The sequence below is a fragment of the Rhinopithecus roxellana genome, chromosome 12 (genome assembly GCF_007565055.1).
Source record: "Rhinopithecus roxellana isolate Shanxi Qingling chromosome 12, ASM756505v1, whole genome shotgun sequence".
Taxonomy (NCBI): Eukaryota; Metazoa; Chordata; class Mammalia; order Primates; family Cercopithecidae; genus Rhinopithecus; species Rhinopithecus roxellana.
Window position 1 is genome coordinate 18,278,750 of NC_044560.1, and position 61,503 is coordinate 18,340,252.

At 45.8% G+C, this 61,503-nt stretch overlaps 1 protein-coding gene across 1 annotated transcript; it reads right to left on the reverse strand.

The window, feature by feature from the left end:
- Positions 1-17,168: 17,168 nt before the first annotated feature.
- Positions 17,169-49,850, reverse strand: SRSF4 (serine and arginine rich splicing factor 4). The gene is made up of 6 exons (XM_010380312.2): positions 49,533-49,850; positions 29,113-29,255; positions 28,121-28,233; positions 23,449-23,663; positions 19,523-19,612; positions 17,169-18,652 (listed from the first exon to the last, which is right to left on the reverse strand). The coding sequence occupies exons 1-6, from the start codon at positions 49,637-49,639 to the stop codon at positions 17,836-17,838; spliced, it is 1,485 nt and encodes a 494-aa protein (XP_010378614.1). The 5' UTR covers positions 49,640-49,850; the 3' UTR covers positions 17,169-17,835.
- Between the last annotated feature and the right edge of the window lie 11,653 nt (positions 49,851-61,503).

Genomic DNA, 61,503 nt, shown 5'->3' on the forward strand with positions numbered 1-61,503 from the left:
CTGGAGTGCAGTGGTGCGATCATAGCTCACTACTGCCTCAAGTGATCCTCTCACATCAGTCTCCAGAGTAGCTAAGACCTCAGATGTGCACTACCACGGCCAGCTAACTTTTGTGTTTTTTCTAGAGACAGGGTCTCACCATGTTGCCCAACTCCTGGCCTCCAGCGATCCCCCCACCTCGGCCTCCCAGAGTATTGGAATTACAGACGTGAGCCACCGCTCCCAGCTTTTTCAAATTATTGAATGTTCCAGTGGGCTCAGCCTGGATTAGACATCTATCTCCAGTTCAATCAGCTAAGGATTAGAGGGAGGGAACAGGGTCAGGAAGCCTGGAGAGGCTGGACACGTGGATTCTCTCGGAAGCCTGGGAGGTGGTGACGGGGATCCCTGCAAGTGACTAGCAGCCTAGGGGATGCACATGCTGGACCTTGGGAGTTGGGTGATCCAAGGGCTTGAAGTAGGGCTGCTGGCTGAAAGTGTGACTGTGGGCACTCACCTGCCACCCATGTGTCCAGCAGGGAAATGAGGCTGGAGGGTCCTGGGAAGATCTGCTTCTCACTCCTCCCTTTGGGCGGACTCATAGGTCACAGGTCACAGCAAGGCGCATGGGGTAGGAGAAGCCTCCATTGAGGAAATTACATATATGCCCCCCGCCCACTGACCCCTGCCACTGTAAATTAAGAAAAAAGCACTGTTGCACTGGAAGGTGTGCTTCAGAGAGGGAGCAGAGCAACAGCCGGCCGTGGTTGACACCAAGAAATGTGTGTTTGGCTGGGCATGGTGGCTCACACCTGTACTCCCAGCACTTTAGAAGGCTAAGGTGGGCAGATAGTTTGAGGCCACACATTCCAGACCAGCCTAGGCAACATAGCAAGGCCCTGTCTCTGAAAAATAAAGAAAGAAAATGAAAGAAAAAGAAAGAAAGAGAGGGAAGAAGGAAGGGAGGGAGGGAAGGGCCGGGCCCAGTGGCTCATGGCTGTAATCCCAACACTTTGGGAGGCCAAGGCAGGCGGATCATCTGAGGTCAGGAGTTCGAGACTAACCTGGCCAACATGGTGAAACCCTGTCTCTACTAAAAATTTTAAAAAAAATTAGCCAGGTGTGATGGCGCACGCCTGTAGTCCCAGCTACTCAGGAGGCTGAGGCAGGAGAATCACCAGAACCAGAAAGCAGAGGTTGCAATGAGCCAAGATCACGCCACTGCACTCCAGCCTGGGCGACAGAGGGACTCCATCTCAAAAAAAAAAAAATGTAAAGAAGGAAAGGAGGGAGGGAAGAAGGGAAGGAAGGAAGGAAAAAAGGAAGGAGAAAGAGAAAGAAGAAAGAAAAAGAAGAAAGAAAGAAGAAAGAAAGAAAGAAAGAAAGAAAGAAAGAAAGAAAGAAAGAGAAAGAGAGAGAGAAAGAGAAAGGATGAGCACATTGGCTCACGCCTGTAATCCCAGCACTTTGGGAGGCTGAAGTGGGGGGATCACAAGGTCAGGAGTTCGAGAGCAGCCTGGCCAATATGGTGAAACCCCGTCTCTACTAAAAATACAAAAAATAGGTGAGCATGGTGGTGTGTGCCTGTAGTCCCAGCTACTTGAGAGGCTGAGGCGGAAGAATCGCTTGAACCCAGGAGGGCAGAGGTTGCAGTGAGCTGAGATTGTGCCACTGCACTCCAGCCTGGGCAACAGAGCAAGGCTCTGTCTCAAAAAGAAAAAAAAAGAAATAAAAGAAAAATAGAAAGAAAAAGAAAGGAAAAGGAAGGAAGGAAGGAAGGAAGGAAGGAAGGAAGGAAGGAAGGAAGGAAGGAAGGGAGGGAGGGAGGGAGGAAGGAAGGAAGGAAGGCAGGCAGGCAGGCAGGCAGGCAGGAAGGAGAGAGTGAGGGAGGGAGGGAACCTGTCTGCCTGCGTTGTGCAACACTGTGATTGGAATGATTTGTTACTCTAGCATAACCCACTGCCAACAGACTGGTACTCGTGGCCATAGTAAGCCCTTGTTAAATAGTCAGAAATGGGACGATTGCCAGTTACAGAACAATGGGCCTGGCTCATGCTACCAGAGGAGAGTTTGAGAGCAGGGACTTACTGGAGCAAGAGAGAAGGGAGTTCGTCTTCGCTGTAGCTGTCCCGAGTGGGCAGGGAGACCCTGGCCCTCTCCTTCCTGTTGCTCTGCCCTCCCTCCGGTGTGGCAGTCTCCCTGTCTGGTGGTTGAAGACACTTGCTGTTCCCTCTCCGAATCTGCAGACCATCCAGGGAGAAAGGGGTTTAGGAGCCCCGCGTTGCAAGGCAGCCAATGCACACCCAGAACGCTCATCCAGCACACCCTTTGTCTCAACTAGGGTGCGTGGCCACGTGGGAGACAACTCAGAGTCTGCCACAGACACCACGGGGACAGGACTCTTCCATTTGGTGACAAATCGCACTGCTGGCGAGATACTGAGCTGCACGTCGCTGGGAAGGAAAACAGGCTGGACCTCTGGGATTCCGGTGAGAAACCTGCAGGGCAGGCCCCAGGTCTAGGGGGCGACCCTGGTCTCGGAGCCGTGTAGAGGGCTCGGTATCCAGGCCCAGGGGAGGCAGCCAGGCCCAAAGGACAGGCGGCGGAGGCGGGAGGCGGCGAATGGGCTCCTCCCCGGCCGGGACCAACACCTGGCCGTGAGGCCGCGCCACGCCGCGTTCAGCGCAGGGAAGCGGGGATCCCGCGCAGCTCTCCGCCGCCTCCCCACTCGGGGACCCTGGGCCCCTCACGTGTTCCCCTCTGGGCCTCGGGACTCATGAATGCACCCTCTTGCCAATGGTCCCTGGCCTGCAACAGAAATAATTCCCCTGGGGGCGGTCGGGGTGAGGCCCCACAAAACCCTGTGGCTAAACCGCATGGCGCCAAGCCCGATCCGGGCGTGGGGTGGGAGTCCAGTGAAATTTACCCTGCTGGGTGTGGCTCCAACAAGGTCCCGAGTACTCCTCTAAGGCCCAGTGAGGGCAGCACTGCCTTTGTCCCTACCCCATGGACAGGACACGGAGACATACGAAAGGACTTAACCAGACGGGAAATGGCAGAGCCAGGCTCGAACCCAGGACTCCCCGAGTCTAAACCCAAATCTGGCCCTACAGCTGCCACGGTGCGCTGCACGCTCCAAGGCCCGAGCTTGCCTGGCCTGCTTCTTAGCGTGACTGTCCAGCCCAGGCCTATAGAAATTTGCTTCTTTATCAGGTCACATGTTTTTGGACATTTGTGATGACTGCTTTGCCATTGTAAAGGGGGACAGGAGGCCCAGGGAGCCCCCTCATTTACAAACCCCCTCCTGGGAGGCGCAGAAAGCAGCCAGACCCAGCGGCCAGCTGCCCCCGCCTGCACGGTGGCCTGCGCATCAGTGTAACTTGGCGGGTCATTTTACAGACGAGGTGACCAAGGAGGCAGCAGGCTGCAGTCGGGGTCCCCAAGGTGGTGCCTCCATCTCCAGTGTGAAGGCTCTGAGGAGGCAGCGGGGGGCCTCAGGAGGCAGCGGCAGCGGAGGAGCTGGTGTGGATGAAAGAGGCAGGAAAGGCACTTGGGCAGCCTGGAGCAGGCAGGAGTTGTCACTCACTCTCTCTAAGCCAGCCTTGCACAAAGCCACTGGCCTTACCTCCTGCAGGTGAAGCAGGTACAGAGCTACCTTCTGCTTCCAGGCTAGGGGGTGAAATGACCCCCTACTAACGTCACACAGAGTATGGAGCAGCATCAGGACTATAGGCCAAATCATGTGACTCCAGAGCCCTCTCTACACAGAGCTGGGAGATAAAGGTATGAATTATTCCCATTTTACAGGTGAGGAAGCAATGGCCTGGAGAGTTTAAGTAACTTGTCCAAAGTCACACAGCTAGAAAACAGAGACTGCCATACCACTCCTAGAATCTCCAGTGTCCTCACCTGCACTCAGGTGTGCAGGTGAGGACTGCACAACTCAATGTGTGAAACTCCCTCCTCACGCCTGGCGCATGCTCGGTGCACGGTCCATGGTAGAGCCTTCGTTTGGTCTCCTACAGCTTTGACATTTGAAAGACATTTTATGTCTCTAATCATATTACAGTCAGGAGAGACAGCCGAAAGGATGTGGAGAAAATGTCCTCAGATGGTTGGAGGTCCTCAGAAGGTTTTTTCCCAGGGACGCCAGCACCTCTGATCGCTGAGGCGAAACCCCCTTCCTGAAGTGCTTGTTCAACGTGTTTCTGTTCATCACTTGGTCCTCGAACATTGCTGGTTTGGGAGAACTGCCAGTGATGCCCCTAGAGACCTTTCAAACCTCTTTGCTAATTGCTCTTGCCAAGAGATGCTTGAGAGGAAAAATTAACATGAATGAAAGATCATTGAAAGAATCTACAGTCTGGGCGTGGTGGCTGACGCCTGTTAATGCCAACACTTTGGGAGGCCAAGACGGGTGAATCACCTGAGGTCAGGAGTTCAAGACCAGCCTGATCAACATGGTAAAACCCCATCTCTATTAAAAATACAAAAAAAAAAAAAAAAAAACCAATTAGCTGGGCGTGGTGGCGGGCGCCTGTAATCCCAGCTACTTTGGAGGCTGAGATAGGAGATTCACTTGAACCCAGGAGGCAGAGGTTGCAGTGAGCCGAGATCGCACCACTGTACTCCAGCCTGGGCAACAAGAGTGAAACTCCATCTAAAAAAAAAAAAAAAAAGAATCTACAGTCCAATTTAGTGGTAGCTAAATGACAATGTTTTGTTGTCCACAGTTGTAGTTGCTGATGTATGCAGTTGGAAATAAATTCAGGAATAGGGAAAAGGAACTGCTGCGTGTGAACCCCGGTGGCTGTGGAGCGGCTCCCTGGGGGATCCATCAGCCCGCCCTGGTGTCGGGCTTGGGTGGTTCCACTTTTCTTGCTGTTATAAATAACACCAGTTTAAACACCTTTGTACTTGGAGCGCTTTTCTTTGAGTTGTCACCTCAGGATAGATGCCCAGGAGTGGGAGTTCTCGTGCAGCTCCTGCCAGTGATTTCTGGCCGCGGCAGCAGCGTGGGAGTGGAGTTCACAGTCACAGCCTGGCTGTGCGCTGGGTTTCATAATAGATACCAGGTGTAACGTGATACTGCAGGGTTGTCCTAATTTGCATTTCCTTAGGACTATCCCAGAGTTCTTAACAGACTCTCTAAGAAACACCAGGGTTTCCTGGAAAGTGTGAATTAAGGACAAATATTGTATCTAATTAAAAAAAAAAAAGGGCCAGGTGCGGTGGCTCACACCTATAATCCCAGCACTTTGGGAGGCTGAAGTGGGTTCAAGCGATCCTCCTGTCTCAGTCTCCTGTGTTGTTCTGGAGTGCACCACTGTACCCCACTTTGGAACTCTTCTATTGTGAATATAATACCCCTCCAGGAAATTACATAAAACTTGAATGTTCAGCTGATATTTTTATTATTATTATTTTGAGACAGAGTCTTGCTCTGTTGCCCAGGCTGGAGTGCCGTGGCGCCATCTAGGCTCACTGCAACCTCCGCCTCCTGAGTTCAAGCGATTCTCCTGCCTCAGCCTCCCGAGTAGCTGGGATTACAGGTGCCTGCCACCATATTTGTATTTTTAGTACAGATGGGGTTTTGCCATGTTGACCAGGCTAGCCTCAAACTCAGACCTCAGGTGATCCACCTGCCTGGTCTGGCTGATTAAACTATCATGAAGCTGATTAAACTATCATGAAGTTCAACTGTATGAACCCCACCAGGCAAAGACTAGAACACTGCCAGCATCCCCAGAAAGCCCCCGCCATGTCCCTTTCCAAGTGCCACCTCTTCCCTCTATCCAGAAGTATGTGCTATTCTGATTCTAATACCACAGTTTAGTTTTAAGATACAGGGTCTTGGCCGAGCCTGTTGGCTCATGCCTGTAATCCCAGAACTTTGGGAGGCCGAGACAGGTAGAAGACTTGAGTCGAGGAGTTGGAGACCAGCCTGGGCAACGTAGTGAAACCCCATCTGCACTAAAAATACAACAATTAGCTGGGCGTGGTGGCAGGTGCCTATAGTCCCAGCTACTCAGGAGGCTAAAGTGGGAGGATAGCTTGAACCTGGGAGGCAGAGATTGGAGTGAGGTGAGATTACACCTCTGCACTCCAGCCTGGGTGATAAGTAAGACCGTCAAAAAAAGGAAAAAAGAAAAGAAGGCCGGGCACGGTGGCTCAAGCCTGTAGTCCCAGCACTTTGGGAGGCCGAGACGGGCGGATCACGAGGTCAGGAGACTGAGACCATGGTGAAACCCCGTCTCTACTAAAAATACAAAAAATTAGCCGGGCGTGGTGGCGGGTGCCTGTAGTCCCAGCTACTCGGGAGGCTGAGGCAGGAGAATGGCGTGAACCTGGGAGGTGGAGCTTGCAGTGAGCTGAGATCTGGCCACTGCACTCCAACCTGGGTTGCAGAGCGAGACTCTGTCTCAAAAAAAAGAAAAGAAAAGGAAAGAAAAAAGGGAAGGGGAGGGGAGGGGAGGGGAGGGGAGGGGAGAGGAGAGGAGAGGAGAGGAGAGGAGAGGAGAGGAGAGGAGAGGAGAGGAGAGGAGAGGAGAGGAGAGGAGAGGAGAGGAGAGGAGAGGAGAGGAGAGGAGAGGAGAGGAGAGGAGAGGAGAGGAGAGGAGAGGAGAGGAGAGAAGGAAAAGTGAGACAGTGTCTTGCTTTGTTGCCCAGGCTGGTCTAGAACTCCTGGTCTCAAGTGATCCTCTGGCCTAGGCCTGTCACACAGTTTTGCCATTTCAACTTTCTATGTGTGGAGCTGTGCTTGTGTCTGACCTCTTCATGTCTGTGAAATTCACCCATGTTCTTTCATGTATCTGAAGTTTGTTCATTTCCATTGCTACAATACATAGTATTTTGTTGTATAAATACACCACAATTGTCCATTCTTTTTTTTTTTTTCTTGACAGAGTGTGCTGTTGCCCAGGCTGGAGTGCAGTGGTGTGATCTCGGCTCACTGCAAGCTCCGCCTCCCGGGTTTACACCATTCTCCTGCCTCAGCCTCCCAAGTAGCTTGGACTACGGGTGCCCGCCACCACCCCTGGCTAATTTTGTATTTTCAGTAGGAACGGGGTTTTACTGCATTAGCCAAGATGGTCTTGATCTCCTGACCTCACAATCCACCCGGGTGCCTCAGCCTCCCAAAGTGCTGGGATTACAGGTGTGAGCCACCGTGCCCAGCCTTTTTTTTTTTTTTTGAGATGGAGTTTCCATCTTGTTGCCCATGCTGGAGTGTGATAGCACCATCTTGGCTCACTGCAACTTCCACCTCCCGGGTTCAAGCGATTCTCCTGTCTCAACCTCCTGAGCAGCTGGGATTACAGACATGTGCCACCACGCCCGGCTAATTTTTGTTTGTTTTTTTTTTTTTTTTTTGAGACAGAGTCTCGCTCTGTCGCCTGGGCTGGAGTGCAGTGGCCGGATCTCAGCTCACTGCAAGCTCCGCCTCCCGGTTTACGCCATTCTCCTGCCTCAGCCTCCCGAGTAGCTGGGACTACAGACGCCCGCCACCTCGCCCGGCTAGCTTTTTGTATTTTTTAGTAGAGATGGGGTTTCACCGTGTTAGCCAGGATGGTCTCGATCTCCTGACCTCGTGATCTGCCCGTCTCGGCCTCCCAAAGTGCTGGGATTACAGGCTTGAGCCACCGCGCCCGGCTAATTTTTGTATTTTTTAGGAGAGACAGGGTTTCTCCATGTTGGCCAGGCTGGTCTCGAACTCCTGACCTCAGATGAGCTGCCCACCTTGGCCTCCCAAAGTGCTGGGATTACAGGCATGAGCCGCTGTGCCCAGCCCACAATTGTCCATTCTACTGTTGAAAAGACTTACAGGTTGTTTTTGACTTGGTGGTCAGGATATGTTGTGCTCAAGTCACTGGTGCCCAATGTGGCCTACACACTTCTAGTAGGTCTACACCAAGGGGTGCAATTGCTGGGTTTGCTTGTCTTTCACTCGTCTTGTGTGTGCGATTTTTCAAGTTTTTTTTTTGTTTGTTTGTTTTGTTTTTTTTTTGAGACACGGTTTTACTCTGTCACCCAGGCTGGAGTATACTGGCGTGATCTTGGCTTACTGCAGCTTCAGTCTCCTGGGCTCAAGCAATCCTCCCACTTCAGCATCCTGAGTAGCTGGAATTACAGGTGGGTGTTACCACGGCCGGCTAATTTTTGTATTTTTTGTAGAGATGGGGCTTCACCATGTTGCCCAGTCTGGTCTCAAACACCTGGGCTCAAGCAATCAGCCTGCCTCAGCTTCCCAAAGTGCTGTGATTACAGGTGTGAGTGACTGAGCCCAGCCTCTTTGGATTTTCTACAAAGATGATCATGTTATCCATAAACAAAGACAATTCTATTTATTCCTTTCCAGTGTGTATACCTGCTTTCCCTCTTCTTGTTTTATTACATTAGCTAGGACTTCCACTATGATGTTGAATAGGAGGATAAGAGAGGACACCCTTGCCTTGTTCCTACCTTAGGAGGAAAGCATCTGCTTTTTTTTTTTTTTTTTTTTTTTTGAGACAGAGTCTCACTCTATCGCCCAGGCTGGAGTGCAGTGGTGCAATCTCGGTTCGCTGCAACCTCTGCCTCCAGGGTTCAAGCATTTCTCCTTCCTCAGCCTCCTGAGCAGCTGGGACTATGGGCACCCACCACCACACCCAGCTAATTTTTGTATTTTTAGTAGAGATGGGGGTTTCACCATGCTGGCCAGGCTGGTCTTGAACTCCTGACCTCGTGATCTGCCTGCCTTGACCTCCCAAAATGCTGGGATTACAGGCATGAGCCACCGCACGCAGCAACAGATGAAGTATTTTATAAATGTCAATTACATCTAGCTGGTTGCTGGGAGAGGTGGCTCACGCCTGTAATCCCAGCACTTTGCGAAGCCAAGGCAGGCAGATCACTTGAGGTCAGGAGCTCAAGACCATGCTGGCCAACATGGTGAAACCCCATCTCTAAGAAAAATACAAAAATTGGGCTGGGCACAGTGGCTCACGCCTGTAATCCCAGCACCTTGAGAGGCTGAGGCGGGCGGGTCACGTGGTCAGGAGATCAAGACCATCCTGGCTAACATGGTGAAACCCCGTCTCTACTAAAAATACAAAAAAATTAGGCTGGCGTGGTGGCGGGTGCCTGTAACCCCAGCTACTCAGGAGGCTGAGGCAGGAGAATGGCATGAACCTGGGAAGCAGAGTTTGCAGTGAGCAAACAAGGCAAGACTGTCTCAAAAAAACAAAAACAAAAACAAAAACCAAAAATTAGCCAGGGTGGTGGTGGGTGCTTGTAGTCCCAGCTACTTGGGAGGCTGAGGCAGGAGAATTGCTTGAACCAGGAGTCGGAAGTTGCAGTGAGCTGAGATTGCGCCACTGCACTCCAGCCTGGGTGACAGAGTGAGACTGTCTCAAAAAAAAAAAAGAAAAAAAAAAGAAAAATCTAGTTGGTTGACGGCACTGTTCAGTTCAACTATGTCCTTACTAATTTTCTGCCTGCTGCCTCTGTCAATTACTGATATAAGGTGTTGAAGCACCAGTGAATGTTTCTTTTTGCTAGTCTGCTTCTGCCTCACATATTTGATGCTTTGCTATAGGCACATATACTAATTGAAGATTTTCTTATCTTTTTTTTTTTTTTCAGAGACTGAGTCTCACTGTGTCATCCAAGCTGGAGTGCAGTAGCATGATCCGGGCTCACTGCAACCTCTGCCTCCTGGGTTCAAGTGATTCTCGTGCCTCAGCCTCCTGAGTAGCTGGGATTACAGGCATACGCCACCACGTTTGGCTACTTTTCGTGTTTTTTAGTAGAGACGGCGTTTCACCATGTTGGTCAGGTTGGTCTCGAACTTCTGACCTCAGGTGATCCACCCACCTCGGCCTCCCCAAAGTGCTGGGATTATAGGTGTGAGCCACTGGGCCTGGCAATTTTTCTGTCTTCTTTGAGAACTGACACCTCTACCGTTATGTAATGCCACTCTATTCCTGGCAATTTTCCTTCCTCTGAATTGGCTTTGTCTGAAATATAGCTACTCCAAGTTTCTTTCTTTTCTTTCTTTTTTTTTTTGAGATGGAGTCTTGCTCTGTCGCCCAGGCTGGAGTGCAGTGGCGCGATCTTGGCTCACTGCAAGCTCCACCTCCCGGGTTCATGCCATTCTCCTGCCTCAGCCTCCCGAGTAGCTGGGACTACAGGTGCCTGCTACCACGCCCGGCTACTTTTTTGTATTTTTAGTAGAGACGGGGTTTCACCATGTTAGCCAGGATAGCCTCAATCTCCTGACCGCGTGATCCGCCCGCCTCGGCCTCCCAAAGTGCTGAAATTACAGGCGTGAGCCACTGCGCCCAGCCTTTTTTTTTTTTTTTTTTTCTTCTTGGGACGGAGTTTTTCTCTCTCACCCAGACTGGAGTGCAGTGGCACTATCTTAGCTCACTGCAACCCCCGCCGCCCAAGTTCAAGCAATTCTCCTGCCTCAGCCCCAAGAGTAGCTTTGATTACAGGCGCCTGCCACCACACCTGGCTAATTTTTGTATTTTTAGTAGAGATGGGGTTTCACCATGTTGGCCAGGCTGGTCTCGAACTCCTGACCTGGTGATCCGTCTGCCTCAGCCTCCCAAAGTGCTGGAATTACAGTCGTGAGCCACCGCGTCCCAGGCCCTTTCAAGTTTCTTTTGATTATCTTCATGGTATGTCTTTCTCTAGCCCCTTACTTTTGGCTCATTTCTGTGTACAAGTGGGTTTTTACTTTTTAAAAGTAAAACCTTCGGGCCACCACACCCGGCTAATTTTTTGTATTTTTAGTAGAGACCAGGTTTCACCGTGTTAGCCAGATGGTCTTGATCTCCTGACCTCATGATCTGCCCATCTCAGCCTCCCAAAGTGTTGGGATTATGGACGTGAGCCACCACGCCAGGCCAGGTCTTGCTTTTCAGTATCTACTCTAGCCAGGCACGGTGGCTCACAGCAGTAATCCCAGTGCTTTGGGAGGCCAAGGCAGGAGGATTACCTGAGGTCAGGAGTTCGAGACCAGCCTGACCAACCTGTTGAAATGCCCCGTCTGTACTAAAAATACAAACAAATTAGCTGGGCATGTTGGCGGGATGCCTGTAATCCCAGCTACTTGGAAGGCTGAGGCAAGAGAATTGCTTGAATCCAGGAGGCGGAGGTTGCAGTGAGCCAAGATCATGCCACTGCACTGCAGCCTGGGAGCAACAGAGCGAGGCTCCAACTCATAAAAAACAAAAACAAACAACAAAAAACAAACCCTACTCTGACAGTCTTTTATTTATGCCATTGACATTTAGCAATGAAATAGCCCAATATTTACATTTGTTACTGTTTTCATTGTTCTTTGTTTCTATTTTTGTCTTGCATTTTGGAGGGCAGGTGGTTAATTATGGGGAGAAGGGTATGTGTAGATTTTGAGCACCCAAAAGGGTAGATTGTAGTGAACTTTTGTATTTCTCTGGCTGCTTCCTATTTTTGGGAAATTTCCTATTGTGTGTATTTTCACACAAACAGTGCAGTATTAATGCATCGTTTTCCACTGAGGAAATTAAATTGAGCCAACCTCCTTTTCTTCACTCTTCTGGCACTCCCAGGCAGACCTTTGAGTCTTGATCTGATGATGATGTAACAATTAAAACGTATTTACAGCAGTGGGCTAGTGGCATTATTCTGCAGCAACTTGAAGATATTTTTCTTGAAGAAAGCAGACTCCGTCCTATAGAAATCCTGCTTGACTTCAATCGGGGTTCAAATCTTAGCTGTTATTAACTCACTTGTGAGACTTCAAATGTCTTCTTGTAACTATCACAAATAATTAGATTTTAGGAGAGAATCAGAAAAATCTAGAGATGTATCCCACATTGTCACTAGCGGTGCGACATTGATTAAATCACACTTTTTTTTTTGAGATGGAGTTTCGCTTGTTGCCCAGGCTGGAGTGGAATGGTGTGACCCTGTCTCACTGCAACCTCCACCTCCCGGGTTCAAGCAATTCTCCTGTCTCAGCCTCATGAATAGCTGGGATTACAGGAATGTGCCACAACGCCCGGCTAATTTTGTATTTTTAGTAGAGATGGGGTTTCTCCATGTTGGTCAGGCTGGTCTCGAACTCCCGACCTCAGGTGATCTGCCTGCCTCGGCTTCCCAAAGTGTTGGGATTACAGGCATGAGCCACTGCACTCGGCCACTTTTTTTGAGAGGGAGTTTCACTCTTGTTGCCCAAACTGGTGTGCAATGGCGCAATCTCAGCTTACTGCAACCTCCACTTCCCAGGTTCAAACGATTCTCCTGCCTCAGCTTCCTAAGTAGCTGAGACTACAGGCACCCACCACCATGTCCGGCTAATTTTTGTATTTTTAGTAGAGACAGGGTTTCACCATGTTGGCCAGGCTGGTCTTGAACTCCTGACCTCAGGTGATCCACCTGCCTTGGCCTCCCAAAGTGCTGGGATTACAGGCATGAGCCACCTTGCCCGACCAAATCACACTTCTTCCTCCTGAGTAAGGGAGGCGCCCGCCACCATGCCCGGCTAATTTTCTGTATTTTTAATGGAGATGGGGTTTCACTGTGTTAGCCAGGTTGGTCTCATATGTCCTGACCTCGTGATCCTCCCGCCTTGGCCTCCCAAAGCACTGGGATTACAGGCATTGAGCCACTGTGCTCGGTCCCAAATCACTCCACTTCTGAGCTTTGGTCTTCATCTTTTAAAATGGGATAATGTAATGTACATAAAAGCAACTTGCTCATAGTAGGTGCTGGTAGGCAAATCAATCAAATTTAGGGTCTTCCTTTTGTTTTTCCAAGGTCTTTCATTGGACTGTGAATGGCTAAGAGGGAGGTGGCAGGAGAGTCCCTCGCAATGATTTGCTACACAGTAAGCACTGACTGATGCTCACCAAGCACTATCTGGTTCACAGGTGTTCAGTACTGAGATCATGGACTAATCCCTGTGACACCAGTCCTACAAGTAACACATATATTCCATGGGAAGGGAGCCTTGCTGTTCATACTTTATCCCAGAGGCTAGAACAGTGCTTGGCCTACACAGAAGGCACTCCAAATGTAAATATAATGTTGGGGGGTGGCGGGACATTGTTCTAGTCTCATTTGCAACTGGGCCCAGCAATACTGAACACAGACAGGGAGCTGTGAAAACAAAATGAAAAATGAACATGAAAATACCCAGTGTTCTCTCTCCAGTGCACATTCAGAATTCAACAGATGAGTTTCCATCTTTCTTGTTGATTTATCCTCTTTTCATTCAGAATCCAACACAAAAGGATTCAAAAATTGCTGGGGGCTGGGCGCGGTGGCTCAAGCCTGTAATCCCAGCACTGTGGGAGGCCGAGGTGGGCGGATCACAAGGTCAGGAGATCGAGACCATCCTGGCTAACACGGTGAAACACGTCTCTACTGAAAATAGAAAACATTAGCTGGGCGTGATGGCGGGCGCCTGTAGTCCCAGCTACTTGGGGGGCTGAGACAGGAGAATGGCATGAACCGGGGAGGCGGAGCTTGCAGTGAGCCGAGATTGTGCCACTGCACTCCAGCCTGGGCGACAGAGCAAGACTCTGTCTCAAAAAAAAAAAAAAAAAAAAAAAAAATTGCTGGGAAAAATATGACCAAGGGTCCTATCTATGTACACATGGAATTTCCTTGCCACTATTAACACAGTGCGAAACTCATTTGATTAGAATCCATGTGCCTTAAACATTTAATGCTCATGATATTGAGTTTATTCAATTTTCATTTATTATATATACTGTTTTGAGATGGAGTCTCGCTGTCACCCAGGCTGGAGTGCAGTGGCTCGATCTGGGTTCACTGCAAGCTCCGCCTCCCGGGTTCAGGTCATTCTCCTGCCTCAGCCTCCCAAGTAGCTGGGACTACAGGCACCCGCCACCACACCTGGCTAATTTTTTGTATTTTTAGTAGAGACAGGGTTTCACCGTGTTAGCCAGGATGATCTCGATCTCCTGACCTTGTGATCCGCCTGCCTTGGCCTCCCAAAGTGCTGGGATTACAGGTGTTGAGTCACCACACCTGGCGAGTTTATTAAATTACATAAACATGCCGGATCATGGCTGCTCACACCTGTAATCCCAGCACTCTGGGAGGTCGAGGAGGGCAGATCATGAGATCAGTTCGCAACCAGCCTGACCAACATGGTCAAACCCTGTCTCTACTTAGTACAAAAATTAGCTGGGTGTGGTGGCACACACCTGTAATCCCAGCTACTCAGGAGGCTGAGGTAAGAGAATTGCTTGAACCTGGGAGGCAGAGGTTGCAGAGCCAAGTGAGCCGAGATCATACCACTGCACTCCAGCCTGGGTGACAGAGACAGACTCATTTCAAAATAAATAAATAAATAAAAAATTAAAAAAAAAATTACATAACTCTTTACAATATGAATCAATAGGAATAAAGTTTGGAAGGGAATTTGGAAAGATAGAGAGTTGTATTAGAACCAAGGAGTTCGGGTGTGGTAGCTCCCACCTACAACACCAACACTCTTGGATGCCGAGGTGGGATCACTTACTTGAGCCCAGGAGTTCGAGACCAGCCTGGACAACATAGTGAAACCTTGTCTCTACAAAAAATACAAAAATCAGCCAGGCGTGGTGGCACACACCTGTAGTCCTGGTTACTTGGGAGGCTGAGGGGGAGGATCGCTTGAGTCCAGGTCAAGGCTGCAGTTATGATCTGCACCCCAACCTGCCCAGCAGATTGAGACCTGGCCTCAAAAAACAGTGAAAGGCGGCCAGGCACAGTGGCTCATGCCTGTAATCCCAGCACTTTGGGAGACTGAGGCGTGCGGATCATGAGGTCAAGAGTTTGAGACCAGCCTGGCCAACAATAGTGAAACCCCATCTCTACTAAAAATACAAAAAATACCAGGCGTGGTAGCGGGCGCCTATAATCCCAGCTTACTTGGGAGGCTGAGGCAAGAGAATTGCTTGAACCCCGGAGGTGGAGGTTGCAGTGAGCTGAGATTGTGCCATTGCACTCCAGCCTGGGTGACAGTGCAAGACTCTATCTCAAAAAAAAAAAAAAAAAAAAAAAAAAAAAAGTGAAAGAAACAAAATGCCCCAACGAAAATCCCTATCCTTATAGAGATAAAATCGGAATAAATTACTGTCATCACTGGAGACCAGCATGAGATCCACTGAGGCAGTGGGAATTTCAGTGGTTGGGTTCATCACCTTGTCATGACACAAGAATGGGTCCAGAAAATGATTTGGGAAACTCTCCAGAAACTGAGTGAGGTTCCTTGGTTTGGCTGCCTAGTCTGCTTCTGAAACTACACGTTTTCAAAACTGAATTTCTCCCGTCATCTTCCCCATTCCTCAGATGATGCCTCATCATCTTGTGACTGCTTCCGGTAGCTCCTGTGCTAGGACATCTGCCACATCTTGCTGATCTTGCCTCCTCTGCTCCCTCCTATCACGGCTTTGATCAAGCAGGCCGGGTATCATCTGGGGTTGCATGCCCTGAACTGCTGGGTTCCCTGCATCCAATCCTTCACACTGCTGTCAGGTCTAGAGGCATAACCCTACTCCCTGCACCCTCCTATTCAAATACTTTCAATGCTACCCAGTGCTTACAGGATAAAGGTCAAATTCCTCTTCCTGGTTATCTATGGCCCTCTATGACACAATCCATTTTGTTAAACTCTAAATCTCCAGTATCAAACTCCTTGTTCCCTGGGCACAGTGCCCTGTGCTTTCCCAACTCCATGGCTTTGCTCACAGGCTTTCAATAGGAATGCATCCCACCTTACATCCCCAAAAGGTTCAGCTTAAGTGCTATCTCTGATCCTAGATGAAGTTCTGACTGTCTTCTCTGAACATCCACTTTGCCTTCATCATTAGCAACCAGATCAAACTCCAGGAGGGCAAGAGACACTCTGCTTTTGTATTTCCAGTGAATTCTAAGATTTTGGTCTATCGGAAGCAATGGGACAGTTGTTTTAAGCCTAGGGACAGCCCCCAACAAATTCACAGGCAGCAGTCAAGTCAATCTCCTTCCCAAGATTTTGCTGCAGCATGTAATGAAAGCCCTCAAGCTTCCTCCCTGCTTTGATGTCCCTCAGCAGTCCCTCAAGGGCTGAGACCAGATTGGAACCACTGTACTTCTGGTGCCTCCTAGAGGGCTAGGCCAAACGAGCAGTGGAAGAATAATTAGGACAAAAGTAATCCAGTAGGCCAGGTGTGGTGGCTCATGCCTGTAATCCCCACACTTTGGGAGGCTGAAGCGGGCAGATGACCTGAGGTCAGGAGTTCGAGACCGGCCTGACCAACATGATGAAACTTCGTCTCTACTAAAAATACAAAAATTAGCCGGGCGTGGTGGCGTATACCTGTAATCCCAGCTACTCAGGAGGCTGAGACAGGAGAATTACTTGAACCTGGGAGGCGGAGGTTGTAGTGAGCTGAGACCGCACCATTGCACTCCAGCCTGGGCAACAAGAGCGGAACTCCACCTCAAAAAAAAAAAAAAAAAAAAAAAAAAAAAAAAAAAAAAAGTCCAGTATTGTTTTTTCCCCTGGTTTTTATTAGTTCAGATCTTAAGGTGATGAGATCATGACACTGCAGATTCGTGGCAATTTCGACAAACAGCACAGAACTCTATATTCATGAACAACTCATCTGGTAATGCTCCAAGTTTCCAAACTGATTCATTCCTCATCAGCCTGGCCATAAGTTTCTTAAGAGAAAGGATGGTAAATTCCTTGGAAACCTGCCTTTATTCTGTTGGGTGAGAAAAATCCTTTAGGAACGTGTTGGTTCCCTAAGATGGGTGATCCCAAGGAAGAGAACAGTCATTACACATGAACTTTTTTTTTTTTTTTTCTGAGATGGAGTCTCACTCTGTCGCCCAGGTTGGAGTACAGTGGCATGATGTCAGCTCACTGCAACCTCCACTTCCCGGGTTCAAGTGACCCTCCTGCCTCCGCCTCCCGAGTAGCTGGAATTATCGGCGTGTGCCACCACGCCCAGCCAATTTTTGTATTTTTAGCAGAGATGGGGTTTCACCATGTTGGACAGGCCGGTCTTGAACTCCTGACCCTGTGATCCATCCGCCTCGGTCCCCCAAAGTGTTGGGATTACAGGCGTGAGCCACCGCCCCTGGCCTACACATGAACTTTCTATGCTAAGAAAAGACATTAAGATAGAAAGTACAACTTCAATTCAAGCACCATGAAATTTTGTCAAGCAAAAATAGTCTTTATTCAAATTTAATGGAAACAGGGGTCACTATACTTTGCAAGACGGGGAAAAATAAAATTAAAAAAAATTCTTTTCTTTTCTTTTTTAATATAAAACAATATAATCACAATACCAGAATATGGAACTCTACAGTTTATTTCCTATGGGTTACTGCAGGTATCAATTTTCCTCGACTGTGCTATTCACAACTTTGTTAAGTCCAAAAATATGAAACCAAAGTGGTAGGAAACTTAAGACTTAGCACTTTCACTAAATGGCATACATCGAAGGGCATCAATTCAAGAGCAAAAATGGTTGAACTCACCATACCTACCTACGTGGTCATTCCAGCCTTAGAGCCGTCCAGGTTACTGAGCTCCCTGTAGGAAAGGCCAGGCCTGAAAGCCAAGGCGTTTTGGATCTTCTACCGTGGGCCATGAGTAAAAGGGAATTTTCAAAGAGAAAATTTTTTTCAGTCGAGCAGGAAGGCCTGGCGCCAGGAGGCTTTACTGAGAGGAAGCACTTAGATTTAACAATTATAGACACACCATTAGGGGAGTTAAAAATGTACAGCAGTGACATGTTCTACTCCAATCACTTGTGCTACGGCTACCAAACATGTACAAAAGATTTCTCGGGTAGTTCCAGCTGTGGCCGTAGCCAGTTAGGACCTTGAGTGGGACCTAGATCTAGATCGGGAGGGTGATCTGGAAGCAGACCTGGATCTAGACTTGGACCGAGATCGGGTTTTCGAAGCTGACTTTGATCTGGAGCGTGATTCTGATGGAAGGTTTGGTTTCGATTTGGAATTGGATCTCGACCTGGACCGGGTCTCCTGATTGGTGCCAGCATTCTCACTCTCCCCTCGACCTTCCCTCTGGCTGGATTCAGACTTGGCATGTTCCCGCTCCTTTGACATGGAGCGGGATGGAGATCTGGACTGGGAGCGGTCAGTGTCTTCCTTCTTCTTCTTCTTGCTGCTGCCCGCCTTGCTGTCTCGCTTGCTGCCTCGCTTTCTGCTCCTCTCACTCTTGCTGCGGCTGCGGCTGCGACTACGGCTTTCCTCCCTGCTTCTCTTCCTGCCCTTCCTCTTGTCCTTGCTCTTGCTGCGGCTCCTGCTCCGGCTCCTGCTGCCCCCTTTGCTCCGGCTCCGGCTCCGACTCTGGCGGAGGCTCTTCTCCTGGCTCCTGCCCCTGCTCACGCTCCCTCGCTTCTCCTCCTCCACTCTCCTCTCCTGACTCCTGCTCCGACTTTTGCTCTTACTTTTATGCCGGCTAGGACTCCGGCTCTTGGGTTTCCCGGCATTGTCATTGTTTTGGATCTTCTCTTCAGCTTGGTCTTTGCTCTTGCTGCGGCTCTTGCCAGCGCTACGGCTACGGCTGCGGCTCTTGTCTTTGCTGGGGCTCCTGCTTTTCTCCTTCTTGCTCCGGCTCCGACTCTGGCTCCGGCTCCGGCTCTTGCTCCGGGAGCGGGAGCCCGACCTGAGGAGACATGGGATATTGTTTGTCACATGTGACTTCATGCTAACCAGGAGATAAAAAGATCAAAGGGCATACATGTGGAGTTACACCCCCCAATATAAGGCATGGCTGGCACTGGCTGAGGATTGCTTTCTGAACCCCCACAATGCCAATCAGAAGCTGGAAAAACTGGCCAGGTGCGGTGGCTCGCGCCTGTAATCCCAGCATTTTGGGAGGCCAAGGTAGGCAGATCGCGAGGTCAGGAGTTCAAGACCAGCCTGGCCAACATGGTGAAACCCTGTCTCTACTAAAAAATACCAAACATTAGCGGGCCGTGGTGGCGCACGCCTGTAATCCGAGCTACTCAGGAGGCTGAGGCAGGAGAATCGCTTGAACCCGGGAGGCAGAGGTTGCAGTGAGCAGAGATCGCACCACTGCACTCCAGCCTGGGTGACAGAGCGAGACTCTGTCTTGGGGGCTGGGGGGGAGTTGGAAAAGCAGAGGTGAAGGAAGACTGGTCACATGATTGAAATCTAAGCGAGGCTGTGCACAGTGGCTCATGTCTGTAATCGCAGTAGTCTGGGAGGACTATTTGAGGTCATGAGTTTAAGATCAGCCTGGGCAACACAGTGAGACCCCGTCCCTACAAAATTTAAAAAATTAGCTGAGTGTGGTGGTATGTGCCTGTAGTTCCAACTACTTGGGAGGTTGAGATGGAAGTTTGCTTGAGCCCAGTGGGGTGAGGTTGCAGTGAGCCATGATTGTACCACTGGACTCCAGCTTGGGTGACAAGAGACCAACCCCGTCTCTTTGAGAAAAAAAGAAAAAAAAGTGAGACAGGGTACAGACATTACCTGCTGACCACCTCCACTTATACCATGGAAGACATACCTGGACCGGGATCTACTCTTAGAATGACTGCTTTTGCTGCTCCCACTTCGGCTTCTGCTCTTACGGGAATGTCTGCTTCGAGAGCGAGACCTAGGGGGAGAAAATATTTTTTAACACTTGCTGACAAGAGTCTAGCTGATAAGCATCAATCAAGACATATATATATATATATTTTTAGACGGAGTTTCATTCCTGTTGCCCAGGCTGGAGTGCAACGGTGCAATCTCAGCTCACCACAACGTCCATCTCCCGAGTTTAAGTGATTCTCCTGCCTCAGAAACCCGAGTAGCTGGGATTACAGGCGTCTGCCACCATGCCCGGCTAATTCTGTATTTAGTAGAGACGGGGTTTCTCTATGTTGGTCAGGCTGGTCTTGAACTCCCAACCTCAGGTGATCCACCTGCCTCGGCTTCCCAAAGTGCTGGGATTACAGGCATGAGCCACTGCGCCCGGCCAAGATATTTTTTCAATATGTACAGCACTGGCTGTGTCCAGGCACAAACTCTCTCCTGGGTTCTAGGTTCACAGATGAAGTCACCTGCAAACCTTCCATCTGGATGGTTCACCTGAAACTCTTACCAGCTCCTAAAATTCTAACTGCCCCTGATACCTGCTCCTTTTGCTGAGCTCCTTATGTGCACTGATGCCACTGTTATTCATACGGTTCCTCGTAACAGAAATCACAGCAATCCTCGACTCCCTCGTCTTTCCCCTATCCCCTTACACACCCATGATCATGCCTCCTGATCTTCAGTCTTTCCACCTCTGCTGCTGCCTCCCTGGGCAAGCCACCATCATGTCTCCCCTTGTTCAACAACCAGCCTTTCTGCATATACTTTTCCCCTTCAGGATCTATTCATCTCACTGTGACGAGAGCTGTTTTAAAGAGACCGACAATCCAAGCTTTACATTTTTTAAATGCATCCAGACTGTAGGTTCTTATTTTCTACCAACCAGGACTCCTTGGGAAAATGACTGATTCCAGGCATAAAAGCAGGAAGTGCACACAGATAGGCCTAGACCATCTCATTATGACAGAAAGAGGGAAGCTTTCAAAGCTGCCCAGGCACCATCACCTATGAAGTATTCTTGCTAAAAATGTTGAACCTGCATTTCTTTTTTTTTTTTTTTTTTTTTTTTTTTTTGAGACGGAGTCTTGCTCTGCCGCCCAGGCTGGAGTGCAGTGGCCGGCTCTCAGCTCACTGCAAGCTCCGCCTCCCGGGTTCACGCCATTCTCCTGTCTCAGCCTCCCGAGTAGCTGGGACTACAGGCGCCCGCCTCGTCGCCCGGCTAGTTTTTTGTATTTTTTTTTTTTAGTAGAGACAGGGTTTCACCGTATTAGCCAGGATGGTCTCGATCTCCTGACCTCATGATCCGCCCGTCTCGGCCTCCCAAAGTGCTGGGATTACAGGCTTGAGCCACCGCGCCCGGCCTGAACCTGCATTTCAATCACACCTCTCCAGACCTAACTTCCAGTATACAGGAAGTTCAGGGGATAAGATACAAGTTCAATAATACCAAGAAGAAACAGATAAATACAGAATGTGAGATACTATTAAAAAACTAAGAAAAATAAGCCAGGCGTGGTGGCTCACGCCTGTAATCCTAGCTACTTGGGGGGCTGAGGCAGGAGGATAGCTTACACTTGGGACGCAGAGGTTGCAATGAGCTGAGATGGCGCCACTGCACTCCAGCCTGGGCGACAGAGCAAGAGTCCCTGTCTCAAACAAACAAACCCAAACCTAAGCAAAATTAATGTAATGAAGGGAATTGCTCTAGACTAAAAGCGTGACTACATGAGGTTTTACTACTAAAAACCCCTTGTACTACATGACTGGATTAGATTCTGATTAAGAAAAAACCCAACTATAAAGAGATCCATGGAGTAACTGAGGAAACATGAATATGGCCTGGAAATTTAGTAATTTGATGGAATTACTATTAATGTTCTTAGGTAAAAAAACAGAACTGTGGTTTTCCTCATTTTTGGAGACACATGCTGAAGGATTTAGGGGCAAAGTATCATAATTTCTACAACTGACTGCAGTTGCAGGTAGAATGATAGGATGTCTAGACTTGCCTTAAAACAATGCAGCAGGAGGGGGTGATGTGAAACAAGACTGGCAAAATAAAAACTACTGAAGCTGGAGGAGTGGGAGGTGCAATTCAGAGTTCTCCGATGCTTCACATATAAATTTCAAATTTTCCATAATAAAAAGTCAAAAGAACTAAACAACAAAACCTGAAAAGTCTCTAATGACTTCCTACTACTCTTCCATTCTTGCTCTGGCCTAATGGTCAGTGTATCTGGTCCTTTTCTGCCTTATCTCAAGCCACTCTTCCCATTACCTCTCTATATTAGCTTCTCTACTCTGGAAAACTTTCTCTTGCCCCCAGGCTTTCAGAAACACTTTTCTCTGCTAGATAGACAGGCATTAGACAGGCATTTTCTCACCGGGCGTGGTGGCTCACGCCTGTAATCCCAACACTTTGGGAGGCCGAGGTGGGTGGATCACCTGAGGTCAGGAGTTCGAGACCAGCCTGCCCAAGATGGTGAAACCCTGTCTCTACTAAAATTACAAAAATTAGCCAGGCCTGGTGGTGTGCACCTGTGATCCCAGCTACTCAGGAGGCTGAGACAGGAGAATCACTTGAACCTGGGAGGTGGAAGTTGCAGTGAGCCGAGATCGTACCACTGCACTCCAGGCTGGGAGACAGAGTGAAAGAAACTCCGTCTCAAAGAAAAAAAAAAGCATTGTCTTCTGCTCACCATCTCTGTCTTATCCATCAGGGCTCCGTTCTATAGCATGTCTTTAGGGCAGCTGTTTCAGACTAATTGTGCTGTGTGCATGTCCTTGTCACAATGGCATGGTTTATTCAATACGCATCTTCTACACTAGACTGAGTTTCAGGGGGGCAAGGACCGTATTTGTCTTTTTTTTTTTTTTTTTTTTTTGAGACGGAGTCTCTCTCTGTCGCCCAGGCTGGAGTGCAGTGGCATGATCTCTGTTCACTGCAACCCTTGCCTCCTGGATTCGGGTTTGAGTGATTCTCCTGCCTCAGCCTCCCTAGTAGCTGGGACCACAGGCGTGTGCCACCACGCCTAATTCTTTTTTTACTTTTGTATTTTTAGTATAGATGGAGTTTCACCACGTTGGCCAGACTGGTCTTGAACTCCTGACCTCAGGTGATCCACTCGCCTTGGCCTCCCAAAGTGCTGGGATTACAGGCGTGAGCCACTGTGTCTGGCCATTTGTCTTCTTTATAATGCCTTTCCAATGCTTAGCCCAGTGCCTGGCCTGTTCAGGTGCTAAATAAGACAAAGTTTCCATGTGTGCCCTCAACCAAGGTAGTAGGATCTAGGGATGCCAAGAAATGTGAAAGGAGGCCTCTGATTTCCCTTTTTGTTTTTTTTTTTTTTTTTGAGACGGGGTTTCGCTCTTGTTGCCCAGGCTGGAGTGCAATGGCGCGATCTCGGCTCACTGCAACCTCTGCCTCCCAGGTTCAAGCAATTCTCCTGCCTCAGCCTCCCAAGTAGCTGGGAATACAGGCGTGCAACACCACGCCTGGCTAATTTTTTTGTATTTTTTAGTAGAGACGGGGTTTCTCCATGTTGAGGCTGGTCTCGAACTTCTGACATCAGGTGATCCACCCACCTTGGCCTCCCAAAGTGCTGGGATTACAGGTGTGAGCCACCACGCCCGGCAAGGCCTCTGATTTCTGAGAGAAGGGACTTTACTTCTATTTGTACTCATGACCTAAGAGTTCAAGAGTTTTACAAATAAATGTTCAGTTCAAAATTCTAAGTTATTGAACCAGATGGAATCATGTTATTAAGAACTCAACAGGAAAATGTAAATAAATTATCTATGTGCTCAATAATGAATTTATGGTGAGCTCCAATACACAAAAGACATCAACAGTACCTTGAATGACTCCGGCTTCTGGAGTAGGACCGGCGTCGTCTGGAACCTGGCTTATCTTCAACTAATCTGATTTTTCTGCCATTGACTTCAGTTCCATCCAACTTCTCCAAAGCTCTTTTCATATCAGAATAAGATACAAATTCAATCACCCCTTCATTTTTGCGTCCCTTGTGAGCATCTGCATAAGTCACTTCTCCCGCCTGACGCATATAATCCTGAAGAAAAAAAAGCGTGACTATATTATGTTTTGCTAAAATATCGAATGCAATGATCTGAGTGAACTTTTCTTAAGAAATGCCAGCGTTCCACAGAATAAAGTTTACTCTTAAATATATTCATCTACCCACCAATCATGTACTGAGGTTCTTTTTCTTTTTTTTTTTTGAGACGGAGTCTCACTCTGTCGCCCGGGCTGGAGTGCAGTGGCCGGATCTCAGCTCACTGCAAGCTCCGCCTCCCGGGTTCACGCCATTCTCCTGCCTCAGCCTCCCGAGTAGCTGGGACTACAGGCGCCCGCCTCCTCACCCGGCTAGTTTTTTTTTGTATTTTTTAGTAGAGACGGGGTTTCACAGTGTTAGCCAGGATGGTCTCGATCTCCTGACCTTGTGATCCGCCCATCTCGGCCTCCCAAAGTGCTGGGATTACAGGCTTGAGCCACCGCGCCCAGCTGTACTGAGGTTCTTTAAAGCACCAGCCATATTAGGTGGGTGGGAGAGACAGTAAATACACATTAAATTATTCCTTTAAATAAAGTTTTGGGGCTAAATGTGGTGGCTCATGCCTGTAATCCCAGCACTTTGACAGGCTGAGGCAGAAGGATTGCTTGATTCCAGGAATTCGAGACCACCCTTGGCAACACGGAAGACCCCATCTCTATAAAAATTTAAAAAATTAGTCAGGTGTGGTGGCACACGCCTGTAGTCCCAGCTACCCAGTAGGCTGAGGTAGAAGGATCATCTGAACCCAGGCAGGTTGAAGCTGCAGTGAGCCGTGATCGTGCCACTGCACTACAACCTGGGGTAAAGAGCAAGACACTGCCTCAAAACAAAAAAATAAGGACGGGCACAGTGGCTCACACCTGTAATCCCAGCACTTTGGGAGGCCAAGGTGGGCATAGCCCTGAGGTCAGGAGTTCAAGACCAGCCTGGCAACTTGGTGAAACCCTGTCTCTACTAAAAATACAAAAATCAACCAGGCGTGGTGGCAGGCGCTTGTAATCCCAGCTACTTGGGAGGCGGAGGCAGGAGAATCGCTTGAACCCAGGAGGTGGAAGTTGCAGTGAGCAAGATCATGCCACTGCACTCTAGCCCAGGCGACAGAGCAAGACTTCATCTCAAAAAAAAAAAAAATAATAATAATAATTTATTTTTTAAACTACTAATATCCCCTAATTTGTTTTCTTTTCGTATTTCCTTGATAAATAGCTAACATACATTGTGCCAGAAACTATTCTAGGCTTTTTATATATAAAATTCACTAAATTATCTCAATAACCTTGAGTAGAAATTAATATGAACTCCATTTTATAGTTGAGGACTATGAGACGTAAGACGTAAGTAACTTGCTAAGGGTTACGTAAGTGACCTTAGTGGCAGAGCCAGGATTCTATCTAGGCTGGCCAGCTTGAGAGCTAGGAGATCTGCTCAATTATCTGTTACTCTCGTTTCCTGAGAATGGAACTCTCTGAAGGTACAGACGTGTAGAGCCAACCAAGGGTGGTAACTGTGGGGGACCAGCCTCAATACCACCTATAGGACATCCAAAGTCTGGTGGCAATGAAGGAATGAGAAGAGAGAGGTTAAGACTGCATAAAGAGTGGGGGCCAGGTGGCCAACTGCAAAATGAAGGCTGCAAAAGGCTCAGAGTTCTGGTCTCCACACTATTTACTGAGTACAATCACTTAGATCTAAGAAGCCGACGTTTAGGGCAAAACGGTGAAAGGGAGGCAGGCAGTGTGTCATACGCATAATCTATAGCAGCGGTGGTTTAAATGAATCTCCTTTGTGCTCAAACAGCATATCTTTAACTTATCAGAGTTGCTGGTGGGAGCGGGCTTAACTAGGAGGCTGCATGTCTGGCCACATTCCAATGCTTCAAAGGAGTGTCTTTCTCCTTGAACACAGTATTTATGGGTAAGAGAGCAAGTCTTGCTCAGAGCATGGGAACATAATGGCGATAAGGCTTTCCTCCTCCCACAAGAAGCCTCTTGTGGCTTTGCACAACTTATTGTCCCATATTTTTATGGCCAGTTTATACAGGCACCCCATAAGCCTTTCCCCCAACAGTAACTAGGCTCTGTTTTAACAAAAAAATTAAGAGGTATTCTACGAAGTTAATTTACTATTACATTTAGTGACACCACATAAGTTAGCATTCTACTGATGAAGAGAGTAGCTTTCCAGTTTCTATCCATGATGTTCAATCCCTAACTCTCAGAATACTGGAGTCATTCCTTCAGCAAGCAGAATTGTGCTGGCAGACATTCAGTAAAGGTCTACTACGGTACTGACAATAAGCACGATGAACCTGAAAAAAATGGGAGTTAAGAGTCCTGGTCCCAGCTCTTCTGCATCTGTTACTTGAAGGTTGCTGGGATTAAATTTTAAAAAGGGGGGGAAAAATAGAAGTGCTTTAAATTAAAACTGTACAAATGTAAAGGATTCCTAACTATTCTTTCCTGAACCTAAATACACTCACTCATTTTGCTAGAGATGACGTTTAAATATGGCCAAAAAAAGCAAGAAGGGAGACAAAACACCTGTTTCATGCATGCTCCTAAGACCATTCAGATTATGATACTGCTCAGTAAGTTTTTCTTCCCTATTGAGATTAAAAACACTGTTGTCAATAAATGGGTCCGGGTGTGGTAGCTCACGCCTGTAATCCCAGCACTTTGGGAGGCCAAGGCAGGTGGATCACTTGTGGTCAGGAGCTCAAGACCAGCCTGGCCAACATGGCGAAACCCGGTCTCTACTAAAATACAAAAATTAGCTGGGCATGGTGGCATGCGCCTGTAATCCCAGTTACTTGGGAGGCTGAGGTAGGAGAACTACTTGAACCCCAGGCAGAGGTTGCAGTGAGCTGAGATGGCGCCACTGCACTCCAGCCTAGGTGAAAGGGTGAGAGACTCTGTCTAAAAAATAATAATTAAAAAAAGCTGGAATCACTACACTGGATGGCCAACATTAGCAATGAATCTTAATTTTTTACACCAAAACTCTTTCAGGACAAATATTCCATCAAAAACCTTATGAAAGAACATGGGTCAGACTGTCAATTTCACCAGTAAGGATACACATTGAAGCTGATGTGAATTTGCATATTACAGCAAATGCTGCAGGAAACACTGGTGGTTTCAACCATTTTACTGACTGGTGGGTAGCTATAATGGCATCTTCCTGTAACTTTTTTTTTTTTGAGACAGAGTCCTGCTCTATTGGCCAGGCTGTAGTGCAGTGGCACGATCTTGGCTCACTACAACCTCTACCTCCCAGGTTCAAGCAATTCTCCTGCCTCAGCCTCCCGAGTAGCTGGGACTACAGGTGCCCAGCCCACCACCACGCCTGGCTAATTTTTGTATCTTTTTAAGTAGAGACGGGGTTTCAAACATTTTTTACAGAGGGAAATTTCTTTTTTTTTTTTTTTTTTTGAGACAGAGTCTCGCTCTGTCGCCCAGGCTGGAGTGCAGTGGCCGGATCTCAGCTCACTGCAAGCTCCGCCTCCTGGGTTCACGCCATTCTCCTGCCTCAGCCTCCTGAGTAGCTGGGACTACAGGCGCCCGCCACCTCGCCCGGCTAGTTTTTTATATTTATTTTTAGTAGAGACGGGGTTTCACCGTGTTAGCCAGGATGGTCTCGATCTCCTGACCTCGTGATCCGCCCGTCTCGGCCTCCCAAAGTGCTGGGATTACAGGCTTGAGCCACCGCGCCCGGCCGGGAAATTTCATATAACACATTTGGGCCAAGTTTCTGTCATGTCACCAGTTGGGGAGGCTGAGGCTGGAGGATCACTTGAGGTCAGGAGTTGGAGACCAGTCTAGGTAACACAGTGACAACCAATCTCTGAGCCATGATCGTGCCTCTGTACTCCAGCCTGGGCAATAGAGTGAGACTCTGTCTCACAACAAAATCAGGCTGGGTGCGGTGGCTCCCATCTGTAATCCCAGCACTTTGGGAGCCTGAGGCGGGTGGATCACAAAGTCAGGAGTTCAAGACCAGTCTGGCCAAGATGGTGAAACCTCGTCTCTACTAAAAATACAAAAAAATTAGCCGGACGTGGTGGCGGGTGCCAGTAATCCCAGCTACTCAGGAAGCTGAGATGGAGAACTGCTTGAACCCGGGAGACAGAGGTTGCAGTGAGCCGAGAAGGCGCCACTGTACTCTAGCCTGGGCAACACAGTGAGACTCCGTCTCAAACAAAACAAACAAAAAACAAAACAAAACCAAACAAACTCACAGATGTGTCCTTAGAATGATGGTCCCACAATGTTCAGTGGAAGTATAATTCTGATATATTTTGTACTCATACGGAACCTTTAATTACTTCCAGCTCTGTGCAGGCTTTCACACATATAACATTATATTTTGGGTATGCCTAGGCCTACACAAATTTACCTGTTTCCCAACTTTAACTCCTGCCCAACCTTACCCCAAAAGGTTAATGGGGCCCAAACCTTTAGGTCTTGCCAGCTGCACCGACTTGACAAATTCTCCACAATAAGTCTGTACTCTGTGCGAGTAGGAGGGCCATATTTATCTCGGCCACTTCTTCTATAACCATATCCACCTTTGGAAGGTTCAAATAAATAAGATTATTTCAGTGGAGGAAAAGGAAAAAAAATGACACAGCACACACCCCCCCTTAAATATATTATTTACCCCCACCCCAAACAATAGCACGTTTTAACTCTATTCCCATCCTTAATTCTAAAATAGATTTTTAAAGAAGCAATCAGCTAAATAACATTTAATTTAAAAAGTTGTAAGTATACATATTCATTAATATTTATATTTAAGATTAACATGCATAAATTAAAAACTATTAACAATTTAACAATTTAGAAATAACCAAATTACTAATCAGTTACTGGTGTTACTCACAGTGATTAAAAATTTTGTGAATATTTTATATGAAAAAAAAAAGATTTTCAGGCACCTATTTCAGTTTAATCTCATCTGTGTCTAACCCTTGGGATCCTCACCACCCAGGTCTAATGGGGAAAGGTTGCGGTCGTCACATGGCTTCCTGTTTTTGGTCAGCCAAGGGCCACAATGGTTCAAAGAGCCACGCATGGAAAGGTAACCCAAGGTCAGCAAATGGAACAGGCAGTCATCTTAGCCTCAAAGGATTCTTTTAATTAAAACATTGAGGTCTTTGTTAAATCTATGTTAAACAATTGCATTACAGAGAAAAAAAACAACACAAACACACATCATTAAACATATTTATAAAGTATTACAAACAAGAAATTGTCATTGATTTAATTAAAATTAAACATTATCAAAGGCTTATTTGTAATTCTACATTTTTTAAAAAAGACACATAATTTATAAAATAGCTTAAACATCAATACATTTAAATGCAATATCAATTAATTACTTTAAATAATTAGCATTTGATAATAAAAGCACGCTACTGATACAAGTATGCCCTTTGAATGCTTACTGCGTCCAGAACCGTAACTGCCATCTCGCCGTGGGCCGCGGGCATGCTCAACAATTACTCGCTCACCACAAAGGTCTTTGCCGTTCAGTTCATAAACAGCATCATCTGCATCACGCAGATCATCAAACTCCACAAAACCATATCTAGAAGAGAGCAAAGAAAATACTGGTTGGTACCATTTTGACATCCAGCTTCACTAACATTAAAGAGAAAGCAATGAGGTTCATGCTTAGCAAAGGTTAGGTGGATTTTGCAAACTAAGGATCAGCTTTGTCTTCACTTTAGGTGAAATCACTTTGCTTTGTGCCAACAGGCACTGCAAGAGGTAGGGAGACTTCTCAAAGTAGACTCCTATCTTTCTAGGAGGAGGCTGGCTACACACACAGGACACTTCTTATGTTTCCCAGGTAGTTGGTGGCAACTGCAAAGACAGGGATGCTTGGTATAAGAATCCAAAATATATAATGCTACAAGATACATAACACTCTTTCAAACACCACACAAAACTCATCTTTTTTAGCTTTAAAAGTGGTATCTTAAGAGAACAATTAGACCTACATTCAGGCACTGTGTAATAACTGTTAAATCATGTGAAAGAAAAAAACTTTTTTTTAAGGTTCCTGTTACTCTACGTAAAACACATCTGTCACATGTGATTATCACTGAAAAAAACACTGGAGCTATTTACTTCCCTGTGAGATTCCAAATTCATTTCCATGAAGTTTTAGAATAGGCTGGAATTCTCTGAAATCTGTATACACCTCGTGCAAACGTCTTTAAATGGTATTGCTATATCTTTTCCAGCCAAGAGGTTTGGTGGCTTAACATATATCCAAAAGAATCCCCCCATCCTCTTAATGCCTATTAAAGAGTACAATTTATATAACTAAAGTGCAAAATTTGAAAGATACTTATAAGCAAGATTATACAAATGCCCTGTAAATTATGTTTTCAAGAAATATTTAGTTTGGTCTGACACAGCTGTGAAAAGTCCAGCTTTGTGACCACTGTCTATATTTAAAAACCAAAACCATCTTATTGATCATAACTAACCAGAAAGGAAAGTTACAAGCAATTTATTTAAACTCTAATAAGGCTGTGTGTACACGGGGACACACTGACTAATGTTCCTCTGCATTTAAACACACTGACACTACAAACAGGTTACAGGACTTGTCAGAGGATCACCCAGCCTGCTAACAAAAAATGATTCCACTTTACTTATTTATTTTATTTTTTGACACGGAGTCTCACTATTGCCCAGGCTGGAGCGCAGTGGCGTGATCTCGGCTCACTGCAACCTCCACCTCCTGAGTACAAGCGGTTCTCCTGGCTCAGCCTCCCAACTAGCTGGGATTACAGGCGCACGCCACCACGCCTGGCTAATTTTTGTATTTTTAGCAGAGACAGGGTTTTGTCATGTTGGCCAAGCTGGTCTCGAAACCTCAGGTGATTCGCCCACCTGGGCCTCCCAAAGTGCTAGGATTACAGGCGTGAGCCACTGCGCCCAGCCCTCCAGTTTCTTTAGAATGTAATGCTGTACTCAGTTACATGTTAATGAAGTGAGAACTCAGAACTGCGAAATTTTTCCTTTACTGTAGAGTTTCTTTCATACAAGTCTCTCAAGGTGACAATGTGCTAGGTTACAATGTGTAGGTAACAACGCTGGAGGTTCTTTATGTTGAAATGTCTGCCTGGCACTGAATGTCAACTCCATTAAAAAAATATAATAGAGACACACCCAGTTATTTAACAGGAAGTGTCTTGCAGTAACACAATTCAGAAGCCACCTGGCTCAATTTATGGGCTGTGAAGTCTCTAAAACATACTTTCACGCTTCCATAGGCTAGAATTGCTGAGCAGCTTAATAAGAAGGATTTTGAATATGCTGTTATCTTAGACAAGGCAAGTAAAGCCTCTCCAAATCACTGACTTACTATGTACAAAAGTGCTTTAACAGTGAGTAAAAACCTATAATAGATAATATAATGTAGCTGCTTTTTCCTTTCCTAGATAGAATGGATCATTAGGAAAACTACATTATTTTCAGAGAAAATTCTTCTTTTAAGGCAAATAAAAAAACAACTCAACTATTTTCTACTTTGGTTTATCTCCAGATGGATTCAAAACAGTAACAATAACAAAAGTGCCCTCCTGAATTTAATTGTCAAGACTGCTCTGTCCCAAGTCTGCTCTATCCACAGCATCACTGCTTTTGGTAGCATGTGAGAGCCTGACGTCATGCAGAGGGAGGAGGGACATTCGGCCTGGGCATGAAGGAATGGCCTCCACTCCCTTCGAGTCACACTCTGGCTTGGCACTGTTCAATGACCAGGACTGATCTAATGTGATCTCAGAAGGACACCACAGAATCCTGAGGATTAAACAAACCACAGGAAAATCACCAACTGTTTTCCTTAAAATAGTTATGGGTTACAACTACTGGGCAGAGCGGGCGGTCACAGAATGCAACATCCTTAAGCTCTGCAGGTCAACTGAAACAGAAAGCCCAGTGGCCGCTGATGGCAAGTGATGCTTCTGTCAGACCTATGTGGTCATACATTCTCCCAGACTCAAAGATCACCCTGTTCCAAGGCTCACATGCAGAACTTATCCTGACCTTTCAGAGAAAGCAGTGACAATCTGTTCAGTGGAGGCAGGATAATTTAAAAATAAAAATTAATGTTAAGACAGATGAATCTTTCTTTGCAAGCTGAGAATGAAGCAAGGCATATCTTGCCAATACAAATTCCTCGAGTTCCAGGGACAATTGGTAATGTTACAGAAAAATTCCTACAAGCCTTCCTTCCCCAGTATTTACTTCTAAAAAGTTCCAACAAGTGGGTCACTTGGTAAGCCTTGTTTGGGGGTATCCAAAACATTTATTAAATTAGCTGACTTGAGATTAAATTTATTTTACAGAAAAATTTTGGCTACTATTCTGTGAAAAAAATCTATTCGAAACATAACAAAGTTCAGTTCAAGGATCAAATCAGGCACCTGACTGTCACTTCTCTCTGCTGAGTGGGTTTGGAAGATTAAAACAAACATCTTCCCATACAACAAACCATACCTGATAGGGACTCTTGTTCTGAGAATAAAGCAAAGAGCAGATAAGTGTGGTTGTTTCTACTAAATCTGCTTTACTTGAAGAATGACTTAATTTCACTCAATAAATAGAGTGAATAAGATATAAATAAATTAAGACAGGAAGACTAGATAATAAAATGTTACCTAACTCTGACTAAACAATCTGTCTATATTAAGCAATGGTATCATAGCTAATATTCATAGCACCCTTCAACTAGGTACTATTATTTCTGTTTTACACATGAAAAAACCGAGGCACAGAGTATTAAATAACTTGCATTAAAAAACCCTGCCGAGCTGGCATTCAAACCTGTGGTTTGACACCAGGGCTGAAACTCCCTAACTATTAAGACTGAAGCAGCAAGAACTGGCCTGGGTTCTAGTCTTGGTTCTGCTATAAACTTTGAACAGCAAATTTAAATCATTTTATTTCTTTGGGGTCTTAGTTTATTCATGAAATGAGGGAGCTACTGCATATCTCCAAGGCTATAACTAACATCAAAAGTATGACAGGTTACGTGTTAAAATTAGTGCTCCTTTAACAATGGAGATGGGGTTTCAATATATTATCCAGGCTGGACTTGAACTCCTGGGATCAAGGGATCCTGTGGCTTCAGCCTCCCAAGTAGCTGGGATTATAGGCACATACCACTGTGATGGGCTTCAAAAATGAAAAATTTAAACTCTAAAATTTGACATGCCTGGACTAGGATGGTACCACCAGACACCAACAAGTGAAAAGGGATAAATTTTTATCGTCTAAAATACCTTTTATGTATAGGTCCCAATTTTAGCTTAAACACTTCAACTGTTCCTGAATTAATTAGTGCCTTCGACAAAGTAAAGCTCTTCCTGGTAACTAACACTAGAGCCTTTTAAAGCCAAGCTTAACACTCCCTTTGTGCTTTGCAGCAAGTAATGTGAAACAAATCTGTCTCAGAAAGGAATCTCCTTTTGAATCCTCTGTCAGAGTAAAAAGGAATATAAAATACATACATGCATGTATACATACTATTACATGTATGCATGTGTGTACATATATGTACATACATCTTTGGTGTGACTTGTGAGTAAGCCTCACAAAACAACCCAAGAGATAAATTTCTCTAATTCTAACAGCAGAAATCCTTCCTCTTCTGCTCTATTAAAAACAAAGAACATCTTTCAATAATTCATAGGATGCAGGAATTCAGAAGAATCTAAGACAAATGTAAAAACCCCTCCACAGCATGGATTGACAGAAACACAAAGAGCCCTGCAATACACTTTCAATCTTCCTCCCCTATGCATATGAAAGAATAAAATGCATGACGTCACTATTCAATATACAACACCCTTCAAGTAAGAGAAGAAACTCCTTTCTTCAATGTTTCTCTGCAATAGGTTGAGTATTCTGAATTCGAAAATCCAAAATCTGAAATGCTCTAAAATCCGAAACTTTCTGAGCAGCAAGATGCTCAAATTCGCTCACCAGAACATTCTGGATTTTCAGTTTTAGGAATGCTCAACCATTAAGTACAATACAAACATTCCCAAATCCAAAAAAAAAAAAATCTGAAATCCAAAATTCATCTGATCCCAAGCACTGTGTTGTCTTTACCAAAACTATTTTCCTCTGGTCACATCCTATCCTGACAAACCTAGTCAAAAGAATGAGGGGAAGTTACTGTCATTTTCCCTCTAAAAAAGGCAGGCACCATAATTTTTACCAAGTATGGACAGGTATCTGGATACCACAAACAAAAGCCACACTGAATTACATGGGCTGCTCTAAACTTTAGTCCATTCTTATCCCATTGCCAATGCACTCATCTTCCTCATTCAACAGCTGATGTACTGCTCAGGTTATCAGTCAGAATTCTGAAAAGGCAGAACTGGAATGACATATTTTTAAAACTAAGGTACTCTAAGACTTCAAATTTAGAAACGTTATTCACACTTCTTCAGGCAAGAATTATCATCTGAGTTTGTATCCTTGCTAAATATGCTTTCTCTGATCCTAACAGCCTATACCAATGGTCCCAAACACCATCAAGTCTGCCCTTTGCTCTGTCATGTTCTACTGAAGAGGATTTATCTCAACCCTTTTCAGAACAGCTTAGGGTCACTTTTGTCTTCCAAACATCTTCACTGAACAGGGAGACAAAGTCCTGTCTGCAATCTGATGCCCATGACTTGCTCTGGAAACAGGCTGATCAATGGCTAACTGGGCAAGGCATGACTAAGGGGGTGCTCAATACCAGAAACTGCTAGGGAGTGGGTATGAGGAGCAGGGGAAAGCAAGCCTCCATGCGTGTGACCGCGGTCACCCACCAACACTGCTTACCGAGGGGCATGCCTTGGATGGTCTCTCTATAAGAAAATATGCCCCTTTCCACGGTGGATCTCTGCTCACCTTTGTCCTAAAACTGTGCCACATGCTTTTCTTTGTATGTGGACATGACAGTCCTCAGCCAACCATCAGCAGGATGTGAGTTTTGTTTTCACAATGTGGTGAGCCATTCCCACATTCACTCATTTTCCTTGTAAGAACCGAACCTCTCCATGGCTGGTCAGGATTAGGGATGTTGCTGTAGCCAAGGAAAAATTTTCATCTGTTGAAGTTAACCCATGGGGTGGCTTGAACCCTCAATCTAGAGTCAGTAGCACTGTACTTTAAGGGTAAAGCCCTCAAATCTACCCTGAAAGAAATGGCATTCAGTGAACAGGAATCAAACAGCTTTCTTTCAAAGCACTCAGTGATGTCCTATGCTTCAGCCAACTTGGTCTTATGAGGTAAAAAGTTAGGACACACTGATAGGACAGTACTAAAAAATGGCAATTCTTGCTGTCTGCAAAAAGTGCTTGGCCAACTGTAGAAAGACACTTCTGCAACCAACTCTAGTGCTCAGAAGAGGACAACTCAGAGAAAAGCTTGTGAATGAGAACAGTGTAACTGCCCCGATTCCAAAGGTCTGCAACATTCCAGGGAACCAGCGTTCAGGCCCTCACAGAAGAATTAACCAATGTCACATTTACTGCTTAGGATCAGTAATTATGGTTGCAATTTGATTTTCCTGGCAACAGAGGGTTGTTTACAACCCACAACTAAAAGCTGCTACCACATGAAATGGGTTCCTGAGATCCTTTCCTTTCTTGAGACAGGAAGGAGGCTGCTCTGGGCATCGTGGCCTCTCTTTCTTTAGTCTCAGAGGAGGGAGGGCCATCAAGGCCACCTGGAGGAGGTGGATGACTTACCCGTGCTCACTGAGTGGCAGAGCTGGGGTGCGACTTCAGGGCTCACCATTACCCAGTCTGGGACTCTTTTCACGCCGGCAAACTGGCAGTTCCCGCACACCAAGGGCTCTCTGATTAGAGCTAGTGTGGATTCCTGGTCTGCAAACGTTGGCCACAGCTCAGTCTGCACTTGATCTTTCCCCACCTTCAAAGAAGAAAACCTACCTCATGATGTCTCTCTTCCAGATCCCTTGACCATCTAATTTGCTCCCAACACCTTTGTAATCACTTCTGACTATACCTTATTGGTTGGTTACCCACTGGGTCTACTGCCAAATTCTGCAGTTTTCTCATTTGCTGGGCCTTCAGGGCTGTCTCTACCATTTGGATTAATTTATATAATTCTAGGTTAGAGCTATTTTTACTTAGTCAACTTGTCTTTTGTATTGTATCAGGAAAAGTCTGCTGCTAAATCATTTTTTTGTTTAGAAGCCTATAATGACTCCTAAGTATCTTTATGTCACTCTCTAAACCTGGAACACCTTGACTACACAAGTTGAATTATACCAATCTTCTTCCATAAGCTTGAGAATTACATCTTTCATGAAGCCTAAAAAAATGTGCCTATTCCAATTATTTTAGGACTTTCTTTAGCTTTAGCACTTCTATTCAATTTTATGTTTTTTGTTTCTGTTTTCTTTGAGAAGGAGTCTCACTTTGTCGCCCAGGCTGGAGTGCAATGGTGCGATCTCGGCTCACTGCAACCTCCACCACCCGGGTTCAAGCAGTTCTCCTGCGTCAGCCTCCTGAATAGCTGGGATTACAGGCACATGCCACCACACCCAGCTAATTCTTGTATTTTTAGTAGAGATGGGGTTTCACCATGTTGGTCAGGCTTGTCTCGAACTCCTGACCTCGTGATCCAGCTGTCTCAGCCTCCCAAAGTGCCGGGATTACAGGAGTGAGCCACTGCACCCAGTCATGTTTCTGTAGCTTTTTAAGCCTTGTTTTTGTCTTTGTGCTTACCTTCTCTTTTGATTATGACCTCTTCACTAAAAACAACAAAGGCTAGTATCTGTTGGCTACTTATTTAGCACAGTGCCTGGAACAGTAAATAATTTATCCATAATATTTCATTCATTCATATATCAAATGTGAAGAATGTATTATTATTATTCCCATTTTACAATGAGAAACTGAGGCTTGGAGAGGCTAAGCAACTTGCTCATTGTCAAGGAACTCATGAGTGGAGGAGCTAGATTTGAACCCAGACCCATGACTCTAAAAACCCCAGCTCTAAACCACAAGGTTATACTTCTTTTCTTTTTTTAAACATAGTCTCACCTTGTCGCCCAGGCTGGAGCGCAGCGGTGCGATCTCCGCTCACTGCAACCTCTGACTCTGGGCTCAAGCAATTCTTGTACCTCAGCCTTCAGCGTGGCTGGGACTACAGGTGTGCACCACCATGCCCGGCTAATTTTTGTACTTTTTTTTTTTTTTTTAGGAGAGACAGGATTTCACCATGTTGCCCAGGGTGGTCTCGAACTCCTGAGCTCAGGCAATCCACCTGCCTCGGCCTCTCAAAGTGCTAGAATTACAGGCGTAAGCCACCATGCCCGGCTTTCTACTGTATTTTAAAGGCAGATGCTTCTCTCCCAGTCCTGTGTACAATCTTTTTTCATTCAACAAATGCTGCTGCTTGACTTAATGATACTCTAACCTCAGATAAGTCAGGCTGTAGTAAAGGTTTTTAATATAATGGGATAAAGTCTCTAGAGAAAATAGAAATTGACCTTGGGGCAGGGTGAAGCACCTCTAAGCTGGGGGTATGTGACAACCAGGTTACTTTCACTCGTCTTTTGGTTCCCATTAGCCAGTGTCAGCCATCTGGTCCTTCCGAAAACATGTGTGGGTTCAGAACATAACAGACTAGAAGAATAGAGGAAAAATAAGATTATTCTGTGCAATCCCCATTCTGGAGGTCCCATATCAACCCCCGGAGTCTGTCTTTGGTTCTAAGGCTCAGCAAAAATTAGACTAGCATAAAGAAGATGAAGACTTGGACCTAGACATGGTGGATGTGAATGAATATTGGCAATATCATGTGTTTAGGAATGTATTTAATTAGTTTTGCAAGGAATGGTGACTCGAACCAAAAAATATAAGTGTGAATGGTAGGGGGGGAAATGGGCCAGAAATCAAAGAATACTAGAAAGTTTACAGACTTTCAACTATACAAAGATTAAAGCAGCAACCAGGAAAGTACTATGCAGATGATAAACATCTAAGATGCTGTGATTTAATTTTCATTAACTACAAACTATTATTAACATGCAGCCCACTAGGCCTCTTCTTCAAATTTCTTTGTAATAACTACTCCTATTTTTGAAAATTTTACGATGTATAAAGCATTATGCTAAGTGCTTTATACACATTATATCCATTTAATTTTCAAAACTCTGAGGTTTACTGTCATCTGACAGATCAAGAAACTAACTTAGAAGAGTTGAGTAACTTCCAAAGCTACCCCAAAGACCTGGGATTCTTCACATCCCGGTAACCTAAAACCTGCATTCTACCACCACGTTCTAACCGCCTTCTATACACCAACGAAAAGAAGTGGTCTATAAAACCAGAGTTGGAGAAACGCAAGCTCTTGCACAGAAAATGTTTCATCAAATTATGTGCTGTAGCGTGGAAGACAAATGCCCACAGGAATATAAGCATCTCATGAGAAAGAGTAAGTGGCAAGAAAACACCATTTCTGCATGTGATGTGTGCTAACACCAGTAAGTTGTGAACATTTATTCTCTACAAGTGGAACCAAACCCATATGCTATCAAAATTTTAATACTAGTCTAGGAAAACAGAAAAAGATAACAAATCATTAAGAAACTTTTATCTTGACAATGAGAACACAAATATATCACTGGGAAAATTAAACTCATGATCCTTTCTCATAAGGTAAACCAACTGCTGAAAAAAAATCTCTAATGATGAAATAACCAAACTCAAGCCCAGGGTATTGAGTCCACACTGCAGATAACAGCCCATCTCTAACAGAAAACATATTCACATAGTGGGTTGAGAAAAATAGAACAATCATTATCCTAAACACCAAACAGTAAAACTAAATCCTCCCAGAATGGGAGGTAGAGAGGAATCTGTATCAAATATGAATTTAGTCTTACTGTGTAACTGCTCTATGAGCCTATTTGCCAACTTTGTTTTAGCTATCCAAAACTTTCAAAAATGAACTAAGTCAGCTAAGGTATTTCACTTTTACTCTGCAAATAGTTTGTAGATCAAACTATCATTACCCCCTGCAATCATAACTGGACTTACTTTTTTGATATTTTAAAGTCAACATGGCTTTCCTGAAAGGGAGGGCAGATACAATCATCTGCATCCATTTCAATTTTCTGATACTTTGAACACTAAGGGTAAATGAAATTCAAAGGTTTCAAAAAAGGGGAATCAACTATTCTCTGACGACACACTAAAAGTTCATGGAGACTCAACCACAAATTAAAAACGATCTGAAAAAACTCCAGAGATGAAAGTCACATTACCAATTTAGAATAAAACTCTTGGAATTTAATACAGAATTACCGTGTCTGTTATTCCTACTTAATGAAATAAAGGTTTACACTCTGCAGACAGCACTACCTGATTCCACACAAAAGCTACGAACAAAACCAGTTCATACTTACCTCTTAAACAACACAATGAGCAGGCTGCCAGGTGTTAAAGCTTCATAAAGATGATGCCTCTTGGATCATCTTGGCTGTATGAGGCACCATGTCCCTCATAATCGCCCCTGGTCCCTGGGCTGGAGTCTGTTTCTTCATTTTCATTTTTGGTTTTAAAGATGCCACTCCCTATGCTTTTATTAATTAGTGGATGCCACTAATATTTTAATGAATTTTTCAAATTCTTTTAAAATGGATGAATCAATAGCTTCATTTCAATTACATGAAAACCTTTCCAAGTCCATGCTTCTGGTCTGTGGTTCCTGACTCCCTTGCCTGAGCCTCCTGCTCTGCCCTCTTCTTTCCTGAAGGCTGAATTCAAACCTCCCTCTTTCAGACTTCCTCTTCTCTCTAGGTCTTGGGGGTCTTTGTTCATGAAGGTCCCCTTTCTGGCATAAAAGCCTAAACCCATGGCTGGGGACCTGGGAGAAATAAAGTGCCTTTCAAGTGTTTCTTCAGGCATTATGTGCAGTTCAGAAATCTTTAGCCTAGGAGACTTTCATCTCAACACACAGAAAAGTAAAACATTTCCTCAAACTTTGGGCATACCAATTCAGAGCATAATCTAATCCCTCAACTTCAGGATACTCCAAGACCAGATGACCCTAGGAATGACAACAGGGCAGAGAACATTTACTTGTACAAATCCTTCCTCAGCCAACCACGATAAAGCTGATACCACCTTACAGCTTTTCAAAGAGGAGCCTGGGGAGAAGAATCACTAAGTCTCTAACTAAGGACAACATCATAAAAAATACCATCTGTCTCACTTTTGGCAGTAACTTGTCAGCTTGCTGGAAGCCTCTACAGAGACTAAAGGCTGAACAAGCCAGGAAACCTGAACTACCCTCTCACCCTTGAAGGCAAGTCCCCAAAGGACAGGACTAAAGGAAATAGCATGAGGGAAGCTTTGAATGCCAATGCCCACATATATCTAATATGTGAATTTTAAAAATCTTCTATTTCCGGAGTTGTCAATAACTCATTTTGTAACCTTGGGCCAGTCACCTTATCACCCCATGCCTCAGTTTCCCCATCAGTACAAACTATGGACAACACTTATTTATAAAGTGCTTTGATATACTCACTTGAAAAATAAATCATACAAATGCATTAATATTTTTAAAGTTTTAAGATTTCAGTGTTAGCTTACAAATTTGTAAGTATCACCCCAACGGTATTCTCTTAGATGCCTGGAGCACCTTTCTTCTGAGGAGCTCAAAGTACAATTTGCGGTTCTGGGTACCTGGAAGCATAAAAAACACTAGAAACCCAAACCACATTTTATTACCCAGTCTATATCCTGTGCCTATCTTTTAAGAAGGGACAAATATTTCACATGGCCCTTAAATTCATACAATACCTCAATGAGAAAGGGAGGAGCTAAACAGTATGTTAAACTGAAGAATAGGGGTTTTAAATGACTTAGTCAAATAATTACAAATGATGTTTATTCACACCACAAACTGAAGGAACCAAGAACCAAGGAGTGGAGGTCTTAAACCAGGGCAATTTATGCTAGTAACATTTGGTCAAAAATCTCAATATGGTATTATCTCTTGGCATTGATTTTTCAAAATGACAGAAAAAAATTAAATCCCCCATGTCTCGGGGGGAAAAAGTAATATACTTTTTTGGGGGTAAGTTGACTTCAAAAAGTGACTTTTTTTTTTTTTTTTTTTTGAGACGGAGTCTCGCTCTGTCACCCAGGCTGGAGTGCAGTGGCGCAATCTCGGCTCACTGCAAGCTCCGCCTCCCGGGTTTACGCCATTCTCCTGCCTCAGCCTCCCGAGTAGCTGGGACTACAGGCGCCCGCCATCTCGCCCAGCTAGTTTTTTTTTGTATTTTTTTAGTAGAGACGGGGTTTCACCGTGTAGGCCAGGATGGTCTCGATCTCCTGACCTCGTGATCCACCTGTCTCGGCCTCCCAAAGTGCTGGGATTACAGGCTTGAGCCACCGCGCCCAGCCAAAAAGTGACTTTTAATTAAAAAAAAATTTGATCACATTTGTAATAGTTATATTACTAATAAAACAATGATAGCATGCTACTTAATCCATAGTCCGATTTCTCATTCTTTACTATTCATTCAAGAAAAACTTCTTGATTATTTTTCACTCGGTAAATTAACATTTTTTTATTTTTTATTTTTGAGACAGAGTCTCACTGTCACCCAGGTTGGAGTGCATTGTGTGATCTCACACTGCAACCTCCACCTCCCAGGTTCAAGTGATTCTCCTGCCTCAGCCTCCCGAGTAGCTGGGATTGCCCAGCTAATTTTTGTATTTTTAGTAGAGACAGGGTTTCATCATGTTGGTCAGGCTGGTCTTGAACTTCTGACCTCAGATCTGCCCGCCTTGGCCTCCTAAAGTGCTGGGATTACAGACGTGAGCCACCACGACCCGCCAGCAAGCACAACAGGGGTGCTCCATGCTGTTGAGGTGGCCGCCACATGGGCATGCTCATACACTGCTGGTGTTAAGTGTAACTGGTGCAGCTTTTCTGGAAAGTTATTTGGTTAAATGCACTGAGATACTTGAATATGTTCACTCCTGCTGTGACACATGAATTTTATTTCATAGAATCCATATATACTACGGGATAATAAAAATGCAAACGAAGTTTTATGCACATAATACCCATCACAGGGTTACTTATAACAGCAAGAATTAGGAGACCAAAAAAAAAAAAAAGGTAGACAATATAAGAGGAATGGTTGGGTAAATCATAATATGGCCATATAATGAATTTTATGAAGTCATTAATAAAGAAGATTTTAATGTAATAGAAAAAAGTACATGAGACAAATTAAGTAAAAAAAGTGTGACACAAAATTGCACGTAAGACCTCACCTGTCTTAAAAAGATTCTTAATACTTTTCACTTTATGCTTTCATAATATCTAAATGATCTACAATTAACCTACATTTATTCTCTAGTGAGTCAAAAAGTTTTTTTTTTTTTTGAGATGGAGTCTCGCTCTGTCCCACTGGCTGGAGTACAGTGGCGCGATCTCGGCTCACTGCAAGCTCTGCCTCCCGGGATCATGCCATTCTCCTGCCTCAGCCTCCTGAGTAGCTGGGACTACAGGCGCCCACCACCACGCCCAGCTAATTTTTTTTGTATTTTTAGTAGAGACGGGGCTTCACCGTGTTAGCCAGGATGGTCTCGATCTCCTGACCTTGTGATCCGCCCGCCTCGGCCTCCCAAAGTGCTGGGATTACAAGCGTGAGCCACCACGCCCGGCCTCCAGCTAATTTTTGTATTTTCAGTACAGACAGGGTTTCACCATGCCGGCCAGGCTGGTCTCAAACTCCTGACCTCAAGTGATCTGCCCACCTCAGCTTCCCAAAGTGCTGGGATTACAGGTGTGAGCCACCGCACCTGGTCCAAAAAGTTCTTGGATTTGTTATGCTTGATAGGCTAAATAGACGAGCCTTAAAGACTGTCAGATGATTTCCTCATATATAATTCTAAACATTTTAATTAGAAAAAAATAGTTAAAAAAGTTATAACAAAGGGCACTGTTCAGAAAAGTAGGAACTCTTGTCCAGGTGTGGTGGCTCAAGCCTGTAATTTCAGCACTTTGGGAGGATGAGGTGGGTGGATCACCTGAGGTCAGGAGTATGAGAACACCCTGGCCAACATGGTGAAACCCCATCTCTACTGAAAATACAAAAATCAGCGGGCTGTGGTGGCAGGCGTCTGTAATCCCAGCTACTTGAGAGGCTGAGGCAGGAGAATTGCTTGAACCCGGGAAGCAGAGGTTGCAGTGAGCTGAGATCGTGCTACTGCACTGCACTGCAGCTTAGGAGACAGATTGAGACTCCATCTCAAAAAAAAAAGAAAAATAGGAGCTCTTAAACACAGCAGGTGGAAACACAAATAGTTTACCAAGTAATGGAATAGCTAGCAAAAGCATTAAAACGTGTATATGCTTTGACTCCCAAAGTCTACTTGCAGGAATCTGCCCTAAGGTAAAAAGAAATGTATACAAAAATTCATATAAAAGATATTCAACAGTATTATACATGCATAAAATAGTACAAAAACAAAGATAACCTAAATGCCTTGCAACACGGTTCTAATTATGTCCATTAAATACCGTATGTATGAAAGAGCGCTATGTAGCCATTAGAAACCAGGTTGTAGGAGAAGACTTAATGACAAAGGAAAAGGATCAGGCTGTTAGGGTGAAACAGGCAAATTATAAAATAACTTATAGTATGATTCCAAGTTTGAAAAATAAAAAATAAAAAAAGGAGTGGGGAGAGGCATAAGAAAAGGGAGAGACTGTGCAGGAGGTAGTGTTTTTTTTTTTGATGGAGTCTCGCTCCGTCACCAGGCTGGAGTGCAGTGGCCCAAAATCGGCTCATTGCAACCTCGTGGGTTCAAGCAATTCTCCTGCCTCAGCCTCCTCAGTAGCTGGGAGTACAGGCGCGCGCCACCATGCCCAGCTAATTTTTGTATTTTTAGAGAGGGGGTTTCACCATGTTAACCAGGATGGTCTCGATCTCTTGACCTCGTGATCTGCCCGCCTCAGCCTCCCAAAGTGCTGGGATTACAGGCATGAGCCACTGCAACCGGATGGTGGGTTTTTTAATTAAGAAAAAAAGGAGACAGAGTGTGTGTGTGTGTGTGCACATGCCCATACCTGTATGCAAAAAAAAAAACAAAACTACCCACACGCAAAGAGTTTCATCTTCGGACTTTTTTTTCTTGGTCCTTCTCCATATAAAAAAATTATAATAGGCCAGGTGCAGTGGCTCATGCCTGTAATCCCAGCACTTTGCGAGGCGGATCACTTGAGGTCAGGAGTTCAAAATCAGCCTGGCCAACATGGTGAAACCCTGTTTCTACTAATACAAACATTAGCCAGGGGTGGTGGCACGCACCTGTACTCCCAGCTACTTGCGATGCACGACTGCACTCCAGTCTGAACGACAGGGAGGGAGAGAGGGAGAGAGGGAGAGAGGGAGAGAGGGGGAGAGGGAGAGAGAGAGGGGGAGAGAGAGAGAGAGGGGGGAGAGGGGGGGGGAGAGAGAGAGATAGAGAGACTCCGTCTCAAAAAAAAAAAAAAAAGTCCAATCATAAATACTTATGTGCTATTTTGAAAATTAAGAGTGGGTCTTTAAGTATACATAAACAGAGGTGTTCAAACAAGCTTTTAAACAAAACTTGTTTTAATCTCTTCTTAGATAATCCTAAACTTAATCTAGAACCTAATGTCTTCCTTTTCTTAACAAAGACTCTAATGCTTTGTATATGCCGTTGCAAATGGGATGCTACTTCCGAGGCTGGCAGAAGGGCTTAAAAACAAAAAGGTGGTAGGGTTCCTAAAGGGAAAGTGTCTGCTTTTTCTTTTGTCATTTTTTGTCACTCATTAGTTACAGCATTATCATAAAAATGATAAAGCACTTCTCTGCCACTTCGTGGTGGGTGAAGATAATCCCTCTAATGATTAAGAATACAGTAACGATGAATGACAGGGCCTTGGGAGAAGCCTTGAAAGACTTAAAAACTAAAAACTTAAAAAAAAAAAAGAAAAACAAAATACTGCAACAGCTCATCTAACCAGAAACCAGCAACCTGGAACATTAACTATATACTTCCTAATCTGTCAAGAATTCAGGAATTCAGGAGTCAAAAGAGAAAAATCCCTGTGTAGGTGCTGGGGTTGGCAGAGATTCCTCTCAGTATCTAAGGCTTAATAATGCCCTCCAGTGATCAGTGACACAGAACAACGACCTGCCTCACTTGAAGAGTCTTGAACTCCACATTAAAAAAATTACAGTGCATTAAACAAGGATGAAAACAAAAATTTTCTGGTAATAATTAGATAGCTTGACTAAACAGACCACAACATCCCCTGAAAATTCAGGCTATTCATGATTTCACTGTTACATGAAACACAGGTTCTGAAGTTTAAATCCAAGCTTCCCTTGAGAGTTTTAATTCATGACTTTAACTAAAAAATAAAACTATAAATTTCAATGATCTGGGGGTTTATCCTTCCAGCTACCAGACAGGCAAAATAATCTTAGCATGTGGTAAGTTTATTCATTAACTAAAATTTGGAAAAGCTATGATATAAAGATCTGACTAAAACCAGAAGATTTGGTGGCAAAAGGGCAACTAGTGTACTCAAAATTCTTGCACTTTCCATGAAGTGGCTTATTATAAAAAATAAAATCTATATACAATCAAAGCCAGCAAAAGTTACCACAGAGCTGAAAAGCTATAAACAGGTGCTGCTAATATTGTTGCTTCCCTGACATGCGTCTAGGATTCCTGCCCCTCCCTTCCCTACAGTGACTCTTTTTTTTTTTTGAGACAAAGTCTCACTCTTGTTGCCCAGCTGAAGTGCAATGGCACGATCTCGCTCACTGCAACCTGTGCCTTCCAGGTTCAAGCGATTCTCCTGCCTCAGACTCCTGAGTAGCTGGGATTACAGGCATACGCCACCATGCCTGGCTAATTTTGTATTTTTAGTAGAGACAGGGGTTTCTCCATGTTGGTCACGCTGGTCTTGAACTTCTGACCTCGGGTGATCCGCCTGCCTTAGCCTCCCAAAGTACTGTGATTACAGGCGTGAGCCACCGTGCCTGGCCCTTGCAATGACTCGATGAAGTTTATGGGGCGGGTAGAAATGTAGGAGACCTTAATGGGAACTGCAATGGTCTATACGATCCTGGGAGATCTTCGTTGTATTTGTGGTACCAAACCATCTTTCAAAAAGTTCTCTAAAACAGTGGCAATCTACATTACGATTGCCTGGTATAATAAAATGGCAGGCAATGAACTGTTGCTTACATACCTCTTCTCCAAATCCTATCAGGGTCCATAGAATTCTTTCCTGGACACTAAATCTCCTTTGAAGAACTCATTTGTTTCCTTATTTGGTCATCTTCCTATTATATAAGCTTTTTTTTTTTTTTGGAGACAGAGTCTTGCTCTGTTGCCCAGGTTGGAGTGCAGTGATGCAATCTCGGCTCACTGCAACCTCCACCTCCCAGGTTCAAGCAATTCTCCTGCCTCAGCCTCTAGAGGAGCTGGGATTACAGGTGCCCACCACCACGCCTGGCTAATCTTTGTATTTTTAGTAGAGATGGGGTTTCACCATGTTGGCCAGGTTGGTCTCAAACCCCTGACTTCAAGTGATCCACCTACTTCGGCCTCCCAAAGTGACGGGATTACAGGTGTGAGCACTGTGATCGGTCTATACAAGCATTTTATGCCTCAATTCTAAATTTAACCTACAACCCTTCAGCCTAACATATCTACTGATACATCTCACTTCTACAAATCTGAACTCCAGCAATTCTTCAAAGACCTATCTAAAGCATCCAAAATCTGTTTCTGAGTTTCAATTACTAATCACAATCTAGATATGTTCAACCATGCTTATCAGTAGGGAGATCCACTGCCCTTCTGTTTGAGAACTATAAGCTTACATATATAGCTAAGTTATACTTTTTCCTTTGTACTCACTCCTTCCTTTCAGACTCCCCAGCATTTTTGCCTTACAGGCAATTTTTGCTTGATATACATCTTTACCATTGGTCTTCTTCCCAGAAGTGGTTTTCCTCTGTAATGATTCCTCAATGATGCCAGGAGGTCATATTGTGTGCTGTCTGGTGACCGTCATACTTCTCTTTGAAACTCTAAAATGACTTCATTTCAACCTTGACTTTCAATGACATTTCATGCATATCATGGTTTGGCAGCATAACTGTAAGAATGAACAGTTCCTTAAAAAACCACCCAGGAATTTAGGGTCCTGAAAGGCTCTTTCCTCTTATCGCTCCATCTTCCTTCTGGGTTGCTCACTTCTTCCTTCCAGAGCTTTTGAATTCCTACTTACTGATTTTGAATTTTTACTGTAAAATCTTAATAGTCGTTGTTTTTGGTTTATGTTGTTAAATTTCTAGATCCTTCATAAGGCTCAATCCATGCCAGATTATTTATTATTTCTCATAATTGCTTCTTTGTTGAAGACCATGTCTTCAACACCAATTATGACATTAAAAAATATTTTTTCCCTATTCATCAAAAAGCAAAAAAAGTCATCATTGTACTTTTACTAGAGGTGGGGGTCTTGCTATTACCCAGACTGGAGTGCAGTGTCACAATCATAGCTTGCTGTAGCCTTGAAATCCTAGGCTGAAGTGATCCTCCTGCCTCATCCTCTGAACCAGCTAGGACTATAGGCGAGTGCCACCACGCGTGGCTAATTAAAAAAAAATTTTTTGTAGAGATGGGGTCAGGCTGGTCTCAAACTCCTGGCCTGAAGTAATCCTCACACTTCAGCTGGGATTACAGGCACAAGTCACCATGTCTGAGCCCCAACTACGACATACACTATTGCCAGACACCTAAATTCTTCACTTCAAGCTCTACTTAATCTATTCTTCAAAGCCTATTTCAACACACTTTTCAAGCAAATCATTCCAAGTTTTACTAGAGTTTAAAGCGAAAGCAAACATTTCTTAATTCAACGTGCACATGTCATAATGCTTAATTTATTCAAGAGCAGAACTGTTTTCTGCCTCCTCCCCCAATTCATTTAGCACAGTGGTGGACATTTTGTTGATGGGTTATCAATACATTTGGTTGATGAATCAGTTTCCCATTAACAGTCTTGTCATTTCCCGCACACTATCACCTGAGTAACCTTAGAAAACAGACCTCACCAAACATGCTTTATGTTATCAAACACCAACAAGCAAAGATGTTTCCTCATCCCTCTGATTATAGCTGCCACTTACTGCCTAAGCCAAATGCTTTATATTTATTATCTCTGATCTTCCTTTTCCACATGAATGAGAAACCAGGTTCAGAGAAGTAACTTGCCCATACGTAGTAAGTGGTGGAACCACGATTTGACTTAGAACTGGCTGGCTTCAAAGCCCACACTCTGCTCACAAAAGTTAGTTACTGTCAATTTAGTTGGGCTCTGTAAACAACTGGAGTTTTAACTTTCACATATATGATATGTATACAATAACATCCAGCCCCCACTTCAATATATCCTTAAGAACTGAACGTTTTACTGTACAAAAGGAGTAATTTTCTAAGCCTTTAACTGTAAAAGAAATCAGTACTTTACTAAAGACGTCCTCAGAAAACGATTCTTCCTAACGATTAATTTGAAACGACTTTCTAAACCCAGACAATCATTTGAGAATATGGTAGCTACCAACTTGTCTCAAACGTGAAACATACTTAGGCAACTTTCAAAATGTTTCAGGTGTCAGTTGCTAGTACAACCCCGGGGAGTAAACGGTAGCTATATTAGACCTGTTGCAAAGTAGAGGTATTTTTTTAAGTTGGGAGTTCTCTGACACCCAAGGTTTAGTGCCCTAAAATGTTATCCCAGTCCTTTTAATTTTATATCCATGCCTTCCAAGCCCTATCTAACATTTCCTGGTTCCCAGTTTTCCCAGTTGAGTATTTTCTCCAGACCTTATTCCTGACCAACAGTTTTCCCTGAAACCTGTAGCTCATACTGGCCCTATTTTTGCCGAAGTAGATTAGGAATACAATAGATCATACTCTGGGGGAGGCAGTAACTTAACAAATTCGTCTCCTTCTGCGTTAACGATACGCAGATACTAGCCAGGGTGGCCACTATTCTAACAAATTCTAAAACGGCAAAGCAATTTTTCGGTAAGTTGGAGAACGGAAACCACAGCGTGGAAACTCTGCACGGAGTCTTAAAGATAAGGAGCTAAGACTTTAATTTACTCTTGCAGAGGGAACGGTGAAGGCTTTCAGCACGGCAAGACGATACTTTCGAAACTGTCACTAGACTACTCAAACTGGAGTCTCCCGCCCAAAAGAACATGGCACATGGCTAAAAAGGGCCTCCCTCCAACGCTCCAGTCCCTGGGAAAGACGCGCTGTGACCGTCTGATCCACGAGACTGGGGAAGAGGTGAAAGGGAGCAGGAAATCCTGTTTATTTCCAGTAATCCTCAGAGCGGGAAAGGTTGGTCTCTACCCAGAGACGAACCAGGCCCCAGTCCCGGGCCTAGGAAGGGAAAACCCAGGTCTCCCGGGCGCCCTGGAGCTGTGCCCTCCTGCCCGGAGCACCAGCCCCACTCGGGCTTTCCTTCTCCCTGTCCCACTCAGGGCCTCACCACAGCTCCCATTATGCCTCTACCACCCCCACCCGCGCAGGCGCAGTGGGAATCGGGGCCTACCCGCGCCCCCGAGGCGCCGCCACTATGGCGGAACCTGGTCAGGCCGGCAGCCGCTCCGCGCGGACCAGGCGTCCCTCTCCCGTCCCCACGGCCTCCCCACCACCGCTGGGGTCTCTGGGGTCTGTCCCCGCCCGGCCGGACCCTCTTTCGCCCTCCTCACCCGTTCTTCAGATCCACCTCCAGAATCTTCCCGTAGCCCTTAAAGAAGCGCTCCACATCGCGCTCCCGGGCCTGGTAGCTCAGGCGGCCGATGTACACCCGCGGCATCCCGGCAACGGCAGCGTTGGCTGGCCCCGGCCCCAGCCCCCCTCAGGCGGCGGCGGGCAAAGCGAGAGCGCGGCGGCAGCGGCGGCGGCGGCGGCAACGGACGGGCGGCGGGACGGACGCAGCCGAACCCCGGCGACGTACGCGAGCACGCAGCTCGCGAGCGCGCGCTTCCACTTCCCCCACCCTTCCCCTAGGCGGAGGGTAACCGGAGAGAGCGCGCTTTCGCTTCCCGCCCGGCCAGGACTGGGGGAGGAGCTTGCCCGGGGGCGCGCCGACGTAAGGCGGGGCAAGGTGATCGACAGGCGGCGCTGCGGCACGTCCTCCTGCGAGCTCGCCAAAGGGGTTCCTGCACCGCCTTCCGCAGCCGGCTGGCTTCGCCCCTCCCCCGGAAGTACCCGCACCTCCCAGAGCCGAGCGAGCGAGCGAGCGTTCCTGCTTTTGTCCTTTGAACCGGGTGTGGTTTGGATTTTGGAGCCGGAGCTTTGGAATCAAACCTGGCTTCCAAACGATTGTGTACCCGTGACCTTGGGCTCGTTACGCGCGATGTCTCGGACCCTCCTTTATCTTTTCTGCAAAAGGGGGAGAGTAGTTCCTACCTTCCAGTGTTGTCTTGAGAATTATGAGAGAATACGTATATAAAACACTTAGTAGTTTTGTCATGTCAAATACCCAGTAAATGAGACCAGTATTATTTTTAAGAGAAGACACTGCTTAAATAGAAGCAGTGTGAGAAGCGGAGAAGGCTGGAGCTTTGGAGCTAGACTAGGCATGACACCGAGCAAATTACTTGACCACAATCCAACCTATTTTTTTTTCCCCCGAGAGGAGTTTCTCTCTGTCGCCCAGGCCGAAGTGCAGTGGCGTGATCTCAGCTCACTGCAACCTCCGCCTCCCAGGTTCAAGCGATTCTCTTGCCTCAGGCTCCCAAGTAGCTGGGACTACAGGCGCCCGCCACCATGCCCAGATAATTTTTGTATTTTTAGTAGAGACGACGTTTCACCATATTGGTCAGGCTGGTCTCGAACTCCTGACCTCAGGTGATCCGCCCACTTTGGCCTCCCAAAGTGCTGGGATTACAGGTGTGAGCCACTGCGCCTGGCCTATCCAATCTATTTTCTAATCCTGTAAAATTAGGATAATTTATACCCATCTCAAGGATTACACAGGTCACTAAATGGGGTAGTATATATGAAAGTACTTGGAACAGTGTCTGAAACATGGTAAGAGCTCAATAAATATTGGTTCCCTTCTCACTAACTCCATGTACCTAGAACCACAAAGGGTTTTGTTTCTTTGCTTGTTTTTGCTTTTTGAATATTTTGAAAGGATAACTCAAGGTTCAAATGATATACAGTGAAAAGTCTTTGCTGTCCACCAGCCACTTAGTTTCTCTTCCCAGAGGCAAACAGTTTCTGAAATGTCCTTTAGGAGGTTAATTTACCCTTATAAACCAAATAGTAGGATACTATACATATGGTTCTGCACAAAGCATATTTTGAAAATTATTCCATAAGAGTGTAAAAGGACTAGTTTTACGGCTCATACCATTTTATACACAGTAATTTATTTAGCCAGTGCCCCAGTGAAGGACATTGGAATAAGTACCAACCTTTTGTTATTACACTGCTACAGTAACTTTGCATTTCTCTCTCTCTCTCTCTCTCTCTCTCTCTCTCTCTCTATATATATATATAGCATCTATTCCTAGAAGTAGGATATTTGGGTCAGAGTTTTAATAGTTATTGCTCAATTCCCCTTAAGTGGCTGTTTCCTCATATCCTCATCAACACCATGTTATCAAACTTTTTGATCTTTGCCAATCTGAGAGGTGAAAAATGTTATCTCCAAGTGGTTTAATTTGCAAATACTATATTTTGCAGAGATATGAATCTCTCTTCATATATTTGAGATATATTTTCCTATTTGTGTCTGTGTATATCCTTTCCCCATTTTTCTTATTCATAGGTGCTCACTATATATTAGGAAAATCAGCTCTTTGTCAAATGAGTTGCAAATATGTTTTCCATTTGTTGACTTTTGTTGACTTTTGACTTTGCCAGGAGTGTTTTTTAGCCATGCAAAAACATTAGATATTTATAAGATTAATTTATCCATCCTTTGTTTTTCTTTGATTCTGGATTTTATTTTTAAATTTTTATTTATTCTACTTTTTTTTTTTTCCGAGACTGAGTCTCGCACTGTCACCCAGCTGCAGTGCAGTGGCGCGATCTCGGCTCACTGCAACATCTGCCTTCTGGGTTCAAGCATTCTCCTTCCTCAGCCTCCAGAGTAGCTGGGATTACAGGCACCTGCTACCACACCCGGTTAATTTTTTTGTATTTTTAGTAGAGAAGGGGTTTTACTATGTTGGCCAGGCTGGTCTTGATCTCCTGACCTCGTGATCTGCCTGCCTCGGCCTCCCAGAGTGCTGGGACTGCAGGTGTGAGCCACTGCACCTGGCTTTTTTTTTTTTTTTTGAGATGGAGTCTCGCTCTGTTGCCCAGTCTGGTGTGTAGTGGTGCAATCTTGGCTCACTGCAGTCTCTGCCTCTGGGTTCAAGCAATTCTCCTGCATCAGCCCCAGGTAGCTGGGATTACAGGTATGTGCCACCATGCCTGGCTAATTTTTTTTGTATCTTTAGTAGAGACTAGGTTTCACCATATTGGCCAGGCTGGTTTCAAACTCCTGACCTCAGGTGAGGTGGCGTGAGCCATCACTCCCGGCAAGAAATCTATTTTGAAAGTAATAATTAGTGGCTGGGTGCGGTGGCTCACACCTGTAATCCCAGCGCTTTGGGAGGTCGAGGCAGGAGGATCACCTGAGGTCACGAGTTCAAGACCAGCCTGGTCAACATGGGGAAATCCCATCTCTACTAAAAATACAAAAAATTAGCCAGGTGTGATTTTGTGGGCCTGTAGTTCAGCTACTCAAGAGGCTGAGGCAGGAGAATTGCTTGAACCCAGGTGGCAGAGGTTGCAGTCAGCTGAGATCGTGCCATCACACTCTAGCCTGGGTGACAAGAGCAAAACTCCATCTCAAAAACAGGCCACAGCGCCCGGCCTATTCTACTTTTTTAGAGATGGAGTCTCGTTGTTTTCCTGCCTGGTCTTAAACTACTGGGCTCAGGACGGGCACAGTGGCTCACACCTGTAATCCCAGCACTTTGGGAGGCCGAGGTGGGTGGATCACCTGAGGTCAGGAGTTCGAGACCAGCCTGGTCAACATAGAGAAAGCCCCGTCTCTATTAAAAATACAAAAAATTAGCCGGACATGGTGGCAGGCGCCTGTAATCCCAGCTACTTGGGAGGCTGAGGCAGGAGAATAGCTTGAACCCAGGAGGCGGAGGCTGCAGTGAGCCAAGATCATGCCATTGCACTCCAGCCTGGGCAACAAGAGTGAAACTTGGTCTCAAAAAAGAAACAAACAAGCAACTGGGCTCAAGCAATTCTCCCTTCTTGACCTCCCAGTGTTGAGATTACAGGCGTGAGCCACTGCCCCCGGCCTCCAATTTATTATTTTTTAAATTAAATTTAATTTTTTGAGACAGTTTTGCTCTGTCACCCAGGCTGGAATGCAGTGGCATGATCTTGACTCACTGCAACCTATGCCTTCTGGGTTCACGCGGTTCTCCTGCCTCAGCCTCCTGGGTAGCTGGGACTACAGGCCTGTGCCACCACGCCAAGCTAATTTTTATATGTATATTTTTGAGACAGAGTTTAACTCTTGTTGCCCAGGCTGGAGTGCAATGGCACGATCCCCGCTCACTGCAACCTTCACCTCCTGGGTTCAAGCGATTCTCCTGCCTCAGCCTCCCGAGTAGCTGGGATTACAGGCATGTGCCACCACACCCAGCTAATTTTGTATTTTTAGTAGAGAAGGGATTTCTCCATGTTGGTCAGGCTGGTCTTGAACTTCCAACCCTGGGTGAGTCACCCGCCTGGGCCTCCCAAAGTGCTGGAATTACAGGTGTGAGTGAGCTACCACGTGCGGTCATAATCTTTAATTCATTTGGAATTCAGTAAGGTGTGAGGAACATAACATTCTTAAGAACTAGCAATCTGGCCTGGGCAACATGGTGAAACTCCGTCTCTACAGAAAAAACAACAAAAAAAATTAGCCAGGCATGGTGGTGCATGTAGTCCCAGCTACTTGGGAGGCTGGGGTCGGGGGGGAATCTCCTGAGCCCAGGCAGGTTGAGGCTGCAGTGATCTGTGATCATGCCACTGTCCTCAAGCTTGGGTGTCAGAGTGAGACCCTATCAAATGCACACACACACACACACACACACACACACACGCAACCAAAAACCACCAAAACAAAAATCCTAGCACTAAGCTTGGTTGTTATGTTAACCTATTGTACAGATGGGAAAGAGAGCCCTCCAGAGGGGAAATGCTTGTCTCTAAAACCTGCTCCTCCTTTCCCAATGCAAGTGGCACCACCATCAGCAAGGTGCCAAAGTTCAACCTTCAACCACCGCATTCAGTCTGTCCTTCTGATTATTCCTTCTAAATATTCACAAATTCATCCCTTCTTTCCATTCCCACTTCTTAAACTAGTTCAGGCCTCATCAGACTGTTCACAGTCAGGGCTTTTATATGCACTACTCCCTCTGCCTGGAATATGTCTGGCTACTTATTCAGGCCTCAGGCCTTCCTTGTCCACCTTATCTCAAATGCTATCTGTCATTATTTCACAACGCTTACTACACAGTCTGTAGTTACCTTGTTTATTTATTTACTGGTGCATGGTCGTTCTCCACCACTGGAATGTAAGCTTGTTGGTCTCAGGGGCCATGTTTTTTGTTTTCTGCTCTATCCCTGGCACCTAACAACAGTGCCTTTCACATAAAGAGTGTTTAAAATACTTGTTGAATGAATATATAAATAATCTCTTACCTGGACTACTTCAGTGGCCTCCTGATTCTGCCTTTTTCTCATGCCTCCCCATGAGACACAGACTCAGGGAAATTTGAACTCTCTTCCAGTTGACGTGTCAAGAACAAAATCAAGGAGTCTTGAGAAGAGTGTGACCTCCAAGGCCACCTGTGGAACCAAAAGAATTGGAACTGTCTGTTGTAGTGACCAGATATGGTTAGGGGACCTGGCTTCTAGTGCCAGCTCTGCTGCCTGCTGTGTGATCTGGAACAACTCACTTCACGTCTCTCGAGGCTGCTGCTTCTGTAAAGTGGTGACATTAATATCTCAATGACATAGGAAAGTTGTAAGAATCTCTTTTTTCTCTTTCAGAAGGTGCCAATGTCTCCTTTCCACTTACCTTTCAGCTAGCCCTGCTGTCTTACCAGGAATGTTCCTGCCTTCAGATGCAAGCAGATGTTGTACCAGGACTGGACCTTCTCTTCTCCACCATTTCCAGTTGCTCTGGCTTGGCCTAGTGCTCTACTCAGGGCATGGTGCCTGACAATAAGCGTGGGGCTGGTGGGTGTTCTGAGAGTTTCCATGCACAAGTACAGCCTGGCAAACACAGGTTAACGCAAGAGCTTTTTTCTTTTCTTTTTTGAGACCAAGTCTCACTCTGTTGCCCAGGCTAGAGTGCAGTGGTGAGATCTTGGCTTACTGCAACCTCTGCCTCCGGGTTCAAGTGATTCTTGTGCCTCAGCCTCCCAAGTAGCTGGGACTACAGGCATGAGCTACCATGCCTGGCTAATTTTTTTTTTTTTGTATTCTTAGTAGAGACTGGGTTTCACTATGTTGGCCAGGCTGGTCTCAAACTCCTGACCTCAGGTGATCTGTGCACCTCGGCCTCCCAAAGTGCTAGGTTACAGGCGTGAGCCATGATGCCTGGCCACAAGAGCTTTATTCTTCTGGGCCTCAGTCTTCCCCTGAGGAAAATGGGCGTAATTATCTTATCTCCCAAGACAGAACACACATCAATTTTTCTTTTCTTTTCTTTTTTTTTTTTTGAGACAGAGTCGCCCAGGCTGGAGTGCAGTGGTGCGATCTCGGCTCACTGCAACTTCTGCCTCTTGGGTTCAAGCAATTCTCCTGCCTCAGTCTCCCAAGTAGCTGGGACTAAACACGCACACCACCACGCCCGGCTAAGTTTTGTATTTTTAGTAGAGATGGGGTTTCGCCATATTGGCCAGGTTAGCCTTGAACTCCTGGAGAGACCAGATCTTGAGGGGCCTCAAGGATCATGGGAAGGATTTGGAGTTTACTTTTTTTTTTTTTGAAACAGAGTCTCACTTTGTTGCCCAGGCTGGAATGCAGTGGTGCAATTTTGGCTCACTGAAACTTACACCTCCTGGGTTCAAGCAATTCTTCTACCTCAGCATCTCAAGGAGCTGGGATTACAGGTGCCTGCCACCATGCCCGGCTAATTTTTGTATTTTTAGTAGAGACGGAGTTTAACTATTTTAGCCAGGCTGGTCTCAAACTCCTGACTTCAAATGATCCGCCTGCCTTGGCCTCCCAAAATGTTGGGATTACAGGTGTGAACCACTACACCTGGCCTCCATTTACCAATATATATATTTTTTCTTTTTTTTTTTTTGAGACGGAGTTTTGTTCATTGCTGGAGTGCAATGGTGTGATCTCGGCTCACCGCAACCTCCACCTCCCAGGTTCAAGTGATTCTCCTGCCTCAGCCTCCTGAGTACCTGGGATTACAGGCATGCCCCACCACACCCGGCTAATTTTGTGTTTTTAGTAGAGACAGTATTTCTCCATGTTGCTCAGGCTGGTCTCGAACTCCTGACCTGAGGCGATCAGCCCGCCTTGGCCTCCTAAAGTGTTAGGATTAAAGGCATAAACCACTGCGCCTGCCTTCCATTTACCAATATTATGGCAGCAACTATAGGTAGTCATCGGGTGGATGGTCCCAGAAGTCATGAAGCCACAGGGCTTCAGATAACGCTGAAGCTTTGTTTTAGCAGGTAATGCCTATTTGTCTTTTTTTTTTTTTTTTTTGAGACACAGTTTCACTCTTGTTACCCAGGCTGGAGTGCAATGGTGCCATCTCGGCTCACTGTGACTTCCACCTCCCAGGTTCAAGTGATTCTCCTGCCTCAAGTCTCCCAAGTGGCTGGGATTACAGGCATGAGTCACCATGCCCGGCTAATTTTGTTTGTTTGTTTGTTTTTTGAGACGGAGTCTCGCTCTGTCGCCCAGGCTGGAGTGCAGTGGCACGATCTCGGCTCACTGCAAGCTCCGCCTCCCGGGTTCACGCCATTCTCCTGCCTCAGCCTCCCAAGTAGCTGGGACTACAGGTGCCCGCCACCATGCCAGGCTAATTTTTTCTATTTTTTAGTAGAGACGGGGTTTCACTGTGTTAGCCAGGATGGTCTCGATCTCCTGACCTCATGATTCGCCCGCCTCGGCCTCTCAAAGTGCTGGGATTACAGGTGTGAGCCACTGTGCCCGGCCTAATTTTGTATTTTTGGTAGAGACAGGGTTTCTCCATGTTGGTCAGACTGGTATCGAACTCACAACCTCAGGTGATCTGCTGGCCTCGGCCTTCCAAAGTGCTGGGATTACAGGTGTGAGCCACCGTGCCTGGCCTTTTTGTCTTCTTTTAATCTCCTTTAGCCAGGGATTCCTCCTTTAGCCATTTAAAAGAAATATATTGGCCCAGCACGGTGGCTCATGCCTGTAATCCCAGCATTTTGGGAGGCTGAGGCAGGCGGATCATGACGTCAGATCGAGACCATCTTGGTTAACACGGTGAAAACCCGGCTCTACTAAAATATATATATATATATGAAAAATTAGCCAGGCAGGGTGGCACGTGCCTATAGTCCCAGTTACTTGGGAGACTGAGGCAAGAGAATCCCTTGAACCCAGGAGGCGGAGGTTGCAGTGAGCCAAGATCATGTCACTGCGCTCCAGCCTGGGTGACAGAGCAAGACACCGTCTCAAAACAAAAAAAAAAACAAAAAACAAGCGGGAATATATTTACTTAGTGGACCAGGAGAGCTGTCCCAGCTCCACAGAGATTATTCAGTCTGAATTTTTTTTGAGACAGAGTCTTGCTTTGATGCCCAGGCTGGAGTGTAGTGGCTCGATCTTGATCTCAGCTCACCGAGACCTTGACGTCCTGGGCTCAAGTGATCCTGACACCCCAGCCTCCAAATAGCTGGGATTACAGGCACGTGCCACTAAGTCTGGGTAATTTTTTTTTTTTTTTTTTTTGAGACGGAGTCTTGCTGTGTCACCCAGGCTGGAGTGCAGTGGTGAGATCTCAGCTCACTGCAACTTCCGCCTCCCAGGTTCAAGCGATTCTTGTGCCTCAGCCTTCTTAGTAGCTGGGATTACAGGCACCCACCACCATGCCTGGCTAATTTTTATTTTATTTAATTTTAAGTTTTTTGTATGAGAAGGAGATTCACTCTTGTTGCCCAGGTTGGAGTGCAATGGTGTGATCTCAACTCACTGCAACCTCCACCTGCTGAGTTCAAGCGATTCTCCTGCCTCAGCCTCCCGAAAAACTGGGATTATAGGCGTGCACCACCACTCCCAGCTAAGTTTTGTATTTTTAGTAGAGACGGGGTTTCACCATGTTAGCCAGGTGGTCTTGAAGTGACCTCAGGTGATCTGCCTGCCTCGGCCTCCCAAAGTGCTGGGATTATAGGTGTGAGCCACTGCATCTGGCTAATTTTTATATTTTTAGTATAGATGGGATTTCACTATGTTGGCCAGGGTGGTCTTGAACTGACCTCAGGTGATCTGCCTGTCTCAGTTTCCCAAAGGGCTGGGGTTACAGGTGTGAGCCACCATGCCCAATTTTTGTATTTTTGTAGAGATGGGGTCTCCTCATGTTGCCCATGCTGGTCTCGAAGCCTTGGGCTCAAGTGATCTGCCCACCTAGGCCTCCCAAAGTACTGGGATTACAGGCGTGAGCCACCACGCCCGGCCTTTTTTTTTTTTTTTTTTTTTGAGAGGGAGTCTTGCTCTGTCACCGGGCTGGAGTGCAGTGGTGGGATCTTGGCTCCCTGCAACCTCCACCTCCCAGGTTCAAGTGATTCTCCTGCCTCAGCCTCCCGAGTAGCTGAAATTACAGGTGCCCGCCACCATGCCTGGCTAATTTTTGTATTTTTATAGAGATGGGGTTTCACCATCCTGGCCAGGATAGTCTTGATCTCTCGACCTCGTGATCCACCCGCCTTGGTCTCCCAAAGTGTTGGGATTACAGGCATAAGCCACTGTGCCTGACCTGCTGTCCCATTCTTAACACAGTCAAAGATGGCTGGGTCAACTCCAGGAATCACGTCTGTGTATCCAGCTATAAGGAAGGTGGAAGGGGAAGGGGAAGAAAAAGGTACAGGATGCAGGCCAGCTATATTTTAAAGAGGTTCCTGGGCTGGGCACAGTGGTTTACACCTGTAATCCCAGCACTTTGGGAGGCAGAGGCCAGCGGATCATCACCTAAGGTCAGGAGTTCGAGATCAGCCTTTCCAACAAGGTGAAACGCTGTTTCTACTAAAAATACAAAAACTAGCTGGGTGTGGTGGCGGGCACCTGTAATCTCAGCTACTTGGCTGAGGCAGGAGAATCGCTTGGACCTGGGAGGTGGAAGTTGCAGTGAGCCGAGATTGTGCCACTGCACTCTAACCTAGGTGACAGAGCAAGACCCCACCTCTCCAAAAAACAAACAAACAAACAAACAAACAAACAAAAAAAAAACAAAAGAGGTTCCTAAGAAACTGACACCTAACACCTCTGCTTACATCACTTGGGGCAGATCTTGTTAGCTGCAATGGATGCAGAGACACGGTGTTTATTCCAGCCTACTATATACCCACCTAAAAGTGGTAGGTTTTAATTCTCAGGAAGACAATGGGGAAAATGAAACAGTTCTAACATAAATGCCCTGTTTCTATAACTGCCTAATCTGGTCTCTTAATCTGTAATGCTTGTCACCCTTCCCTGAGTAAATTATAATCATCCTTTAAAGATCAGTCCAAGTGTCACCTCCAGACCCCTAAAGGTACAAGGAATCATTGCCTTCACTGTTCTCAGGACATTCTGCATGTTCCTCCAGATCTTGAAGCATGGTGTTACTTACATTCCTGTATGCCTACTCTTAGAATGGGAACCAGGGGCCTGCTCCTTCACCAGGACTCAGGCTCACCACTCTCCCTAAACCCCAACCTTATGGATTCCCCTGGAATAATCCTATATATATATACATTTTTGAGACAGAGTCTCTCTCTCTTGCCCAGGCTGAAGTGCAGTGGCACGATCTCAGCTCACTGCAACATCTGCCTTACAGGTTCAAGTGATTCTCCTGCCTCAGCCTCCTGAGTAGCTGGAACTACAGGCACGCACCACCACGCCCTGCTAATTATAGATGTGAGGCACCTCACCCGGCCTAAAAGAACCTGATCTTAATTTTACTCCTGTGGTCTCTGGCAGCCTTCCCTCCTTCTTAGGCTTTTTTCGCTTGCCTGCATTGATCATCTGTACAATCACTTGTCCCATTAACTTAGAGGACAGGGAACAGGAAAGAGTTGGGGCTGATCTTGAGCCCAGAAGGTGGCAAATTTTCCCCAGAGGGCAATGCAGACCTTTCCCAGCCCCAGGCTGAAGCTGAGTCCTTTTTTCCAGCGGACACACAAGATGCTCCCAAAGAAAAGATGATTATGCTGGGAGTCTGTGTGCAAACTGGCATGCAATTAAAACTTCTGGCCAGGCGCGGGGGCACACGCCTGTAATCCCAGCACTTTGGGAGGCCAAGGTGGGTGGATCACGAGGTCAGGAGTTCAAGACCAGCCTGGCCAACATGGTGAAACCCTGTCTCTACTAAAAATACAAAAATTAGCCGGGTGTGGTGGCATGGGCCTGTAGTCCCAGCCACTCGGGAGGCTGAGGTAGGAGAATCACTTGAATCCGGGAGGCGGAGGCTGCAGAGAGCCGAGATCACCCCACTGCACACCAGCCCGGGCAACAGGGTAAGACTTTGTCTCAAAAATAAATAAATAAATAAATAAATAAATAAATTAAATAAATACATAAATAAATAAAACCTTCTGAGCCAGTTTTTTCCATATTGCTCCACTCCTAAAATCCCTTGGTACCTCCCTAGGGCTTCAGGGTAAGTCCTGACATCATGGTCCTTTGTGATCTGACCCTCGCCCATGTCTCCCACCTCAGTTCCCACATTTCCCCCATGTCTAAGGCAGCAGTTCCCTGAGTGCCAGGCTCTCAGGCCTCTGAATTCTCATATGTGCTGTTGGCTTTGCTTGATATGCAGTTTCCTGCTCGGTATTCAAGACTGGCTGTGGAAGATACCTCCTCTAGGAATCCTTCCTTGATACCCTCAGGCAGAACTGGGGCCCCTGTGTGTCCTCCCAAGGCCCTCTGAACACCTCCATGTCAGTGACCTCATCATTACACTGTACTGGTCAATCTTGCACTAGGCTAAGCAACCTGAAGGCCAGCAGCACTTCTTTCATTGGTATCCTTAGCTTTGGGCACACACTAGGCACTCAATAAATGAGTCCTGAATGAGGCTCCTGAGTACTGGGTACAGAGGGCCAGGTGATAAGGGAGACACCCTGAAGCCTCTGTTCTTTGCTTTGAGCAAATGAATCGTGAAGCAAATACCAACATGTCATATGTCAAGCTCTTCTCTCAGCCTGAATAAAGCTCACTCATTTGTCAGGGCCCACCTTCAAACTTCACAGAAGCATACCCCTGACCCTGGGGCCTAGGGCAAGATCTTCATTCTGCTCTAACAGCACCCCACATATCTTCTTTACAGCATTAGTCACTATGGTAATTACTGTGAGACTGTTTAATGCAGGGTTTATCAATGACCTCATGAACATTGAACATTTGGGAGCTGATTTTTTTTTTTTTTTTTTGAGATAGGGTCTTGCTCTGGAGTGCAGTGGCATGATCATG

Bases quoted from the DNA above. Each gene is read 5' to 3' on its own strand.
- SRSF4 (XM_010380312.2), bottom strand. From the start codon at position 49,639: ATGCCGCGGGTGTACATCGGCCGCCTGAGCTACCAGGCCCGGGAGCGC. The intron at 28,234-29,112 runs GTAAGCATTCAA...AACCTTCCAAAG, and splicing joins CAGTTACGGTTCTGGACGCA to GTGGATATGGTTATAGAAGA. The intron at 19,613-23,448 runs GTACTGTTGATG...TTCTCCCCCTAG, and splicing joins AGAAGCCGGAGTCATTCAAG to GTCTCGCTCTCGAAGCAGAC.